At 44.4% G+C, this 71576-nt stretch overlaps 2 protein-coding genes across 4 annotated transcripts; one reads left to right on the top strand and one right to left on the bottom strand.

Annotated features, from left to right (window-relative positions):
- The first annotated feature begins 24349 nt into the window (after nt 1–24349).
- LOC128332533 (protein qua-1-like) lies at nt 24350–35853 on the top strand. The gene is made up of 11 exons (XM_053266877.1): nt 24350–24371; nt 24899–24925; nt 25777–25830; nt 26888–26923; nt 28343–28447; nt 29533–29562; nt 30116–30151; nt 30588–30620; nt 31804–31926; nt 34469–34509; nt 35736–35853. Exons 2-10 carry the CDS (start codon nt 24923–24925, stop codon nt 34481–34483), a joined length of 435 nt encoding a protein of 144 aa, XP_053122852.1. The 5' UTR covers nt 24350–24371; nt 24899–24922; the 3' UTR covers nt 34484–34509; nt 35736–35853.
- Nucleotides 35854–37160: 1307 nt separating this feature from the next.
- LOC128332432 (insoluble matrix shell protein 4-like) lies at nt 37161–66032 on the bottom strand. 3 transcript variants are annotated; one of them, XM_053266700.1, is made up of 25 exons: nt 65745–66032; nt 63472–63531; nt 62574–62633; nt 62069–62092; nt 60578–60634; nt 59496–59519; nt 58017–58073; nt 57383–57433; nt 56445–56492; nt 56019–56039; nt 55624–55680; nt 49147–49203; nt 48873–48890; nt 48272–48292; nt 47746–47766; nt 46190–46213; nt 44203–44259; nt 43942–43959; nt 43348–43368; nt 41443–41466; nt 41102–41158; nt 40832–40849; nt 39300–39356; nt 38124–38148; nt 37161–37333 (listed from the first exon to the last, which is right to left on the bottom strand). In XM_053266700.1, exons 1-24 carry the CDS (start codon nt 65817–65819, stop codon nt 38137–38139), a joined length of 939 nt encoding a protein of 312 aa, XP_053122675.1. In that variant the 5' UTR covers nt 65820–66032; the 3' UTR covers nt 37161–37333; nt 38124–38136. The 3 variants fall into 3 exon arrangements, with proteins under 3 accessions (XP_053122675.1, XP_053122676.1, XP_053122677.1); XM_053266701.1 differs by having other exon boundaries at nt 57416–57433; XM_053266702.1 differs by lacking the exons at nt 57383–57433; nt 58017–58073.
- Between the last annotated feature and the right edge of the window lie 5544 nt (nt 66033–71576).

Raw genomic sequence — 71576 nt, 5'->3', positions numbered from 1 at the left:
CTATTGTTCAAGTGGGGGGCCATTTTGGCAAACCACTTGCAAAGCGAGAGCCATTTCCGACAGTGCTGACCTCTGCACAGTACTGAGCTTATCTCAGTGCTGAGAGGGCCCTTTAAGGGACATGGCGCCCTCTCCAGAGCTCCATGGGGAAAGTGCTGGGAAGGGTTATGCATCCTAGCACTCCATGCATGCCTTCTAAGTTGGTCCATGAGCTCAGGCTGGTTCTGCTTCCTTTAAAGGACACCACCACACACAGCCTGAGCAAAGCCTAGTGCTGCATGGTTGGGTCATCTCCTCATGGTGCCAGGGGGACTGTGTAGAGTGCTCTGTTCTAAGCAGTTAGGGGGCTAACAGTTAGTCATCCACTTGGGGTGGATGGAGACCTCCCATAGCCCCTGGACCTTACAATGAAGAACACTGGTCTAGAGCAGGTCTAGATGCCAGTGGCTGTTTCTGGCATCCACCTTATATCTCTTTTTTTAGATTGTGAGCCTTTTCGGGACCTGTAGCCATTATTTATTTATTGATATCAATGTGAACCACTTTGGGAGCTTTTGTTGAAAGGTGGTCTATAAATATCTGTCGTATTCATATTTACTTGAGGTTTGGGGTTATGTATTTTCTCGGGCTGCACACAGCCCAAGCAGACATAGCGTTGGGTGCCTAGAGTGTCCAACCGAAGGGGGAATCACTGCTCACACAGCACATTTAGGGATTCCTGAAGGCCGGGACTCATTTTCCTGGACTCCAGAGATCTGCGCTGCCCGGAGCAGCATGTCCCACACAGGATGTTCTGGGGGGAAAGTAAGGTCAGTCTTGTATTCTTCCACCCACTCCCCGCTCACAGAACTTGGTCATGTGGATGACCTTAATGTGTCATGGAAGTAGAAAGGCTATGCGTCAAATGCACAATTGGTACTCACCAGGTCTGGCTGAACCTAATCCGAATCCCACTGCAATGGAATCACAGAGATAAATAAAGCATCATGTGCTATTTATCTTTGGAAATAAAGACACACAGGAAACAAGGAGTTCACTTTCCTCACCAGCTCATTTCAGAACTTATTTTCAATGGGAGACATACTCCAGTCACGACCAATTGCTCCCACTAATTTCAGGGGACTATTCACTTAGTCCCCTGGGACTAATTTCAGGTGAGGCTCTACACACAATCTGTGTGGAGAGCCTGAGAGGGTTCTGTGGGCAGAGCGGGCTTAGCCCACTCTCCCCACAGAGCAGGGGGTCTCCTCATGTGTCGCCGTGGCACGGAGATGCGGCACGCGATCAGAAAACCCGAGTTAGCGGAGCGCTCGCTCCACTAACCTGGGCTAAGGGGAGGGTTACCTTGGCAGGCGAGCCACCAGAGAACCACTGGGCTCGCCTGTTGGTTCTCATGATGGGGGGAAACTGGGCTGGGCTCCCAGTTTTCCTCCACTGTGAGAATAGCCTCAGTATGTTATGTCAACTGCTCACAGGAATTCCATGATTCGATCTGCCGTGTCATTTTTAATATGGTAGCATACAATACCATATGGCCAAGATTCTCAAGCTTGGGCCTCTGGATGTTGTTGGACTACGTCCTCCATCATCCCCAGTCACAATGGCCAAGGGTTGGAATGTAGGGAGTTGTAGTCCAGCAATATCATGGGACCTAAGTTTGAGAACCTTTGCCATATGGCTTTTACTCCACGAAGCAAATATCAGTTTCAGGAGGAGTAATGTATGCAGCCTGTGGAGACACAGTGAGACTCTTCACACGAGCTTCACACGAGCAACCTAGAGCAAGAATTCTCAGTGTTGGATCCCCAGATGTTATTGGACTTCAACTCTCATAATCCCCAACCAAAGGCTACTGGGGCTGGGGATTATGGGAGTTGAAGTCCAATAACATCTGGGAACCCAACATTGCGAATCCCTGCCCTAGAGTGTCCAACTGAAGGGGGGTCTCTAAATGCTTCACACTGCTCACGCAGCGCATTTAGGGATTCCTAAAAGCCAGGACTCATTGTCCCGGACCCCAGATATCAGCGCTACCAGGAGCAGCATGTCCCACACCTTGACCAGAATGGTCTGGGGCAGGGTTTCTTAAACTTGGGCCCCCAGATGTTGGTGGACTACAACTCCCATCATCCCCAGCCATGTCCATTGTGGCTGGGGATGATGGGAGTTGTAGTCCACCAACATCTGGGGGCCCAAGGATAAGAAAACCTGGTCTGGGGGAAAGTAAGCTCAATCTTGCGTTCCCCCACACCCTCCCCGCTCACAGAAATTGGTCACGTGAATGACCTTAATGTGTCATGGAAAAAGAAGAAAGGCTATGCATCAAATGCATAATTGGGACTTACCTTTGGCCACTTGTTTTTCTTATTCCACTGCAATGGAATCGGAGAGATTAATAAAGCATCATGTGCTATTTATCTTTGGAAATAAAGACACACAGGAAACAAGGAGTTCACTTTCCTCGCCAGTTCACAGAACTTATTTTCAATGGGAGACATACTCAAGTCACGACCAACTGCTCCCATTAATTTCAGGAGGACTATCCATTAGTCATTTAGTATGCTATGCCAACTGTTCATGGGAATTCCATGAATCGATCTTCTGTGTCGTTTTTAATATGGTAGCATACAATACCATATGGCCGAGGTTCTCAAGCTGCTGAGAAGCCTGCTGAGTTACATCTTGACATGTGAAGTTCGCATTCTCTTACAAGGGCATGAGTGGGCTTAGTCTGTGATTGATGATTTCCACACTCCATTGAGGCTACGCTTGGTTTGGTTCTTTTTGCAATCTGGAACTTTCATTCCTGCACGGACAATATTGAGCTTTGCCTACTTTATCCAGCAGCCCTATTTTTGCCTTGCTCAGTTATATCTCCTCTGGAAGTCATTGATCATCACTGTTCATGTTATTATTTATGTTTCATTTTGAATGTTTTTGAATGTCTTTGATGATCATTGTACACGTTATAATTTATGTTCTATTTTGAATTGTTATATTTGGTTTAATTATCAATTGTTTATCAGTATTAGAATTTTGAGATTTCCTTAATAGTGGTTTATTGTTTATTAATACCTATCTCAATTGTTGGTTTGCTATATATTATTTTCATATACATTCGCCTTTGTCACAGTTGGGTTTATCCCCCCTCTGTTTTGCTTGGTTGTATTTCTGTGATCACCCCTGCTTTTGTTTTGGACACACAATCCCAGGTTCAGCTGGTCTGCTCCATTTGACTGAACTGGTTTGGTGGTTTGAGTGGCTATACATGTAAAATGGAATCCGGTGAGGGGTGGGGGAATCTTCTAAAGGGCTGCCGGAGAGGCAATGAGAGAAGTAGTTTAAACTTCTTACCAGTAGGGATGTACACAGAACCGTCTGGACTGGTTCAGTTCGAGGCTGGACCGGCCTCGAACAGAACTGGGCCAGTTTGGTCTGGCACCCCTTGACCCCCCACCCCCGGTCTGGTCTGGTCTGGGGGGTGGGTTCCTCAAATCTAAAGTACTTTTAAAAAAAATTTAAAATTACCTTTAAAATGATTGCCAAGGCAGCGGGGGTGGTGGTGCGCGGAGGTTCCCCCTCCCCCTGCCAGCCTTCAAAGCGCACCCCTTGGGGTTTTAGGCCCATTTTTCAGCCCGTTCAGGCCTTGCTGAAAATGGTGCGGCCGCCAAAATGGCGGCCGCCACACATTATGCCAGGCCTTGCAGAGGCCTTTTGCGCATGTGCGGCGGCTGCCATTTTGCGGCGGCTGCACCATTTTCAGCAAGCCCCGAATGGGCCGAAAAATGCAAAAGGCCTGAGGGGTGCGCTTTGAAGGCCGGCGGGGGGAGGGGAAACCACCGCACAACCCCCCCCGCCACCGCCTCAACAATAATTTTAAAGGTAATTTTAATTTTTTTTCAAAGTACTTTAGATACGCAACCCCCCCCCCGAACCATCAGGGGGGTTTGGTTCTGGGGACTATTGAACCAGATGGTGTTTGGTCCGGGGGTCGAACCATCGAACCCCCAAACCAAAACCACGAACCTTAACCCCCCAAACCTGTCTGCACCTCCCTACTTAGCAGCCTGATGCAGCTGCCGGCACCACCCCCGCCCTCCCAATGCAGCCCAAGTGCATGGCAATCCCTCTCTAAACTGCCCTGAGCCACTTTAGGAAGGGTGGTATATAAATTGAATGAATAAATACATAAATTTGAAGTGAGTTTTAGATCTCAGTTCATCTCAAGCTATTCGGTTAGAATCATAAACCTAGATCAGTTGGTTCAGACATATTGTGATCAATCTTGATCTGTTTCTAACTGCAATGGGGCGTAGAATTATTCTGATCTATGTGCAGAAGCAAAGGGAGAAGTTCACCTCCCCCGAGACTTTAACATGTCGTGCAGGAAGTGGATAGTTAGTATTTGGGTTATTTACCTTATTTTTCTCCCTTTTCTTTTCTTTTCTTGATTTCTATTAAAAAGAAGAGGTTAGTCAGGAGATATTTCATCTGAGTGCTTTTTCTTCAGGAGAGCAAGCCAGTACAACAAAGCAGAAAATGAATCCAAGGCATGGCCTTTTCCATGTCTTAGATATTTTTTATTTACATTTACATTTCTATCCCGCTGTTCCTCCAAGGAGCCCAGAGTGGTGTACATGGTTATGTGTACCTCACAACAACCATGTGAGGTAGGTTAGACTACACCATTCTGGATCTCTGAAGTCAGGTCTCCCTGGATCTGTTGAGGCATTTGGACATGAGTAAAAGAACTGCAGCCTAAATGGAAGTGAGAGTCAAACTAAATCAGGACTAGGCATGCAATGCTATATATGAAACAATAAAGGACCAGAATTGGTCCTGGCTTCAGACAGAGTGAATTGGCCACCTTAGGCAATGGATTTCCGGGGCCACTAATGGGCTGCAAATAATCAAATATTTAATTCAGAATTGCTGGCTTCAGTCTTCCATAGCCTACTGTTCTGTTTTACTCTTTATATTATACCCTCACAGTTATAATATCATCAAATTCCTGCATACCAGAGGAGGACATTATGTACCCACAGCCCTCGACCTGTTGGTTGCCAAGCCACTAGCCCAGCTTATTTATGGCGCAGATCTGGGTCCCTTCCACAGCTTCGCCCCACTGGAATGCATGCCATCCAAATCCCTGTGGGTAGCCCTCCAAGTTTCAAGCTGTGTCTCTAACACCACTCTGTGTTTGGAGAAAGGCCTGATCAAAGTGGAGGCCGGGGTGTGGGTGGCCATTCTCAGCTATTGGCTCATGACCTGGCCACGCAGAGGCCTGTTGGGCATGTGCGGTGGCCTCCAACATGGCTGATGCCACGCAGGCCAGGCCTGGAATGAGCTGAAGACTGCCCAGGCGATTTGCAACATAATGGAGGCCGGTGGGGGGAGGGGTAACAATGGATCAACATCCCCCCTAACCGAACCAAAAGGCGGGGTTCGAGAGGGTGCAGAACCAAACTGATCCAGTCTGGTTTGGGTCCAGTTCAGACTCGAACCGAACTGGGCCAGCCAGTTTTGTGCACACCCCGATACAGCATTTCCAGGTTCTGTGCGGCACTGTCCAAAATCCATTGGATGCTGGTAAGCGGTGGGTCTGACCTCCTGCATCCATGTCTGACCTCCTGCATCCTACAATGCATTGATCCAATACAGTACACCATCCGAAAGACTTATGCTTTTTTGTGCTACAGCCTTGCGCTATATATATATATATATATATATATATATATAGTTATAGTTATAGTTATAGTTATAGTTATAGTTATAGTTATAGTTATAGTTATAGTTATATATAGTTATAGTTATATATAGTTATATAGTTATAGTTATATAGAGTCTGTATTCATCACTTAGATAGTTTCTTACCCTCAGGTTGCTTAGAGCTTTGGCACCTTCCATCATTTTTGCCAGACCCTGGAAGGAAATGAGAAAGTGACCATTCTCTGATGGTAGAGATGAGATGAATGTTTGCCTACATTCCACAACATTTCAAAATTCAGGATATTCAACCCTTTTCAAATGAGAATAGCAAGAAGGTACAAGAGCTAGTTTCTTACCATCAGGCTGCTTAGACCGTTGCCGCCTGTCATCATGTTTGCCATACCCTGGAAGGAAAAGACGAAGTAACCATTCTCTGACGGTAGAGGTGAAATGAATGTTTGCCTGTATTCCACAACATTTCCAAATTTGGGATATTCAACCCTTTCAAATGTTGGTTTTTAAATTAAATTACAATGGATGCTTTATTTTGCCATCGTCAAATGATCATTTTCACATTTTCACTGTTACGGTAGACATTGAAAAGGAACATATTGGTAGTGGCGCACGTAGTCAATTGTGTACCCAGGACCTAGAGGACTAAGGATGTAGTCAATTTTGTACCCCACCGGCACGCCTCACCTGGAAAAGCCCCCTTTTTGGCCCACTCTCCTGCTGATCTCCCCTGTTCTGCACAGTGGGGAGACCTGTTGAGCAGGCCTGGCTGTGGCCAGTGTGAGTGTCGCAAGTGTATGATACAGTATCATGCCTCACACTGAAGCAGGCATACCGGCTCCATGCACAACCCTAATTCTTACCCCCATACCGCCATCCTCTTCATCATCACCACCTCCGCCACCTCCTTGGAGCATACTCATCATACCCTACAAAGAAAATAAAAGGTGCTTGATGGATCAGATCAGTCAAGGCAATCAAATGTCAGTGGCCACATACATTTCCCCCCTCACTACTGTTTGAATCCGATGCATAGAAACTTTTGCAGGTTAAAAGCGATGTCTTTGTCAATAGTCAGATCTATACCTGGATAGTTTGTGCTGGTCCACATCAATGCTCACATTAAAAATAAACACACCCGGAATTTTCCCAGCAAACAGTTTTGCACTTTTTAAACTTTCTGAACTCTCACAAAAATCACCCCAAAAGGATTGCTTGCAGCTTCATTAAAACGACTTCGAATTTCATCCCATGAAGATTTTTGCTCCTTTTAACTGACTTCATAAGGAGAGAAGAGACTATAGTAATAAAGAGTTTTATTTATAACCCCTAGTTTGCTAAGATTTGCTAAGATTGCTTACCCCTAGTTTGCTAAGACCGCTCAGCATCGGTACAAGAGCCTACAAGAAAAGACAAGGTCTTCTTTATTCTTCCTTGGTAGATTTTATTTATTTATTTAACATATTTTTATTCCACCCCAAACTTACGTCTCTGTGCAGTTTACAACAAAACAGCAACAACAGAAAAGTGAAAACATGAGTTAAAACAAATACATGGCAACAGAGAAATTGAAACATTGGTTAAAATACATGACAGCAAAAAGTTAACATTACAACAATTAAAAACCTTAAAACAATATTTCAAAACAATGTTAAAGCTATTAAAATGGTATGTAATTAAAAGCCAGGGTGAACAAATGTGTTGGCTCTTATTTCAGCAGGGAGTGCATTCCAAAGCTTTGGGGCTGCATCAGAGAAAGCCCATCCCTTAGTAGCCACCAGGAAAGCTGGTGGCAACTGTAGACAAACCTCTCCTGATGATCTTAATGGGCAGTGGGGTTCATGATGAAGATGACATTCTCTTAAATACCCAGGGCCCAAGCCGTTTAGGGCTTTATAGGTTATACCAGCAAAGCAGTGACCCCACTCCCAAACCCGTCAGGCGCTCCAGAAGGATTACTATGGCTGGCCGATAGTATCAAAAGTCGCCAAGAGGTCCAAAAGGACTAAAAGAGCAGCGCCGTTCCTCGGGGTGTGGGGGGCTTGGACCGAAAGGGCCAGCCCCCTGCATCTGATGTCAGCAGTGTCTGACGTCAGATGCAGCAGGGGCATGGCCTCGTTCTGAAATGAGGCTGCACGACCCATTTCATAGCCAATGCTGGCTAGCGCTGCATATGTAGCAAGGCTGGCATTTGATCAGAAATGGAGCAAGCCGCCCCATTTCAGAGTGAGGTTGTGCCCCTTGTGACAGGTGCAGGAGGTGTGGGCTTGCTTACCCCCTTCCGCCAGGCACACATGGTGGTGGTGGGCAGCCACAGCGGCTGCCGCACATGCCGCCTCGAGGAGTTGGGTGCACAGGTAGTCTGCGAGGCTACCCACCACTCGCTGGCAGAGCGGGGCCCCTCCAAACGCGGGGCCCAAGGCTAACGCCCCGGTTGCCCCACCCTAAGGTCCGGCCTGCAACAGAGTCACATTTCCTCTGTCAATTTCCAACTGGAGATCATCCATCGGGCCAACCAAGGCAGTCTCCACCCCATAGCCTGCCAGAAAGCCAGTCTGAAATGGGTCTAGATAATCAGTTTCCTCCAAGACTGTTTGGAGCTGGGAGGCCACGACCCTCTCAATTACCTTGCCCAGCCACGGAAAGTAGGGGACAGGCCCGTATTTACTCAACTCTGAGGGATCCAAGGCAGGCTTCTTCAGAAGTGGATTAATAATTGCCAAAACTTTAAAGGGGGGGGGGGGTTTGATTTGGACAGACAGGCAGGAGAGCAGGTAGAGGTCAGGAGATGCCCCACCTGCCACAACCACAATCACTTTTTAAAAAAGCTGATTATCACCACCATTTAGAGCTCTGGAAAGCTCCATTTTTGTCAGAAGCAGGTAGGAAAACTCCAGTCTGAACTTCCCTGTGCAGGTTTGTGCAGGTTTGTGTTCAGACTCTTTCCAGACCCCTCTGACTTGATCCAACTTTGCACACTTAACAAGGTGATCCGAACCTATCAGAGATCATGGGAAGACACAGCGGTCTCACCTGGCCAATGAGATTTGACACGTTGAGATCAACTCATATCATACAATCGATATCTGTTGCCCTCCCTTTCAACACACAGGTCGGTTGCAATGCCATCATGCATACCAACACCTGCATTAAAAGCATTGTGGTCTATAGCTTATAAATGGTTGGATTTAAAAACAATGGAAATTACATTGCTTTACTAATTGACATGAACATTATATATATGTAAGTGTGTGTGTGTGTGTGTGTGTGTGTGTGTGTGTGCATAGACAAATAGAGGGGGGTGGGGTTATATGAGGGATGTGATAAGCCTCCTAAATAATGCTGTCAGTCATTTTTCAGATTAACTTCTAACGTCATGGCAAGGAGAGCACAGAGAATGGAAGGTTTCTTACTGTCATCCCGCCACCTTCTTCTTCATCATCGCCGCCTCCTAGCATACCCAAAACACCCTACAAGGGGGAAAAAGGTGCTTATTTTTTTCTGATGCAGGTGCTCATGCTAGATGTGAAATGTAATTTTCTCTCAAGAGGACAACCTTGCAGAATCTGAAGCCCACTTTCAGAATGTTGAAACCCTTTTCAAATTTTGCTTTCAGGAGATTTGTCTCGTTTATTACTTATTTTTCAAAGTTTTAGACCATCCCAAATTTCCTTCCCTAGGTTGTTTACCACCACATCAAACAGATTAAAAATGAAGACCTAAAACAATCTAAAACCACAGTCCAGTTAAAACGCTTGACTGAAAAAAAATTAGTCTTTAGAGACTTTTAAAAGGTTGTCAGAAATGAGGAGGCTCTTATTTCAGCAGGGAGCACATTCCAGAGTCTCAGGGTAGGAACAGAGAAGGTCCATCCTTGATTAGTCACCAGATGAGTGGTGGCAATGGCAGACAGCCCTCCCCAAATATTCTCAATGGGTGGTGGGGCTCATGGCAATGAAGACATCCTGGGGAAGTGTGACCCTATCCAGAACAGGCAGATCAAAATAGTCTCCCGAGTTCTGACCCTGCAGAATAAGTACCTCCTTCTTATCTGGATTCTCCAGGTAGGCATTTAGGGAGGTTATGCCTTCTTCTGATGATGCTGACATGGAGAAATAGATTTGGGTACCATCAGCAAATTGATAGGCTCATCAGCACCAAATCTCCTGATGATCTCTCCCAGCTGTTTTGTGTAGGTGTTGAAAAGGCATTGGAGACAATATAGAACCCTGGTGGACACCATATAGAAGTTCAGATTTTGAAGAGCAACAATCTCCAAGGGACACCATCTGGAATCTTTCCTAGGGGTAGGAGTGAACCTCTGCAAATCAACCCTCTCAGAGTCTTCAGAAGGATACTATGGTTGATACTATCAAAAGCCACCAAGAGATCCAAAAGGACCAACAGAGTCACCCTCTCTCTGTCATTTCCCAATTGGAGAGCCTTCATCAGTCCATGGAAACCAAGGCAGTCTCCACCCTATAGCCCACCCAAAAGCCAGTTTGAAATGGTCCTAGATAATCAGTTTCTTCCAAGACTGCCTGGAGCTGGGAGGCCATCATCCTCTCAATTACCTTGCCCAGCCATGAAAGGTTGGAGATCTTGTGACAATAATATTATGGATACAAATATTAAACCATTAGCTTTCTAGCTAATTTTTCCCCCTCAGTGTCCACAAAGCTCTGGTAAAGGAAAGGTTGAGCCGTCAAGTTGGTGTTGACTCCTGCAGACCACAGAGCCCTGTGGTTTTCTTGGTAGAATAGAGGAGTGGTTTACCATTGCCTTCTCCCGCGCAGAATGAGATGATGCCTTTCAGCATCTTCCTATATTGCTGCTGCCCAATATAGTACCAGCCAGGATTCGAACCGGCAACCTTATGCTTGTTAGTCAAGCATGACTAACCATAAAAAACCCATTCATTAATATTTTTGCAGTTCCTAGCTGGATGAAGGCTCAGGTTGTTTCTCAAGTGTCTTGGAGTGATTGTCAGGTTTAGGTTGACTTGTGGCTTCATGACAAGAATAACTCATAGAGGTTGTAAAGCACAAGTGAGAGTGGTCCAGTGGTCGCAGCCAGGCCCGCTCAGCTGCCAGCCCACAACGCACCCCAGGTTGGCTCAGTACTGACGGAAAGGGGCTGGTGGGCTGCTCTTGGAATCATACAGGACCCGCAGCTTTTTCTGAGAAGACTTGACCCTCTCCTGTACTTACATCATCCTGCGTAGATATGTGAAGGCCTGCTCAAAAAACCCAGAAAGAAAAAAAATTCCCTCTCCTTTGTGTATATGGAGAAAAACCTAGTTTTTCCCTGAAAAAAAAACCAAAAACTGGGGGCGGAGGGGTGTCTGTTTCTGCCCAGTTTCTTTTTCCACATCTCTGGTTCTGCTCAGTGTTCTATGAAACCACTTATATAACACTACTACTCAGCTGTTATATGAGGGATGTAATAAGCCATGTAATTATGCTGTCAGTCATTCCTTAGGCCAACTTCTGCATCTTGACAAGGATAGCACAGTTAATGAAGTGTTTCTTACTAGGGATGTGTAAACCGGCTCGCATCTGAACTGGTCCTACACAGAACTTTGCTGGCCTGAGGGTTTGCCCTCAACCTGGGCCAGTCCCAGTTCAGTTCAAACTCGATCTCTTCTTGTTGGCGGTGGCCATTTTGGAGACCACCATGCATGCTCAGTGGCCATCTGTGTGGCCCAGGTCATGCAGGTCTGATTGGGGGACAGCGGTTGGGGGAGGGGGATCACCAGAGACCCACCTTCCATGATCACAGCAGTGCCCCCACCTCAAGGTGGTGAGTTGTTAAAAAAAAATTTTTTAGAGCACCCTGACCGGCTTGAATCTGAACCAAACCAGGGCATACATTCAGGGGGACAAAACTAAATATGCCCTGTTCCGCTTGAGTCTGATTCAAACTCACACTGAAGCAGGCATACCGTCTCCATGCACAACCCTAATTCTTACCCCCATACCGCCATCCTCTTCATCATCACCACCTCCGCCACCTCCTTGGAGCATACTCATCATACCCTACAAAGAAAATAAAAGGTGCTTGATGGATCAGATCAGTCAAGGCAATCAAATGTCAGTGGCCACATACATTTTCCCCCTCACTACTGTTTGAATCCGATGCATAGAAACTTTTGCAGGTTAAAAGCGATGTCTTTGTCAATAGTCAGATCTATACCTGGATAGTTTGTGCTGGTCCACATCAATGCTCACATTAAAAATAAACACACCCGGAATTTTCCCAGCAAACAGTTTTGCACTTTTTAAACTTTCTGAACTCTCACAAAAATCACCCCAAAAGGATTGCTTGCAGCTTCATTAAAATGACTTCGAACTTCATCCCATGAAGATTTTTGCTCCTTTTAACTGACTTCATAAGGAGATAAGAGACTATAGTAATAAAGAGTTTTATTTATAACCCCTAGTTTGCTACGATTTGCTAAGGTTGCTTACCCCTAGTTTGCTAAGACCACCCAGCATCGGTCCAAGAGCCTACAAGAAAAGACAAGGTCTTCTTTAGTCTTCCTTGGTAGATTTTATTTATTTATTTAACATATTTTTATTCCACCCCAAACTTACGTCTCTGTGCAGTTTACAACAAAACAGCAACAACAGAAAAGTGAAAACATGAGTTAAAACAAATACATGGCAACAGAGAAATTGAAACATTGGTTAAAATACATGACAGCAAAAAGTTAACATTACAACAATTAAAAACCTTAAAACAATATTTCAAAACAATGTTAAAGCTATTAAAATGGTATGTAATTAAAAGCCAGGGTGAACAAATGTGTCGGCTCTTACCTCAGCAGGGAGTGCATTCCAAAGCTTTGGGGCTGCATCAGAGAAAGCCCATCCCTTAGTAGCCACCAGACAAGCTGGTGGCAACTGCAGCCGAACCTCTCCTGATGATCTTAATGGGCAGTGGGGTTCATGATGAAAATGACGTTCTCTTAAATACCCAGGGCCCAAGCCGTTTAGGGCTTTATAGGTTATACCAGCAAAGCAGCGCGCCCCACTCCCAAACCCGTCAGGCGCTCCAGAAGGATACTATGGCCGATAGTACCAAAAGTCGCCAAGAGGTCCAAAAGGACTAAAAGAGCAGCACCGTTGCTTGGGGTGTGTGGGGCTTGGGCCGAAAGGGCCAGCCCCCTGCTTCTGATGTCAGCAGTGTTCACAAAGCTCTGGTAAAGGAAAGGCTGAGCCGTCAAGTCGGTGTTGACTCCTGCCGACCACAGAGTCCTGTGGTTTTCTTGGTAGAATACAGGAGTGGTTTACCATTGCCTTCTCCCGCGCAGAATGAGATGATGCCTTTCAGCATCTTCCTATATTGCTGCTGCCAATATAGTACCTGTCAGGATTCGAACCGGCAACCTTCTGCTTGTTAGTGAAGCATGACTAACCATAAAAAAACCCATTCTTTAATATTTTTGCAGTTCCTAGCTGGATGAGGGCTCAGGTTGTTTCTCAAGTGTCTTGGAGTGATTGTCAGGTTTAGGTTGACTTGTGGCTTCATGACAAGAATAACTCATAGAGGTTGTAAAGCCTCTTTGGGGACAGGGGGCCATCTTCTTGATGTATTATTTATTTTTCTATGTAAACCACTTTGAGAACTTTGGTTGACTAGCAGTATATCAATCTTATAGTAGTAAAGGAGAGCTTCTTACCATCAGACCATCACCTCCACCTCCAAACAAATTACCTCCTTCTTCATCATCACCGCCTTCTAGCGTACTCAAAAAACCCTACAAGGAAAAGAAAAGGTGCTTATTTTTTCTGATGCAGGTGCTCATGCTAGATGTGAAATGCAATTTTCTCTCAAAAGGACAACCTTGCAGAATCTGATGTCCACTTTCAGAATGTTGAACCCCTTTTCAAATGTTGCTTTCAGGAGATTTGTCTTCTTTATTATTTATTTTTCTTTGTGAACCACTTTGAGAACTTTGGTTGATGAGCGATATATAAATATTATAGTAGTAGCAGCAGCAGCAGCAGCAGCAGTAGTAGTAGTAGTAGCAGCAGTAGTAAAGGAGAGCTCCTTACCATCAGACCATCACCATTCTATTGCAACAATACATTAGAACGGACCAGGTGATATTCCCTGGGTTTTGGTTGCTCACTGAACATCACCAACTTGTGCACTCTGTTGTTGGTGCGTGCCTGTGATCACCTTTCCTTTTTGGACGCCTGGCTTACCCGCCCCATGCCTTATGTCACCTCTGATAGTACCTAAGTTGCTGCACTGCTGGGTTAGAAAATATGTCCTATGCGTGTGTGGGTAAGTTTACTTTATGCTAGGAATTCCCTATGGATAGAAATGGGTGAGACTGGCCCGGCTTGCTCTTGACACTTGGAAATGAACCAAGTTGGGTTGGTTTTTTTTAAATGGAGTTGCTTGATTTTCCAATTCGGTCTATGTTCAATAAAGTACTGCTCTGGTCAATCAAAACAGAGTTTCTCTGCTGCTTGGGATTGACTTTGAAGAACTGAACACAGGGAAATCTTGGAAAGTGGGAATGAGGGATACTTGAAGTAGGAAGGCCCACCATGAGGCTGATCTTCCCCATCACTACCTGCCATTTTCTTGGGCACGGCTCTTCAAAGCAATTGAATTCTTCTGCAGCTGACAAAATTCAATGCCTTTCTACTTTATTTCTTCAGCTAAAATTCCTAAAAGCTTCCATGAGAAAACTATGCTCTTTCCCAGAAAACTTCAAACTAGGATAACCCACTAGGAGAGTCTCCCCTTCCACCACCTATCCCATCCCATGTGACTGACAGTTCTGTCTGGAAAAGACTGGCCATCATGTTTCCTCCATCTGCTGCATAGGGCAATCATCCCGACTTACAAAAGAGGTGATGGTGGGTACAACCATGACTATCATCATCCAATGAGTCGCCTCTCCATCACTGGGGGGAAATTATACTTGATTTACTACAACAACTACAAAAATATTTATACTACTAGCATATCCTGTGCAGAGCATCTGTGCACTAGGACTTTATTGCTCACTCACTCACACAGCCCCCCCCTCACTTGCTTTTCTCCCCTCTTGCTCACTCATTCAGCCCCCCCTCGGTCCCTCATCCTCCCCTTCCCCTCTTGCTCACTCGTTCATCGTCCCTCTCTCACTTGCTCATGCTCATCCTCCCCTCCCCCTCTTGCTCACCCACTCTCCCCCTCCCTTCCCTCCACACTCCCACTCACTCAGCCTCCCCCTCCCCTTCACTCGCTCACTCAGGGAGAGTCTCCTTGTGAGGAGGATAGCCGATCTGGGGCTTGCTGTCCAGCCTGCATGGAGAGCCCTTGGTGCGCTCTTCCTCCCCGGCTCAGACCTTCTCCTCACAAGGAGTCTTGGTGGGGGGATGGAGGCCCCACAATGCCACTGCTCAATGTCTCTTCTGTCTTCCTCCACCTCAGCCCTTCCTTCTCCTCCTCCTCCTCCTCGGCAACAGCACCTGCCCCTCTGTTCACTGCTTAGCCTTCTCTCTCTTTCTCTCTCAACTCTCTCTCACAACTCTCGCGAGATGTGCCACGTACCTCCCGAGATGTGCTACATATACCCTTAGGCATATATAGATATAGATATAGATATAGATATATTTATGCCCCACCCCCAGCAGCTCTTCAAAACAGTCCCCTAGAACAGCAGCTGAGAAATGTCTCCATCTTCTGATGCTTCCCTCTCAATGGAGGCAAGCATTACTGAGCCTCCCAGAGTTCATTACTGTCCAGTGAGCTAAGCTAAGGTGGTGACCCAAGCTTTTTGCAGTGCACAGAAAGACGTTGTCCTTTAAGACTTCAATAGTTAACACACTTTCCTCGGAATCGAGGGTGGCTCCAGAGGACAGAGATGGGTAGACAAGCACCACCACCCCAGGGGCGTACCGCTAATGAGGCAAAGGAAGACAAATGTCTCTTGGCCCAAAGCCTCTGAGCCCCCCCTCACAAGGCCAGCTCCTGCCCTCTCAATTCTGCTATGCAGCATGCTTGCAAGGGAGAGCAAAAGCAGCTGCCTGCCTGCCATATCTCGCCCTGCTTCCCCACCCATGCAGTGTGCTTGTGAGAGCACACTGCATGTGCTTAAATCGCCACTTTAAAAAGATGCCTCTTGCTCAGTTAGCAGGAGTTAGGGTTACCATCTGACCCACTGCTCTTTCTGGGAAGGAATACCCCTCTGTGATATTTTATAGTTCCTATCTCGATAAGGGCTCAGATTGCATTTGTGGGAGGCAGCTTAGAATTCAGCTCCTGCCATTTTGTACCTCTTTTCAAATTTAACTCTAAGGGATACTGTATGAAAAGGACGCATCTTCACCCTTGGTGAATTTGAAGGCAATTATGTGCTCTCTTAAATTGCTTAAATTAGTATTACTATTCTTTCCCTCCCACCTAAAATCCTCAAGTGAGATATCTGAAATTCAGCTTCGCTTTACTTACCATTCCATCATCGTCATCATCTCCACCATCAAAACCCTGCAAGAAAAGGTGCTTGTTACTTGAATTCATTACTTCCCCTACCACATATTTTAGTGTCTCTTTGGGAGTGACAGTCATAGGAACATAGGAAGCTGCCATATACTGAGTCAGACCAGTGGTCTATCTAGCTCAGTATTGTCTTCACAGACTGGCAGCGGCTTCTCCAAGGTTGCAGCAGACAGGAGTCTCTCTCAGCCCTCTCTTGGAGATGCTGCCAGGGAGGGAACTTGGAACCCAGATGCTCTTCCCAGAGCGGCTCCATCCCCTAAGAAGGGGAATATCTTACAATGCTCATACTTCTAGTTCCTATATTCCTTATCCAGATTACTCTAGGGCAATGGCTATCTAAATGAACTTTAGCTGCAGTCACATGTGTGACCACAGCTCAGTCATATCCCATATAAGTCACCAGAAGAAACTGATGGAATGGTAGCCCCTCGGCACTGATTATTTAAACAGGTGCAGAGACTAGTACAGAAAATGGATGTTGCTGTGGCTGAATGCCTTTTTTCTAGGCATTCTGGGCAATTTTGAAGTGGAGAGGAGAGCTGGTCTTGTGGTAGCAAGCATGACCTGTCCCCTTAGCAGGGTCCGCCCTGGTTGCATATGCATGGGGGACTAGAAGTGTGAGCACTGTAAGAGATTCCCCTCAGGGGATGGAGCCTCACACTCCAGGAAGGAACTCCAGGAAGACGCACACTCACACACTCAATCAGAAACCACACTGCGGTTGGTGAGTCTGTTTCCCCTCTTCTCAGTTTTCCAACTTAGATTCAGCTTCATATTAGTATTATTATTTACATTTTATATCCCGCTCTTCCTCCAAGGAGCCCAGAGCAGTGTACTACATACTTAGGTTTCTCCTCACAACAACCCTGTGAAGTAGGTGAGGCTGAGAGAGAGGTGACTGGCCCAGAGTCACCCAGCAAGCATCATGGCTGAATGGGGATTTGAACTCCGGGCTCACTCTAACCACTACACCATGCTGGCTCCCAGTATGCCAGTATGAAGCCTCATCTAAACCTTATCACACTCCCACAAATATGCACAGTTCCATATTGCACACATGGGAAGCCCACAGTCAGAAGAATTAGTGTCACACTTCAAAGGCAGCATCTCTCCATTTCTTGCCAGCCCATAGGATGCACCCCTTCTTACCCAAGCCTGTGCAGAGAAGGCAAAAAGCAAAGCAGCCACTACCGTAAGCTGCATCTTCTTCCTCTCCCTTGTGCTCTTCCCAGAGTCTGATGTCCTACTGTGACCTTCTCCAGCTCCGTTGCGTCCTTTAATGCCTCACTTGGCAGGCCCCATTGCCCAAACCCAATGCCCCCATTGTCAAAGGCTGCCCATTGACTTCATCCAAGGAAATGTCAGGCGTTGCCTTGCTTCATGCAAAACGATTTAACTGTTCAAAGCCCCAAAAAAGCAACACGAGACAAGCTGTGTGGTTTCCTATCTATGGGGCCGTGCTGGATCTTTCCCCTTACTGGCCGTGCCAAAGAGGGATTATTAAAAAGGTGACGTTTTTGTAGTGGGGCAGAGCTGCAATACTGCCAACGGAATCAAAGAATCCGTCATGCCCTGCCTCTGGGAGCCTCCGGGAAAAGGCACTGAGCCACACCCAACCCCAGGCAGGGGCTCCCGCAATTGTCGCCCACCTTCAGCCACCACCAGTCACCTCCATCAGCTGCACCCACCCACCTAGTCCCATCCTCCTTCCATTGTCCAGGTGCCCAGCCAATCAAAGGAGGATGGAAGCAGCTGGGTGAACAGTGGGGGTAACCAGCCACCACCTCCTTCAGCCGTGCTTGCCTGGCTGTGCCCCCTTTCATTGGCCGATGGAGGGAGGATGGGCAAAGTGAGTGGCTGAAGGAGGCAGCTGATGGTGGCCCTCTCCACCCCCAGCACAGTACCTCCAGCGACTGTTGCTGGTGTCTATCTTAAGTTTCTTTTCGATTGTGAGCCCTTTGGGGACAGGGATCCATCTCTATCTATCTATCTATCTATCTATCTATCTATCTATCTATCTATCTATCTATCTATCCATCCATCCATCTATCTATCTATTATTTCTCTGTGTAAACCGCCCTGAGCCATTTTCGGAAGGGCAGTATAGAAATTGAATAAATAATAATAACTAGCCGAGCCCACAGAGAGCATCTGTGCGGCAGTACACTCCTCCCACCTTCTGCCCCCACCCCCTCTCCCCCTGCCCCCTTATTCCCCAGCCTCCTCTCCCCCGCCCCCTTCTGCCCCAGCCTCCCCCCACTCCTTCTGCCTCCTTTTCCTCTCTGTTGTCCTCCACCGCTGATTTTCCTCCAGAATATAAAACAGGTCTATTTCTGCAAATCTGCATTAGCAGAAACATTTCAACACACAACTTAACATATTCACATCCCACATATTTCTTTCCCCACTCCCCCCTCTGTCTCTAAAACACCTGGCACAGGTCATAATCAAACTCGGCTGTCTAGAGCAGTGCGGGCCAGTGGAGACCACACCACCCAGGACCACCCAGGACAGATTTGAGGTCCCCAGGGGGTGTGGAGGCCCTGGACTTAGGCCCCAAAGTCCAGAGGTAAGAACACCACTGCCTCATGGTATGGCATGCGTGGACCAAGAGTTTTCTTTTGGGGGGATTTGTTCTCTCTCTCTCTCTCTCTCTCTCTCTCTCTCTCTCTCTCTCTCTCTCTCCCTCCCTCCATCTATTCCTCCATCTCTCTCTTTCCATGCCAAATCCCTGATGATTTTGGCTCATCTGTCTGGCCCACAGCTGCTCCAGCAAGTTGCTATTAATTCCGCATGATCTTTCTATTGGATGCTTTTTTATTGATAAGATGCTTTTCTTTGCCTTCCCTTATCAGTGCTTAGCTACCCTTTGAAAACAACCGATGGGCCACCTTGAAGCCAGTCCAAGATTAGCGAAGTCACTTTTGATTCAGAACTTCAGCTGAGTTCAGTTTATTATGGTCTTTGATCAGATAAAACAGATTTCAGCTCAAACCCAGATAAAGAAAACCTTAAGAGTAAATACTGATATATAAGAATACATACAGCTATATAAGAATACATATAGAAGCTATTACATAAGGGTAAAACAAGATGAGATGAAACAGTGAATTTGCATCTGGTCACTTCTGCAGCCTAAGAAAGGATGACCGCGTCTTTACCTCCAACCAAGACTACAAGCAAGCCGTGCCGAATCTTGGCTATCAAGGCAGAAGTTCTTAGAAAGCGGGGTGACTAAGTGGGGACTGGAATATTTGACCTGGAAAAGATACAGAAGGAAAATCAAAGGAAACAAGACCGTCAGGGGCTTTGTTGGATTGTCCTGAGACCCAAAGAAATGGCAGATAAAGTGCAAGCCATAGATGCCAGCTGAAGAATTACCAAGAGGCCACGTTGAGCCATGCTTAATCCAATTATAGGATGCTCTTTGTATCTAATATATATATATATTGTTTGTCATGGTGCTTAGGGTGATGCAATCCACCCTCTGACCTTTACTTATTGATAAAGTCATAATCCGCCCTCTTTTTTTTTTTTTTTTACAATACAGGCGTTGGTTTGGGACCACTGAGGCTTGAAAAGTGAGATATAAATGCTCCAGGGGAGGACAGAGAGTACCGCAAGGAGATCCTTCAGAATCTCAACGTGCAAAGAGTAGAAGAGAGACAAGATGATCCTGCTCCCGATACTGGCTGCTTTGTGTGCTGTGGCATCTTGTCACGTTCCAGTGGAAGGGGTATGCTAGTTTTTATTATTTATTGACAAGGTTAAAAGCAAAAAAGAACTTTGGGCAAAATATTTCGCTTTTCCCAATTCAATATGTGAACTTCAGCTTTCTTCATCTCTGTGGCCGGGTTCCGACATACTGGGAAAGCAGAGGTCTTTTCACCTCTGGTTTCTGAAACGGCATATCCAAACTCAGCAAACTGGAGTTAAGGACGAAAAGGGACCTGCTGTTTCCCTCGCCAAACCCCACTCTGTACTTTTGGTCAGAGTGGAGTTTTGCCGCTCTTAACTCCGGTTCAGCGGTGCCAGCGCGATGTTCAAACGCTGACACTGCAGTTTGGGCCCGACAGGACCAGAGCCAGCAGCTCCACCTCTCTGCAGTATCGCTCCGAATCGCAGAATCGTGGGTCCACTGGATCCGTGGTTCCATGCTATGTCTGAACCCAGCCGGAATATCTTGACTATGTTCATTTCTCTTTTCTTTTAATCAATTTATATAATCTACCATTGCTTTTAATGGTTTAATTTTGCTTTAAATCTGTTAAAGATTTAAAAGAGTCGTGCGTTTTGGCCGGTACACAAATATGCTAAATAAACAAATAAATTTCTGACATCCCTGCCTCCTTCCCCAGCTCCCCTTCCCCATCCCACTCATGGTTGTGTGCAGGACCGTAATGTGTAGGAAATCACTCTTGTAGTTCTCTCACCTTTGCTTCCAACAGAACGTACAGCATACATTTGCTGCAGATGTAAGCACCATGTAGAATGATAATGAATTCCTCTTTTCAGGTCCTTCCTGTTCCAAACAAAGATGAACTTTTGAATGTAAGTATTGCCGGGCTCTTGTAGTCCTCTTACCTTTGCCCCCAACAGAACATAAAGCATACATTTGCTGCAGATATATGTTGCACCATGTAAATTGATAATAAATCCCTCTTTTCAGGGCCTTCCTGTTCCAAACAAAGATGAACTTGTGAATGTAAGTATTGCCGGGCTCTTGTAGTCCTCTTACCTTTGCTCCCAAGAAAACAAGCAGCGTACATTTGCTGCAGATGTAAATGTACGCTGTTTGTTTTCCACCGACTCAGAGCAAATCCCCCCAAAGGTCACCCCCCCCTTTTGGAAATGGGAAGCAGAGTCCCATAACTCCTGTTTTATTCTTCTCTTAGAAGCTCAACCTTTTGAAGAAAAGAGATGTAGAAGAAGTAAGTAGCTCTATTGTGTCACACTGGCACTTTCTCCCCCTCCTTTCCCTCCTGAGTATGTGGAACAGGACCACAAGATCCAGAACTCTGTACCTACAACTGGAGACAGAAAAAGAAGTGCGGCAAACCTAGGTTTCCATTTCTGCACCAGAACGTGTTGGGGGAGTGCTCTCCCCCAACCCTGTATTTCCAGTCATGTGTCAGCCACAGCTGCTTGCAGCCATGGTTAGCATACTCGGGAGGAAGGGGAGGCTCACACTCTGGAGGCACGGCGCACTCGCAATGTGCATTATTGGACTCCGGGGGCAGTGTGGAGCAACATGAGGCAACGCACTCAGGCACCCTGACCCTCGGAGCTACCAGCAGGAGTTGGTGGTCATCTGGGCGGGTGATCTGCCCACCCAAAGAGAGACAGCTGCTCGCATGCAAGGAAGGTGGGTCTAACCCGCCATTCCCATAGCCCGTTCTGGAGCCCTTCTCACTTCTCGTGAGAAGAGGCTCAAGGTCTCAATCCTTGTCAGCAGCATAATGGGAGAGGGAGAGGGAGGGAGGAAGAGAGAGAGTCTGAGTTATGAGCCATGTGTCCCTGATTCAAATCTACTTACGACTTCTTACTGAAATGGCTGAAAACCAATAATGCAATTTTTGGTTTTGAAGAAAGCCAATACTGAGGATTTGGTAAATACTAGCCAAATCAATCTTTTAAGGGTGGTTTGAAATGGGAAAGCTCTTCCAGCAACCTGTCATGGAATTATTTTCTTCTATCACTGCCATCCTTTTGGTTGTAAATATGGCAACGTCTTCTTTCTAACAGCTGGTGGGACATGCCTAAACTCATGGTGTGATTGGTAGACTTGGGGATTCAAGGAGAAAAAATCGGCGAAAGCCAGACCAAATTACTCAAGAGTAGCCCCTTTGCAATCAATGGGACAAATAGCTATGACTATATTGCTTCCTCGATTCCAGTGGGACTACTCCAGAGTAATTTAGTCTGAATGTCAACCATAGGAGATCCTGTAAAGTTGGTCTGTCCATCCCATGGGGTGGGAATTGAGTGGATGTTTTAAGTAAAACTTTGACTTGAATCTGCATTCTCATACCAGCTTATCGGCAGAAATGCCTAGAGTTGCAACGGAAATTAGTCCCTGTTTCCCAGCAAACTTAGCACCTGCATTTGGTGGGGCTGGCACACAGCTTCCTTTTTACAATGAGCACATGTACAGGTATTCAGACAAAACCAAGTATATGTGCATGGGCATCTCTATGCATGCACACCATGATCTGAACAGGGCTATGGTGAGGAGTATCATTGAAAGGGCATTCTGATGCTGCAGAATGAGAGGAACTCCACACTGCTCTTCTCAACACAACTGTCAAAGACACGGTACTGGGGGCCGGGGGAAAGGAAAAAGGAGAGCTGCACTATTACCAATCAGAAATCTCCTCTCAGTTTCTCAGTCCCCGCACCACAACAATCAGCAATGTCCCCCATTTAAATGAACAGGTTTATTGTTAAAACTGCTGGTCATAGAAACAGACACACAGACATATTTTCCCCACCTGAGAACGGGTTGGAGAAGGCTGGGGGTAGAGGAAGGCATGTGGAATCAGTCTTAGCTAAAATCAAATGAAAGTTTCCCCAATATTTCAGACAGCACTTCACACATGATTCGGGTTCTTCCCTCCATACTGCAACCTAGCCCGAATTATGTCCAGAGTTTAAAAAAATCATCTTTTTGTGTCAGAATATCCGTTACACTCCAAACTCACAGTAAAACCTCACTGTAAAGCCTGCTGTATGAAAAGCCTGTTCGTGGAAAGCCTCCCCACCCACACACCCCTATCTTATTTTGTGATTTTCTCACCGGTCCTTCCTCCTCAAGGAGTGACTGACGTGAGTATCAGCAGGAAGAGTGGTCTGCGGGCTTCTAAATTTAACAGAAGGTGGGATTCGAAGTTCCTGACTTCATATCATGAATGTAACTGCTGCTTATGACTGCCCCAGCCCAAACTCACAGTAAACCTTCACAGTAAAGCCTGCTGTCCGAAAAGCCTAAGGGATATATATATTTTAATCTGCATCTTATTTTGTGATTTTCTCACAGGAGGTTGTTCCTGTAGAAGAGAATTTGGTGAGTATCAACAAGAGGAGTGGTCTCGGTCTGTGGGCTTCTAAAGTTAAAAGTTGAGAATCCAAGTTCCTGGCTGCATATCATGAATCTAACTGCCTCTTATGATTGCCTCAGCTCAACCTGTTGCTAGAAAAGTCACAAATCTTTGTCTAAATGTGAAAATGCAGCTGAATTTTCAAAATTTGAACCAACAAAGTGTTTGAAGGAGCTTTTTCAGATGGCGACTTTACCTCGCCTTTACATTGGGAGGTTCACTGTGTGTTCACATGTTGGCCAGAATGACCCACAAGTCCGTGCAATATTTCAGACAGCACTTCACACATGATTCAGGTTTCCCCCTCCATATTGGAACCTAGCCCAATTATGTCCGGGGTTAACAAAATCATCTTTTTGCATCAGAGTATCTGTAAAGCCCATAACCCATAGTAAAGCCTCATGGAAAACCCATGGTAAAGCTTGCTGTCTGAAAAGCCTCAGTGATATATATATTTTAATCTGCATCTTGTTTTGTGATTTTCTTATAGGACATTGTTCCTGTAGAAGAGAATTTGGTGAGTATCAACAAGAGGAGTGGTCTCGGTCTGTGGGCATCTAAAGTTAACACAGTTGAGAATTCAAGTTCCTGGCTGCATATCATGAATCTAACTGCCTCTTATGATTGCCTCAGCTCAACCTGTTGCTATAAAAGTCACACATCTTTGTCTAAATGTGAAAATGCAGCTGAATTTTTGAAATTTGAACCAACCAAGAGTTTGAAGGAGCTTTTTCAGATGGCAACTTTACCTCACCTTTACATTGGGAGGTTCATTGTGTGTTCACATGTTGGCCAGATTGATCCACAAGTCCGTGCAATATTTCAGACAGCACTTCACACAAGATTCAGGTTTCCCCCTCCGTATTGGAACCTAGCCCAATTTATGTCCGGGGTTAACAAAATCATCTTTTTGCGTCAGAGTATCCGTTACACCCCAAACTCACAGTAAAGCCTGCTGTCCGAAAAGCCTAAGGGATATATATATTTTAATCTGCATATTATTTTGTTATTTTCTTATAGGACGTTGTTCCTGTAGATGTGGATGTGGTGAGTATCAACAAGAGGAGTGGTCTCAGTTGTGGGCTTCTAAAGTTAAAAAGAGTATAGAATCCAAGTTCCTGGCTGCATATCATGGATCTAACTGCCTCTTACGATTGCCCCAGCCCAACCTGTTGCTACAAAAGTCACACATCTTTGTCTAAATGTGAAAATGCAGCTGAATTTTCAAAATCTGAGCCAACAAAGTGTTTGAAGGAGCTTTTTCAGATAGCGACTTTACCTCACCTTTACATTGGGAGGTTCATGGTATGTTCACAAATTGGCCAAATTTATCCCCAAGTCTGCACAATATTTCAGACAGCACTTTACACATGATTCAGGTTTCCCCCTCCATATTGGAACCTAGCCCAATTTATGTCCGGGGTTAACAAAATCATCTTTTTGCGTCAGAGTATCTGTAAAGCCCATAACCCATAGTAAAGCCTCATGGAAAACCCATGGTAAAGCTTGCTGTCTGAAAAGCCTCAGTGATATATATATTTTAATCTGCATCTTATTTTGTGATTTTCTCACAGGACATTGTTCCTGTAGATGAGGATATGGTGAGTATCCACAAGAGGAGTGGTCTGTGGGCTTCTAAATTTAACAGAAGTTGGGATTCCAAGTTCCTGGCTGCATATCGTGAATCTAACTGCCTCTTATAATTGCCCCAGCCCAACCTGTTGCTATAAAAGTCACAAATCTTTGTCCAAATGTGAACATGTAGCTGAATTTTCAAAATTTGAACCAACAAAATGTTTGAAGGATATATTCCTTAAAACTTTGCATCTTATTTTTTAATATTCATATGTTAGATATTGCCTGATATTCAAAAACTTACTTCCTCATTGACTTTTATTTATATTTTGCTACCTCCATATTTATCATTATCATTGTCATTATTATCATCATCTAAAATTTTGCTGATGTAAGGAAACATGTCTCCACATTGGTAAAACACTACACAAAAATGATCTTGCTAGTACTGTGCATGCAACTGTATCAACTGTAGCAAGATTGCTCTTTGTATTAACATTGCTTACATGAATGAAACATTTGCATCAGTAAAACACCATACAAAAAGAACCTTATTTTGGTTATGCTGTTTGATCACATTGAGGGCTTTTTGCACTGCTTTATTCATAAATTGTGTGTGTGGCAGGAAGGGATTGAAAGATGCATACAAGCAGAAATGTTCAGAACTGGAGGCTGTGGTGGCCTATGCATGCCCCAATTCCAGCATTAATTTGAAACATTCTCATAGTCAAACCAGAACTGAGGAGGATTTGATAGCATGGATAAATAAACCAGGGACACAGCAGAATATCTGAACAGGGAAGACCTTCTTATGTAGATTTCTGTTGGACCCACTTTCTCATTTGGAAGGATACATAGTAACCTCTTTTCTTTCTAGGAGTCTGCAGATGGAGGACCCCCTGGCAAAGGCAAATGTAAAGGAAAAGGAAAGGTAAGATTTTTTTTTTTGCCAGCACCACACCTGTTTTGGTAGCCATGCATGACACCTGAATTTACTATTGCAAGGTTTATCAAACTTGGGTCCATGTGCCTCAATTTCTCAAAATTGGGTCCCCAGATGTCATTGTGGAGATGTCAAGCAACTCCCTTTAGGGACATAGGAAGCTGCCATATACTGAGTCAGACCATTGGTCTATCTAGCTCACTATTGTCTTCACAGTCTGGCAGCGGCTTCTCCAGGGTTGCAGGCAGAAATCTCTTTCAGCCCTATCTTGGAGAAGCCAGGGAGGGAACATGGAATCTTCTGCTCTTCCTAGAGCGGCTCCATCCCCTAAGAAGGGGAATATCTTGCAGTGCTCACACATCAAGTCTCCCATTCAAATGCAACCAGGGCAGACCCTGCTTAGCTAAGGGGGCAAGTCATGCTTGCTACCACCAGACCAGCTCTCCTCTTCGGTCATTGTGTTTGGAGATGGTGGGAGTCATAAGAACATAGGAGCATAGGAAACTGCCTCTGCTGAGTCAAACCTGTAATCCATCTAGCTCAGTATTGTTTACACGGACTGGCAGTGGCTTCTCCATGGTTGCAGGTAGGAGTCTCTCTCATCCCTATCTAGAGATGCCAGGGAGATGCCAGATGCTCTTCCCAGAGTGGCCCCATCCCCTGAGGGGAATATCTTACAGTGAGCATCTTACAGTGCTCATCCATGTATCCCATTCAAATGCAAACCAGGGCAGACCCTGCTTAGCAAAGGTGACAAAGCAAAGGTGCTACCACAAGACAAGCTTGTGGATCTAACATCTAGGATGATCTAACATCAAGGGATCCAAGTATGAGATTCCCATCCAATTATATTTCACTAGGGCCACCCCTTGCTTTCCTAAAGTTCTCCCCTATTTCACCCTTGTCCTTGATGTAAGTATTATATATGCTATGTTCTGCTTGGAAATCTCAGACCCCATGTCCAGGGGTTCAGTATCATGCTGCTCCATCCCTCCTTATCAAATGGTGTCCCTGCAACATACTAATCTGTGGGCTTTTTGTATAGGGACGAGGTCATTGGAAAGGAAAGGAACACAATGAGGTATGTAGTAAAATTCACTGTGGTTTTTAGAGCATATCCAGCCTTGGCAAAAAACAACAACAACAACCCTGAAGTGGTTACCATCCACTAAAACACATAAAGCCTGCCTGTCCACACCTAAATATGCTGGTAGTTTCTGCAACATAAATGGACTGATGTGTGTTTTTTAAAAACATAGCACCAAAGTCTTCTTGCAGTCTACAAAAGCTTTACTGTCTGCTCATCTGGAGTCTAGTTTGTTTGTTTGATTGTTTGTTTATTACAGCTATATACTGCCTCATACCAACATCTCATGGCAGTTTACAAAATAAACCATAAAAGCAGAGTTAAAATCAAATGTTAAAACAGTTCAAAATCTAAAACGATAATTGATAACAGCAGAGCAATAAAAACCAACTCACAGCTGATGAAAGTGTTGGTGAAATAAATATGGCTACTTGAGTGCTCTTGAGCTTGTTCCAGTGCCTCAAGCTGCCTATAGAAAAAGCCCGGCCCTGAGTTGTTGCCAGGCGAGCTGGGAGCAGCCGCAGTGGGCTTATTAAGATCTCTCAAAGATCTTCATAAGTGGAGGAGTTTGTGAAACAGAAGGCACTCTCTATACCCAAGCCATTTAGGGCTGTATAGGTAATCAACAGAACTTTATATTTTGCCTAGAAATATATGGGCCGCCAGTGTAATGCTTTTAAGAGAGGAGTAATATTGTCTTTTTTGGTTGCCCCAGAGACTAATCTGGCTGCTGCACTTTAGGAACATAGGAACATAGGAAGCTGCCATATACTGAGTCAGACCATTGGCCTATCTTGCTCAGTATTGTCTTCACAGACTGGCAGCGGCTTCTCCAAGGTTGCAGGCAGGAATCTCTCTCAGCCCTGTCTTGGAGATGCTGCCAGGGAGGGAACTTGGAACCTTCTGCTCTTCCCAGAGTGGCTCCATCCCCTGAGGGGAATATCTTACAATGCTTACACTTCTAGTCTCCCATTCATATGCAACCAGGGCAGACCCTGCTTAGCTAAGGGGACAAGTCATGCTTGCTACCACAAGACCAGCTCTCCTCACTTTGTACCAATTGCCATAGGCAATCGAGCATAGTGGCTGCTTACAGGTCAGGGGAAGGCTCAAGGACAAGGGCCATAGCCCAATGGCAGAACACATACTTTACATGAAGAATGTTCCAGGTTAAGTAGAAAAGATGTGATAGCATGTGATGGGAAAGTCCACCTCCTTCTTGTACTAGATTTCAGGAAGCAGGGCAGGGCAAACTAGAGGGATAGTTAAGGAAGAGAGCAGGGAATATCCTCTCGTTCCTATTTCTCTCTGCTGGATTGTATTTGATATTTGATCGAAATAAACATTGATTGATTTCTGCTGGATACACTCTGTATCTCATAAGCAACACAGTAACAGGTCTTTGCTTTCTAGGATGAGATGGTAGATGGTGAATTTGGTGGGAAAGGACACGGAAAAGGACACGGAAAAAGACACGGAAAAGGACATGGAAAAGGACATGGAAAAGGAAAAGGCCTAGTAAGTCTAAGTTCACAAGAATCCAGCCAGTAGTGGCCTGTGTGGGGGCCACTGAAGAGGCAATGAGAGGCACCTTTAAGCACAAATTTGAAGGTGCTTATTTTCACTCTGACTGCACCTGCAATCTGCTCTGAGCAGCAGTGTGTCGCCAAGAACTCCCTGTGACAGAGGATCAGCCCTGCCACTCACCTAGCTACCGGCGGAGGATCAACTCCATGGAAGCCAGGTACACCGCCCAGCTTCAGGGAGCGCTGGGTGGCATGCTGCTGTTTGGAGCAGCTTTTCAGGAGCAGTCGGGGTGGAGGTAAGTGCCTACAAATTTATGCTTAAAGGTGCCTCTTGGGGGCACATGCACCAGCTGCTACGGCAAGAATCACCCTTTTTTGTTAGCACTCCATCTCATATCTGCTTTTCTGGTTTGGGCTCTGCTCTGCTTGCCCACCACTTCAACCTATCTGACAGCCTCTTGTTGCTTTCACAACTGTGGCTAAAAGCCCCCATTTAAGACCAGATCCTGTTTATTCTGCAAGACATCCTACAGCCTCTTGCTTTCCTAAAGTTTTCACCATCTTTCCCATAACCAGACAATGCTTCACATGGGCAAACATATTGCACTAGTGCAAGGATGTTGTGCTAGCTAGTTCTACTATGTTAGGAGCTTGCATTACACAATAGTGTTGCACTAGCGCAACAGAGTGCAATTTCACAAGACCTGCAACCTGTGGTAGAAGGTTCGGCTATCTTTGTTGTGCTAGCAACAAAAGAGATGGCACATTTCAACTCTGAGCATCCACACAGTTATGTAACCTTCTCATGCTTGTTCCACTCGTGCAACATTAATCTAGCTGTATACTAATATGATGATGATGCTGTTAATGCTGCTGCTGAAGAAGAAGAAGATTCGTTCTCCTTGGAAATAATGGTTCATCAGCATGACAGTTCAGACCCAGCTATTCTTTATCCAGCCCCCAAATACTCATACCATCAAATAATATTTCATAATAATACATTTGCAATAAATATTTTTGTAACAAAAATAATACAATTTTGTAACGAAACCAACGCAGAACATTTTTGTCTTATAGGGCCCTGTGTTACCTGACGGTGAAGTTGTGGTAAGCTCTTCTAAAAGAAGTGGTTAAGGTCACTCTAGGATGATGGGAAAGCCACTTAATGGCACAGCAGGGAAATGACTTGCCTAGCAAGCTGAGGTTGCTGATTTGAATCCCTGCTGGTGTGTTTCCCAGACTATGGGAAAGGTCTATATCGGGTAGCACCGATAAAGGAAGATGCTGAAAGGCATCATCTAATATGGCACAGGAGCTGGCAATGGTAAACCCCTCCTAGATTCTACCAAAGACAACCACAGGGCTCTGTGGTCACCAGGAGTCAGCACACTTTACCTTTACTTTAGGATGGTGGAGTTCCCTCAGCAACCCATCAAGGAGTGCTCTCACAACATAGTTATGAATACAGCAGTAACCTACTTACTTCTCTGAATGGCTGAGATATTCCTGAGCCTAGCATCTGTACTCCAATCTACAGTGAAGGAACTAGGGGTATAGCAAGGTTGGAGTGGGCCCTGGGACAAAAGTGAAGCTGGGCAATTAGATAAATAGCTGGAAGTAAGTCATGAAAATAATTTGCCTTTTCCTGACTTTCTCATAGGAATTGAGCCCTCCCGATAATATGGGTGTGAGTGTGGTGAGTATCAACAAGAGAACTGGTGGAATGCCATCTGGGCCTCTAAACTTATCACAAACTGGGATTCTATCATGGATCCACATATGCATGCTGTCATTGCTCCAGACTAACTTATATATGAGAGTGGAGAGAACAGTAATGAAACATTGTACAAATTAGCAAATGCAATTGCACATTCAAAGTCTAGGGCAGTCAAAAGCTTTGGTGGTCTAATTGAGACTGATTTGGCCCAGTTGGACCTGATTTGGCCCAAAGTGAATGGAAGTCCAGTTCAGGCCACATTGAGTTGAACTGGGGACGATTTAATTTAGCCCCAGTTTTGAAGCCAATCAAATTTTGAGACCAATTAAATCAACAAATCACAACATGAACCTTGTGATGGAGAATAGAAAAACAGGTGTCTATAATTCCTTTTTAATATTTTTTTCTTCCACAGGACGCTCTACCAGTTTTGAAGAAAAGAGCTCTTGTGAGTATCAGCAGCTGAAATTAGCAGCGTGGAGCCTTGCCTCCTAAGGAAGATGTTTCAGGCCCCTCATCATCTTGGTTGCCCTCATTTGTACCTTTTCCAGTTCTATATAGTCCTTCTTAAGATACAGTGACCAGAACTGTACACGGTACTCCAAATGTGGTCACACCATAGGCTGCACACTGAGTCGACACTTTCAATGAGCTGTCCACCACCACCCCAAGATCTCTCTCCTGGTCAATCACTGATAGCCCAGAGCCAACAATCTGTATGTGAAGTCGGGGATTGTTGCCCCAATATGCATCACTTTGCACTTGCTTACATTGAACTACATTTGCCATTTTTAGGGAGAACCTTTGGAGTTCCTCACAATGTGTTTGCGTGGTCAGTATTGTGATGCTGACCATGCAAATGGCACCCGCTCATGCACAGACGCCATGAGCGTGTTGGTGTCGTGTGGGGGTCCTTGGGCCAAGTGCAGCAGGAAGCTGCATGTGGTGACAGAGAGCAGGTAAGGACCTGCTCTCCTTTTTTTTAAAAAAAGATCCCACTCCTCACTCCCCTCCCCATGGCACCAAACCTGTGCATGGACCTCAGTTCATGACTATCTATAAAAGAAACAAGAAAGGAACAGAATGTGGGCTGTACCAGATTTAGAGACAAGCTATACATGCTATGGATTAAGGGCTCACGTTATGAGAGTCCCCAAATTACTACATTTCAAATTTTACTTAATTGGTTTTAAACAGTCCTGCTCAGCTTTGATCCTCTTGCAGATATTTGCCTACAACTCCCATAATCACTGGCTATTGGCCACTGTGACTAGGGATTATGGGAGCTGTAGTCCCAAAACAGCTCGTGGGCCAATGTTGGCCTGGTTTAAAATAATGGTGATTGGGGAAAGACTCAAACAAATAACAATTATTTTTAGACATGAACCGATTATTAATTTTTCATTGCATTTTGGCCAAGTATATTTGTAAGAATAAAGCTTTCTATTTCTATTTTCTTTTTGGTAGATTTTTTTTTTAATGCCCTGGGGTCTTTTAGGTTTGACATAGCTTATGTCAAAATCCAGTCCTGAACAGGGGGAACACTCTATTTACTATTATATTACTTTCAGCAGGCCAGGACCCATTTTCCCTTTCACAAGATTGAACAGTAATAACTCTTTCTTTCCTAGGATGATGGAGAAGAAGAAGAAGTAGAAGTTCCCAGTGGAAATGGAAAAGGGAAAGGGAAAGGGAAAGGGAAAGGAAAAGGAAAGGGCAAAGGAAAGGGCAAAGGGAAAGGAAAGGGAGGCCAGGTAAGGCTAAGTTTTTTGTTTGTTTGTTTGTTTATTTATTTATTTAATTTATACCCCACCCAAACCTATGTCTCTGGGTTCACAAGGATCAACCCTTTTTGTTACCCCTTCACTCCAAACCTGAATTTCCAGTCTGGACTCTGCTCTAGTTGACAATCAGTTCAACACTTAGGACAGCCCCCATATTGCTGTTACATCTGTGGCTAATATTCCCATTTAAGTCTGGATCCTGTTTATTTTGCAAGGTATCCAGCAATCTCTTGCTTTCCTAAAGTGTTCCTCATCTTTCCCTGTTGTTGTTGTTGTTGTTGTTGTTGATTTTCCACTTGGGAATGTCAGACCCAAAATTTAGGGTTTCAGTCTGAAGCTGTGCTATGTGTCATTCTCTAATTCCAGTATCAGTCTGTCTCTTTGCATTATACTAGCCGGCCCGGTTGCTTTTCTGTGTAGTGAGGTCGCTCACTACACCGAAACAGGGAAGCAGCAACAGTAGTAGTAAGCTAAGCAGTAGGGCTGTGCACACACAGTGAGGCTGTTCTCATGCTCAGCCGCACCCAGGCTAGGGAAGCCCAACCTGGGTTAGGCTGCATGCAAGAACCCACCGGGATTGGGTCCCCAGCCTGGCTTTTAATCAGGGTTAAAGGAGTGAGCGCTCCCTTAATCCAGGCTCCATGGCTGTGCGTCTCGTTGGGCTGCACGTAGCCCAAGGAGACACAGAGATGGGCTCCTAGAGTGCCTGCCCCTTGCAGGAATCCCCCAATGCACTATGCTCAGTGCAAGGTGCATTGTGGGATACCCAGAGGCCGGGATGCATCATCCGGTGCTCCCGCTGCTTGGTGTATCACAGCTCATGTGGGAGTGTGATCCACCCTCCCAGCAATGTTTGAGGGGCCATCTGGGGGGAAGGTAAGATTTCAGAGCCTTTCCCCCACATCCTCTTGCCTACCCAAACTGTCATGTGAATACCTTCAGTCAGCACTTGGGGAGGAGATGAGTCCTACCCATGCTCGGGAATGGTGTGTGCTCTCATTGACTAATTGTGTGTGAGGAAAAAGCAAGGCAGGGGTGGGGAAAGTGATCATCTGCTATGTGGAAGGCGGGCAGAAGGGATCTGTCCTACCCAGCAGCTGTAACAACTTCTTTTGTGAGATAGGAGGGGAAACCCTCCTCCACAACGGCCACATTTATTTAATTTTATTTATTTATTTATTTATTTAACATATTCGTTCGTACCGCCCACTGCCAAAGTCTCTAGGTGGTTTACAGCAATAAAACAAACCAAGAAGTTTGAAAACAAAACATTCAAAAATCCAAACTAAAATACCCATAGAACTACCAAATAGCTAAAAAGCCGGACTGAAGAGATACGTCTTCAGTTGTTTCCTAAACAATTGACGAACCCTGCTAACTTGGCAAAGAGGCACCTTTTTAACGTGGTGGTTGTCTTTTATTTAGCAGGGAGAGAGTAACTGGCCCTATCCACCCCCAGCACAGTAGCTCCAGTGACTGTTGCTGGTGTATGTCTTATGTTTCTTTTTAGATTGTGAGCCCTTTGGGGACAGGGACCCTTCTTATTTATTTATTATTTCTCTGTGTAAACTGCCCTGAGCCTTTTTGGAAGGGTGGTATAGAAATCAGATCAGATCAAATCAATCAATCAATCAATAATAAATGCCAACAGGGATGGAGCAGCTCTAATCTCAGTGGGAAGTGCATTCTACAGCTATTGGGCAACTACAGAGAAGGCTCACCTTTGGGTTGCCACCGGACAAGCTGGCGGCACCCTCAGACGAACCTCCCCTGAAGATCTGAATAGGTGGTGGGGTTCATATCAAAGAAGGCATTTTCTTAAATAGTTTTAAGCCTATTTAAGAGAACTCCTTCTCTTAGCAGACTATCACTTCCTCCCCACTCACACACAATTGGTAAACTCACAGCTCCCAAACTCGGATAGGATCCGTCTCCTATCCCAGTACTGAGTGTGTGGACAGCCCTAGTCGGTAATAAGCATCAGTGAGATCAGTAGTAGAATTCACTTGGATTTGATAATGATCTGCAGTAATTAGTAATTACCAGTCATTTTAAAAATGGTAGTCTAAACACCCTTAAGTATGTTGGTCATTTGACTCATTTGGAGCAGATCAATGGCCTGAAAGAAAGAACCAAATCTTTCTTCCAGTCTTCAAATGTTTTTCTGTATGTCTGGCCTTTGCTAAATTTTGCCGTTTGGACTCCATTGCTCCATTTTGATACATAGTTTGACGATTTTATCATCTACGTGTTGTATTCATTTCCATTATGCTGTCCTACTGCTTCTTGTTGAGAATACAATTGTTCTATCCATATTCATAAACTGATCTATTCTGAATATATTTTCTACAATAGTAATACCCTATCATATTGTGTTTATTGTTTTCTTCCTCATCGGACAGTTTGGTGAGGGATTGTTTTGGTTCTCTTTGTGGTATATTTCTTGAATGTCAACATTTGCTGACCAGGTACGAGGAGTAAGATGTAATTAATCCTGTGCTCTTTCTAACAGGCGGCAGACGAATAGGAAGGAGCAAGAAAGACTACCAATTGGTAAGTTCTGTAGAACAGAAAATAAGCTGTGAGCATCAAGTAAGCTCCCCACAAAGTGGGAGGCAGTACCCCGGAGTATTCTTGAACACAAAGGTGAGGGCAGAGGCATCACATTATCCTAAAAAAAAGGAAGCCACCAGCATGGTCACATCATCCACCCATCCTGCACTGCTAAGGGGGCTCACAGAGGCAAGTGAATGAGGGCTCCCATATATGATGTTTTTGGTTAATCCATTCCTTGATCCAGGCTGGCTTTTGAATCAGGCTTTAGTTACTTGTATTCCACCCCTGGAGTAGAGGCAGGGCTAACAAATAGGGATGTGCACTAATTGATTTTTTTCAATTCAATTTGTGCCCGAATCGAATCACCCCTGATTTGTTTTGTGTCCGAACCTGTCCCTCTCGAATCACCCTAGATTCAATTTGGATTTGATTCAATTCAATTTGGATTCAGATTGATTCGGACCACTTATAAAGGTCTTAGGGGCACCAGATTTGGGGGGTGGGTAGGTACCTATGGGTGCCACCTACCACCCAAACGTTAAGGCAGTGGGCCACTTGGTTGATTTTTAATTATTTAATTTAGGTTTTACTGATTTTGTATATTTTTGCCATAGGAAATAATGAGGATTCAAAGTTGCCCTATCCTAACCCAAAGATGGATCCCCAGCTTTAATTAAAAATAAAAACAAAAGCTTACCTCTAGTCCTTGTAGAAGTGGAGTTATGGAGAAAAATGTTTGGCCACTATTTTTCAAGTGTTTGGATTCTTTGGTGTCTAATAAGTTTTCCTCATAATGAATCCCTATGAGGATTCATTACACGCCTTAATTTCTTCTGTTCATTTTGACTGTCATTGTACAGTGCCAACTGTCAACTGCCATGTGCCAACCACAAACCCCACCTGCTCGTCAGTGGGGATATCGATTTGTGCACATCCCTAGTGAATAGCTAAATGATGGCAAATGTTTTTAATTCCAGATTGATCTGGAATGCCCCCAAATAAATGTTTCTCTGCATTTCACATGTACACTACTGAATGCAGATATTTAAGTGACTTTCAAAATTCAAAGATTTAGCTCTTGGTTTCCAGGCATTCACAAAATGTGTGTAGGACTGTGAATATTTGTAGCTGTGTGACAGAATTCATCACATTTTGCGCATACACTATATGCCTTCGTATTTGTTTATATTCATCTTAATTTGCTCTTCTTTTCTTCTTTCCAGCATTCACCTAAATTCCTCTGAAGCTAATTAGACATGACAGATTTATGAAATAACCAGAACTTGGTGTGCGGTCAGGTGACAGTTGCCTTCTAGTGAATGCTTTTGATTTTCTAATAGAACAGACTACTCTTTGCTGTGATCGAGAAAGCTGCATGTCAGTAAAAATAATTAAGCAATTCTTGTCATTTTGTATTTACAAGGAGTGGCTTTAGCATGGTTTTGCACTACAGTCAACACACACACACACACACACACACACACACACACACACACACACACTTAAAACACACTGGAAGAAAAAGGAACCATCTGCCTTCCAGTTTACAACTTGTATGACTGGTTGTGTCTGTGTACATGGCAGTGTGCACTACAATCATGCTGGCCTATATAAAGACTGGTGTTGTGCTAACCTAAGGAAGTAGCTGAATGGTGTTGTACAAAGAAAGTGACGTGTTCCAGATTAGTTCTTGCACTAGTAGGAGCCATTGACTAGGGGATGTGTCCGTAGCTCAGTGGTAGAGCATCTGTTTTGCACGCAGAAGGTCCCAGGTTCGCTCCCTGGCATCTCCGGATAGGACTGGGAAAGACCCCTGAGCCTGAAACCTTGAAGAAGCTGCAGCCATTCAGAACCAACAAACATGAGATAGATAGAACAATGGTCAGACTCAATAGAAGGCAGCTTCCTCCTGTGTTCGTATGACTCATTGCACAACTTGTTGCACTTGTATATGTCCCAGAGAAAGTCTTCCAGAAGGGGCTGCAAAACATTAGAAATACAGAAGCTACCTTACACCGAGTCGGACTGATTCAGACTATTCGCCCATCTAGCTCAGTATCATTTACACGATATCGTTTACACGACCGGCAGTGGCTCTCCAAGGTTACAGGCAGAAGTCTCTCCCAGCCCTATCTTGGAGATGCCAGGGAGGGAATCTGAGACCTTCTCAAGGTCTCAGATGCAAGCATGCAGATTCAAGCATGCAGATGCTCTTCCACTGAGCTTTGGCCCCATCCCCAAAGTGGACTATCTTACAGGACTTACATGTAGCCTCCCATCCAAATGCAGACTCTGCTTAGCAAAGGGACCCTTTGATGCTTGTTGCCACAAGACCAGTTCTCCTCCCCTCACATTCTGTTACCTTCTCACACTATACCAACCCAACGCTAATCTGGATGTAAACCACCATCTTCAACTCTGGACAAACTGTTGTCTGTTTCCACCTGGGAAGCCTGAACTTATACGTGTTTCTTCAAAAACAACTCCTACTGATTCTCAGATCGGTGGGTTTTCTGGCACAAGGACAATATCATGGGTAGGCATCTACCATCTCTGCCCAGCATTCACTGCATATTCAATGCTCTTGCAACATCTGGAGCATCTCTTCAGAGCAATTAAACCAGCGAGTGACAAGGAGAGAAGCTGAATTGAGAAGTCAGGTTGCTTTATTTGCAAATGGGACTTATGGGGGACATCAGAAGCAGTGAAAGGCTCATCTCCTATAGATATCATTCAAGAGGGAACGGATTTCATAAAGTGGAGAATAGCAGGGTAGAGGACATCTGGACTTTCTTTGCAGTAGGTTTCTGGCTGTCGAATACTGTCAAAGAATAAAAGAAAAATGGGGAAGAATTCAAACAGGGAGCACCCCAAGAGGGGATTATTAATATTTGGGAAGCATTCATATACAAGTAGGGATGACACTGAGATTTCAACAAAAGTAAAATTCAAAGCACATGTCAGTGTTCCTCCCAAGGAGAGACATCTGAGAATGTTCAAGGAATCACAAACACATTTCAGTAACAAAAAAGCTTCTCAGGAGCTTTCTGCCTAACTTTATGAGCCTGCTATTGGTCCATCTAGTTTGGTTTTCTTGACACTGATTCATGCCAGCAGATCTGCAGGCTTTCAGACAGGGGTCTTTCTAAACCCTGGGTGCAGACGCCCGAGATTAAACATGGACCTTTTGTATGAATGTGGGAGCTCTAACATTCAGTTGTGACATACCAACCCATTTCTTCCCTCATTAGCCAGGACTGTGGACAGTAACTCAGATGTATTGTCTGTATGTTAGACGAAGACAAATTTCTGGAGTATAGACATACCAACATTTCTTAACAGTGAGAGTTAAAAGGGACCACCAGATTCTAAGGGTGTGCAGAACTGGTTCAAACCTGGTTCAGTTCAAACTGTCCCAGTTCAACCGGTTCAAGCTTGAACTGAAACACCCACCCCCCAAGAGGGTGTTTAGTGCACACTCTACTAGATTCAGAGAGAATACCTGTTGAGAGCAATAGTGGAGAAAAACAGTGACTCAGTGCAACATGACAAGAGCTTTATGAATTGTAGAGCAAATAGAGGGGTCCAAAGTGGTGGTTTCTAATACTCACCCAGATATGGGGTTCACTTGCCATTCTGCAATACAAAGAAACAACATTAAGAACATAAGAACAGTGCTTCTGGATCAGACACAAGACCCATCTAGTCTAGCATTCTGTTTCACACCAGATGCCCACCAGATGCCTCTGAGAAGCTCACAGGCCAGAGGTGAAGGCATGCCCTCTCTCCTGCTATTGCTCCCCTGCAACTGGTATTGGGAGGCATTGTCCCCCTGAGGCTGGAGATGGCCCACAGACACCAGATTAGTAACCATTGATAGACCTGTCCACCATGAATCTGTCTAAGCCACTTTTAAAGCCATCCAAGCTGGTGGCCATCACCACATCCCATGGCAAAGAATTCCGCAGATTAATTATGTGCTGTGTGAAAAAGTACTTCCTCTTGTTGGTCCTAAATTTCCCGACCTTCAGTTTCATGGGGTGGCCCCTGGTTCTAGTGTTGTGAGAGAGGAGAAAAATTTCTCTCTGTCCACCCTCTCCACTCCATGCATAATTTTATACATTTAGTTCATGTCTCCCCTTAGTCGCCTCTTTTCCAAGGTAAAGAGCCCCAGATGCTGTAGCCTAGCCTCATAAGGAAGGCATAACATCATCCCTGCGCAGCCACAGCTGTTTCTAACTGATCTAAATCTGTGATTTCAGAGCTGTAGGCTAATGCAATCCCTCTTGCAGATGCTTAAGCATTATGAAACTGAGACTTCATCATGGCACTTTATAGGAGTCAGGAAAGTTCTAGGATAAAAGTTTTAATAATAAATAAATAAAATAAATACAGAGAATCCAAGAATGATTGTACAGGATAAGTAGAACATCTGCATGCCCCAGCAAAGCTGCTGATCTCAGCTGCCATTTTGATAATATCCCAGACGACCTGGCAACAATATATTCTGCCCCGTGTCAGGAAAAGCTGACCACTTCAGAGATCATCAGGCTGTACAGTGGGGTCTGTTTACTGCTGAGTGTTACGTGCAGCAGTAAAGGAAAGGACAAGTTATATGTAGGCTTGGGATGCCCAGAAACCTCTCTAGCATGTCCACCAAGGGGCTTTCAAGTGTCCATTGACTAGCCTGCTTCATTCATACCCAACTGCCAAACCAACTTAAGGGGATGGTCTACTGAGCTGGTGAATAATCGGGAGGGTGCAATTTGCAGGTCTCTGGTACGTACGCCATTGTTGCTGAAGCTGCCGGAGCCAGCCTTGTTCCCATTGAAGCTGTTAGCATTCTAGAAAAAGGGCATAAAAGGGGATGTGAGGGCTCTGTGGCTTCCTGAGTGGCAGCAAGTTTCAGCAGCAGCTTTTTACTGGGCCAGTTTCCCTAGAGAAGCTTTGCTGATATAAGGCATTATTGCAATAAATATTTGTAAATAAGTGCCTTTAGTTGTATCATTGGGAATGCTTCATCATCCAGTTACTGCCCCCACCCTAGTGAAAAACTGGCCCTTGCTGAAACTTTATAGGACTCCTCTGAGGACAGAAGCCCTATTTCATGTTGAATCTGGCAGGACAAGAATCTGAACACAGGCAGATTAGTTCAAACTGCCTCAGATGGAAGATGGAAACCCCAACAGGAGAATTCTGGGGAGCTGGGGAGGAGGATCCTATGGGTACCTGTGCTGCTGTGTGGGGTAGGCTGCCACTAAAGCATCCTCCAATAAATCCACCCATCTCCATGGGTCCTAAATTGAATACATCTCCACAAGGAATCAAACCAGTAAGCAACATCCCAAGCAACATTGATTCATAGTAAAAATGCCGAACCACATTTCCCACCCAGAAGGAACACCCAGGGTAGCTTCCTGTTAGCTGAGTTTGCCCTGAATACTCTTTTTCACATTTTATCATTAGAACCCAAGGAGTGTGCAGGAATAATATTAGAGTGCAGTGTCAGAATAGATCGGTTTCATCCACTGGATGATGCTCACGCCAGGTCCCCACCAGGGGTATTGTGAAAAAGGATACAAAACAAAGCAGAAGTTAAAAGCGCTATCAATTGCCATCATCCATATTGCTAGTGTTAGGGGCTTAGCTAGAGGATAGGGGCCCTGTTTTTGCCCCTCTCCCTGGCGGCTGCTCTGAGTGAGGGAGATAATGAAGAAAATAGGGAGGTGGTGGAGTTGGGGTGCCCTCAGGAGCTGGAGGCCCCAGGTTCTTTGAACCCATCCGCTCAATTAGAGCTACACCCCTGGCTAGTGTTATTCTTGCTAAGACTACTGCTTTCTTCATTACTTCTGCTGGAGAGGAGTAGAAAGAACATCATTAGGTGGATGACTCAAAAAATCATTGTACTTTCCTAGTGTAGGGTGAGGTAATCAGGGCTCTCCAATGGTGGCTACAACTCCCATCAATTCCAGACTCAATAAACTGTGATCATTATCAATTCTACTCCACTCCCACCCCAACTGCCCATCAACAAGGTACAAAGCATGCAGCTCCAACCCTATGCAGTTCTAAAAGACAATTACAATTCAACTATGCAAGTCATCCTGGTTGGTGACTCAAAATCTCAATTTGTTTGATAGTCGCAGATCACATTTCCAACCCAGAAAATATACTCAATTGGCTTCTCTTCAGCCAGTACTGGGTATGTCTAGATATTCCCTTGAGACCTGGAGTGACATTACACCCCAAACCATAAGTATAAAGATATTTTTAATGCAGAGTCAGAAAAGATGAGTCAAGTGTGTTTGCTAGTACTTACGCCGCCACTAGGGCCGTTCTAGGGAAAGAAAGAAAAAACATGGGTTAAGAACGTCCCAAAATATAAAACTCATAATAACTGAATCACCACACCCAAGACTAGCACAGCATTGACTTTTAAAAAAAGTCATCTGGAAACTCCACCAGATAAAGACGCAACATCTTTTAGAAGTTTTGCTGCAATTTTAGGGAAATACTGTTTATCTGGAGAAGACAGCAAATTGATGAAGTGAAGATCCATCTCAAACACACGCTTATTCTCTGCACTTACTCCATTTTTGCTGAAGCTGTTATCTCCTCCCTCGTTCTGGTTAAAGCTGCCTGCATTCTGGAAAGGAGCAGAAATAGCACCATTTAAGTAGAGGATTTGCAGGGAGGAGGTGGCTCCTAGTAGATGAAAGAGGCTACATGTAATCTCCCATTCAAATGCAAACCAGGATGGATCCTGCTTAGCAAAATGGACAATTCATGCTTGCTACCACAACACCAGCTCTCCTCCCAGTGTAAAGTTGGAGTGGCTAACTACTAGCTAACTCAAGTAGCTAGTAGAGATGTAGAATATTTTAATGCAGTGCTAGAGTCGACGGAACATATATATTTGATGATACTTACTCCCCCTCCACCAATGTTGGGGCGCTGAAATAATTAAAAAAGTGTAGTTAGAAATGTGCCTAAATGAAAATTTACCTGAAGCAGTAAAATTTGAGCTTTCAAAACTTTTCTCAAAGAGCCTATTCTATTCTGATCTTAAAAAGCAGCTCAGAAAAGGAATATCTCCTGACAACCAATTCTCTCCCCATCCGCCTCATTCATGAAGATGGGATACAACAATATTAGCAATAGAACAGGAGTAGAACAATAGAGGAGCCTAAACAGCATCATTCTTCCTCCTTTCATTAGAGACTTGTCAGATTAGTCAAGAGGCCTCTTTACTCAAGCAATCTAGCTCCCACACTGGCCCTCCAGATGCCTCTGAGAAGCCACCTGGCAGAAGATGAAGGTGTGCTCCCTCTGCTTGCATTGCTCCTCTGAAACTGGTAGCCATTGGTAGACCTGTCCTCCATGAATCTGCCCAAGCCCCTCTTACAGAGTTCCCAGCTGGTCACCATCACCACATCCCATGGCAACAAATTCCATAGACGAATTATGGGCTATGGGGAGACATACTTTCTTCTTAATGTCCTCTATTTCATGGGATGACCCTGGTTCTAGTGTAGTGAGTGAAGGCGAACAATCTGTCTCTGGCCACTCTCTTCATGCCACTCCTAATGTTATAACTCTCTGCTTCCCGAAACAGCTTCATGATGCCACCATTCTCTCTTCCTTCAAAGCCCTCCTTAGAAAGCATCTTCCACACTAATCCTTTGGCACAATCAATTTATCCTTATCCCCTACTGCAAAGATTCCCAAACTTGGGTCCCCAGAAGCTGTTGGACTATAAATCTCATCATTTCTGGCCACAACAGCTGAAGAGGGATGATGGGAGTTGTAATCCAACACCTGGGGACCCAAGACGGGGAACTGCTGCCCTACTGAAAGAAAGCCAAACAAGATGTTCATCATGTTCCGCTTTCCTAACCGGCATCTTTCCTCCTTCCTTCATTGGCCTCATTCGAACTTAATGAGAAGGTAATGGAGTTGCAGGGACCTGTGGGTTCCTTACTGTTATGTTCAAATGAATTCAACTCCAGTCATGTCCTTTGTGCAGACCAAAGTTGCATTCCGGAGACTCTAGCTTGAATGCTAAGTTTGTAGTGAGTTTGCTGCTGAAAATGGAGGGTTTACAGAGGCTAGGTTATGTCTGAATGCAGCACTGGAGGTTGCATTCAGCCAGACTAGAGTTGAGGAAGGAAGCTCCTCCCTCCCTCCATTGATCTATGATTGGCTGTGTGGGTTCTTCAAGCATGAAGAGGCCTGCACAGACAGTTCTCCCTCCTCTCTGCAGTATCACTGACTGCAGAGGGTATGCTCTCTCTGTCATATGAATGCAGACAGAAGAGCTGGACGTTAGGGGTCAGTGGAACCATGGGTCCATTGGACCAAGGGTTCCACGTGACTTGTGAATGTGGCCACTGCATTAAGTTTTAGATCTCTAGCCCCTGGGGGCAAGGACTTGGCACCTTGTTGGTTCTCTGTAAGGCACCACGGACCTTAATGCTACTGTCTGATGTCTCAATAAGAAGGAAACAGAATCAGCTGAAAATTTTGCTGCAATTTCAGTGAAAGACCTTGGTTGTCCACTGGTGACTCAATCCATCTCACATTTCTGCATGGATTTCAAAGCAGCAAATGGTGTGAAAAGCAGCACCTTTACCAACCTTCATGATTTTGATTTTTCTAGGCTGTCTGTCCTACCCAGAAAGGATGCCCAAGGCAAGCTTGCTTCTACTAGGGGCTAGGCCTGTCTGAAGACTCTCTTAGGGATTCTGAATATCATTAGAGCCCAAGGAGTGAGCAGGGATCATATTTTAGTGCAGTGTCAGAAGTGATCAGTCTAATTCACTGGATGATACTCACTCCAAGTCCCCACCAGGGGTACTGTGAAAACAAAACAAAAGAAAGCAGAGGTTAAGAATGCTATCAATTGTCATCATCATTATTGCGAGTGTTTTTATTGTTAAGACTACTGCTTTCTTCATGACTCCTACTGGGAAGGAGTAGAAAAATCTTCATTAGGTGAATGACTGGAAAAATCATTGTAGTTTCCTAGCGTAGAGGGAGGCAATCTGGGCTCTCCAGCTGTGGCTACAACTCCCATGAACTCCAGCCTCAATAAATTGTGATCCTTCTCAGTTCTACTCCCATCCCACCTGCCCATCAACCTGATTGAAAGCATGCAGCTCCAAATCTATGCAGTTCTAAAAGAACATTACAGCAATTCAACAATTCAAGTCATCGAGGCTGGTGACTCAAAATCTCAATTTGTTTGATAGTCCCAGATCATATTTCCAACCCAGAAAAGATACTCAAGGGATGTCTCCTCAGCCAGTGCTTTGTGCGTCTGGATATTCCCTTGAGATTAGAGTGACATTACACCCCAAGGAGTAAGCATAGAGAGATGTTTAATGCAGTATCAGAAAAGATGAGTCAAGTTTGCTTGCTGGTACTTACGCCGCCACTAGGGCCATTCTGGGGAAACAAAGGAAAAACATGGGTTAAGAATGTCTCAAAACGGAAGCACCACAGCCAAGACTAGATCAGCATTTACTTTTTTTTTTTAAAAAAATGTCATCTGGAATTCCCACAAGATAAAGAAGCAACATATTTTGGATCGTTTCCTACAATTTTAGGGAAATAATATTTATTTGGAGAAGACAGCAAATTGATGAAGTGAAGATCCATCTCAAACACACGCTTATTCTCTGCACTTACTCCATTGTTGCTGAAGCTGTTGTCACCTCCCTCGTTCTGGTTAAAGCTGCCTGCATTCTGGAAAGGAGCAGAAATAGCACCATTTAAGTAGAGGATTTGCAGGGAGGGGGTGGCTCCTAGTAGATGACAGAGGCTGTGAGTAGGAGTTGCTGGATCTTTGCCAGGGATGTAAAACCAGGGAAATAATTGGATAGGCAAACCAAGCTAGATTTGTTAGGATAGGCAAATTCTAGAGCTTTTGAAAGGATCCAGATAAACTGATAAAAATATAAGGACCGTGGATTGAATAGCAGGACAGGCTTGCTCATAAATCATAAATATAAATGAATATATAAATTATATAATGAATATATAAATTCATATATATAAATGAATTTTACTGTGGAATTTGTAACTCAGGAATATGGGGGGGCGGGACCCACTTGTTATTTCCCCCCCATGATGCTCTGAATGCATAACCCTCCAGATGCCTCTGGGAAGCCCACTGGCAGGAGATGAAGAACAGCTCCCTCTACTTCTATTGATCTTCTGCAACTGGTAGCCATTGGTAGACCTGTCCTCCATGAATCTGCCCAAGCCCCTGTTACAGCCTTCCAAGCCGGTGGCCATCACCACACCCAATGGAAACAAATTCCATAGATGGATTACAATCTATGCAGAGACATACTTCCTTTTTTCTGTCCTCTATTTCAAGGGATGACCCTGGTTCTAGTGTAGTGAGAGGTGAACATCCTGTCTCTGGCCACTCTCTTCATGCCACTCCTAATGTTATAACCCTCTGCTACCCCAAACAGCTCCATGATGCCACCATTCTCTCTTCCTTCAAAGCCCTCCTTAGAAAGCATCTTCCACACTAAGCATTTGGCATAATCAATTTCTCCTTATCCCTTACTGCACATGTTTTCCATCTTGGGTCCCCAGATGCTGTTGGACTACAAATCCCATCATTTCTAGCCACCACAGCAGAACGGGGTTGATGGGAGTTGTAATCCAACACCTCGTGACCCAAGATGGGGAACCACTGCCCTACTGAAAGAAAGCCCAGGAGCATGTTTATCCTCTTCCACCTCCCTCACTGGCATCTTTCCTTCTTCATTCACAGGCCTCGTTCAAACATAATGGGAGACCAGAGTTGCAGGTTCCTGTGGTTTCTTTACCATTATGTCTGAATAAATTCAATTCTCCTCCCGTCGTTTGTCCACCTAAGGTTGTACTCTGGAGACTCCCGCTTGAACCTCCAGTTCGAGACTCCGGTTTGAAGTGAGTTTTGCTGCTCAAAATTGCGGGATCATGGAGCCTCTGTTCTGTCCAAATGCAGCACCGGAGGCTGCATTTAGCCGGATTGGAGTTGAAACTAAATTCTCTTTCTCCCTCCCTGGCTGTGTGGGCTGTCCTTCAAGCACAAAGAAGCCCACCCAGCAATACCCCCCTCCTCTCTGCAGCCTCACTGACGAGAGAGATGGCATCACAACTTATTAAAAATGTCTAACCACTTTTCCCACCAAAAAAGGAAGGCCCAAGGCAGTTTCCCTTCAGCTGAGTTTGTCCTGAACGCTCTTAGCATTGTGGATCACAGGAAGCTGCCTTATACTGAGTCAGACCATCGATCCATCTTGCTCAGAATTGCCTACACAGCCTGGCAGTGGCTTCTCCAAGGTTGCAGAGAGGAGTCTCTCTCAGCCTTGTCTTGGAGATGCCAGGGAGGGAACTTGGAACTTTCTGCACCCAAGCAGGAAGGTGCTCTTCCCAGAGCAGCCCCATCCCCTGAGGGAAACATCCTACAGTGCTCACATATGTATGCCATTCAAATGCAAACCAGGGTGGATTCTGCTCAGCAAAGGGGACAATTCATGCTTGCTACCACAAGACCAGCTCTTCTCCCAGTGTACAATTTGAGTGTTATAAGAACTCAGGGAGCTAGTAGGAATGTATAATGTTTTAATGCAGTGCTAGAATCAATGGGACATATGTATTTGATGATACTTACTCCTCCTCCACCAATTTGGGGGGGCTGAAACAATTAAAAAAAAAGAGTGGTTAGAAATGTGCCTAAACGAAAATTTTCCTGAAGCAGAAAAATTGGAGCTTTCAAAGCTTTTCTCAAAGAGCCTATACTATTTTGATCTTAAAAAGAAGTTCCAAAAAGGAATATCTCCTGAAAACCAATTCTCTCCCCATCCGCCTCATTCATGAAGATGGGATACAACAATATGAGCAATAGGACAAGAGTAGAATAATAGAGGGACCTAAACAGCATCATTCTTCCTCATAAGAGATTTGTCAGATGAGTCAAGAGGCCTCTTTACTCAAGCAATCTGCCTCCTACACTGGACCCCAGATGCCTCTGGGAAGCCCCCAGGCAGGAGATGAAGGTCTGCTCCCTCGGCTTGCATTGCTCCTCTGCAACTGGTAGACATTGGTAGACCTGTCCTCCATGAATCTGCCCAAGCCCGTTACAGCCTTCCCAGCCAGTCACCATCACCACATCCCATGGCAACAAATCCTTGATTTCATGAGATGACTGCTGGTTCTAGTGTAGTGAGAGAGGGTGAACATCTTGTCTCTGGCCATTCTCTTCATGCCACTCCTAATGTTATAACTCTCTACTTCATCCAACAGCTTCATGATGCCACTCATGAAGAACTCTTACTTCAAAGCCCTCCTTAGAAAGCATCTTCCACACTAAGCCTTTGGCACAATCAATTTCTCCTTATCCCCTACGGCAAAGATTCTCAATCTTGGGTCCCCAGATGCTGTTGGACTACAGATCCCATCATTTCTGGCCACAACAGCTGAAGGGGGATGCTGGGAGTTGCAATCCAACATCTGGGGACCCAAGTTGGAGAATTGCTGCACTACTGAAACAAAGCCAAACAAGATGTTTATCCTGTTCTGCCTTCCTCACCAGCATATTTCCTCCCTCCTTCACTGGCCTCATTCAAACAAAATGAGAGGGCAGATTTTCAGGGACCTATAGTTTCACGGACTGCAGAGAGGATGCTCTCCCTGTCGTCTGAATGCAGACAGGAGGTTAGGGGTCAGTGGAACCATGGGTCCATTGGACCAAGGGTTCCACGTGACTTGTGAATGTGGCCACTGCATTAAGTTTTAGATCTCTAGCCCCTGGGGGCAAGGACTTGGCACCTTGTTGGTTCTCTGTAAGGCACCACGGACCTTAATGCTACTGTCTGATGTCTCAATAAGAAGGAAACAGAATCAGCTGAAAATTTTGCTGCAATTTCAGTGAAAGACCTTGGTGGTCCACTGGTGACGCAATCCAGACCTCACATTTCTGCATGGATTTCAAAGCAGCAAATAGTGTGAAAAGCAGCACCTTTACCAACCTTCATGATTTTGATTTTTCTAGGCTGTCTGTCCTATCCAGAAGGTATGCTCGTGGCAAGCTTACTTCTACTAGGGGCTAGGCCTCTCTGAAGACTCTCTTTGGTATTTTTAATATCATTAGAGCCCAAGGAGTGAGCAGGGATCATATTTTAGGGCACTGTCAGAAGTGATCAGTCTAATTCACTGGATGATACTCACTCCATATCCCCACCAGGGGTACTGTGAAAACAAAAGAAAAGAAAGCAGAGGTTAAAAACGTTATCAATTGTCATCATCATCATTACTAGTGTTTTTATTGTTAAAATTACTTTTTCATGACTCTTGCTGGGAAAAGAGTAGAAAGAACTTCATTAGGTGAATGACTGGAAAAATCATTGTAGTTTCCTAGCGTAGAGGGAGGCAATCTGGGCTCTCCAGCTGTGGCTACAACTCCCATGAACTCCAGCCTCAATAAATTGTGATCCTTCTCAGTTCTACTTCACTCCCATCCCACCTGCCCATCAACCTGATAGAAAGCATGCAGCTCCAAATCTATGCAGTTCTAAAAGAACGTTGCAACAATTCAATAATTCAAGTCATCCAGGCTGGCTTGGATGACTATCCAAGCTTTGATGACGTCAAAATCTCAACTTTTCTGATAGTCTTAGAGCCCAAGGAGTGAGCAGGTAAAATATTTTGGGGCAGTGTCAGAATAGATCAGTCTAATTCACTGGATTATACTCACTCCAAATCCCCACCAGGGTTTCTGTGAAAACAATACAAAACAAAGCTGAGGTTAAAAAATTATCAATTGTCATCATCATCATTGCTAGTGTTATGATTGTTAAGACTATTTCTTTCTTCATGACTCCTACTGGGAAGGAGTAGAAAGAACTTCATTAGGTGGGTGACCGGAAAAAACATTGTAGTTTCCTAGTGTAGGGGGAGGAAATCTGGGCTCTCCAACTGTGACTACAACTCCCATCAACCCCAGCCTCAATAACTTGTGATTTGTCTCATATCAATTCTACTCCACTCCCGCTCCAACTGCCTAACAACAAGATACAAAGCATACAGCCCCAAATCTATGCAGTTCTAAAAAAAGCATTACAACAATTCAACTGTTCAAGTCATCCTGGCTGGTGACTCAAAATCTCAATTTGTTTGATAGTCACAAATCACATTTCCAACCCAGAAGAAATAATTGGCTTCCCTTCAGCCAGTGCTGAGTATGTCTGGATATTCCTTTGAGATTTGGAGTGACATTACATCCCAATCAATAAGTATAAAGATATTTTTGATGCAGTGTCAGAAAAAATGAGTCAAGTTCGCTTGCTGGTACTTACGCCACCACTAGGGCCATTCTGGGGGGAAAAAAGAAAAAAAACATGGGTTAAGAATGTCCCAAAATATAAAGTTCATAATAACTGAAGCACCACAGCCAAGACTAGCATAGCATTGACTTAAAAACAAAAAAGTCATCTGGGAACTCCACCAGATAAAGAAGCAACATCATTTGGAAGGTTTGCTACAACTTTAGGGAAATAATTTTTAGTTGGAGAAGAAACAATGGATCAAGTAAAGACCCATCTCAAACACACACTTATTCTCTGCACTTACTCCATTGTTGCTGAAGCTGTTGTCGCCTCCCTCGTTCTGGTTAAAGCTACCGGCATTCTGGAAAGGAGCAGAAATATCACCATTTAAGTAGAGGATTTGCGGGGAGGGGGTGGCTCCTAGTAGATGCCAGAGGCAGTGAGTAGCAGTTGCTGGATCTTTGTCAGGGATGCAAAACCAGGGAAATAATTGGATGGGCAAACCAAGCTTTGTTAGGACAGGCAAATTCTAGAGCTTTTGAAAGGATCCAGAAAAACCAATAAAAATATAAGGACCGTGGATTGAATAGCAGGACAGGCTTGCTCAGCAGAGCTCCCATGCCTTGCCCTCAGCAATTTTATTCAGTAAATTTCCTAAAATACAATTTGAGGAAAGAGTTTTTCCCCATGGATCAGGTGAGGTCGTATCAACTGAACATGTTTAAAAAAGAAAAAAATCATGAACTTATTGTGAAATTTGGAACTTGTTTATAACCCCTAACATATTATTCACCAGGATGCTCTGAATCATTTTACGTTACATACTTGTTGGCAGGGCAGAATCCAGCAATTAAAATAGTGGCTAAATTTTGAGCAGCAGCAGCAGCATTGAATCGTTGTAATTCCTGACCACTGACCAAGATAAACTCAACTAACTAAATGCCTGCGGGTGCAATTCTCCCTCTCTGTTTTGTCTCCACAACCAGGAAAAGTGTCACCCTACTAAATTCTTGCCTGCCAGACAGATGGTTCATTATCTAGTTCTGGAATTAGTTTCAGATGTTCTCCTACTTACACTGGAACTGAAGAAGAGTGGAACGCAAGGCAGAATGGAAGCACAGATGCCCAAGGTATTGTGGCACGTGAGGAAAAACACCAAATCTTATGCATCCCTGGTGAGGTCCCTCCTTCTTTCAAATCCATCCTTTAAAAACTTTGAAATTGTATGGGTGGACAGGGAAGAGGGAAGCAGAGAGAAGGGAAATTCTCCTGCAGCCTCTTTTTCTCTTGTGTTAGTGTAAGCTTTGCAAGGAGCATGAGGATCCATGAAAGTAGAGCTGGTCTTGTGGTAGCAAGCATGAATTATCCCCTTTGCTAAGCAGGCTCTGCCATGAATTGAAGTTGAATGGGATACTACATGTGAGTGCCATAAGGTATTCTCCTTAGGAGATAGGAGCTGCTCTGGGAAGATCACCTATATGTTTGCATGCAGAAGGTTCTAAATTCCCTCCCTGGCATCTGCAAGATAGGTCTGAGAGAAACTCCTGCCTGCAACCTTGGAAAAGCCGCTGACAGTCTGTCTGTATAGACCAGGGCTGCTCAACTTTGGCCCTCCAGCTGTTTTTGGACTACAGCTCCCATAAGCCCCAGCCACAGTGGCCAATAGGGATTATGGGATTTGAAGGGATTATGTCAGGGACTATGGGAGTTGTAGGCCAACATCTGCAGGAGGACCGAAGCTGAGCAACCCTGAGCTAGATGGATCAATGGTCTGACTCAGTATTAGGCAACCTCCTAGGAGGAGAAGCACTCCTTGAAAAGCCTGCAAGGGTCAAATTTCTCTCAAGGTCAGTAGAGGGTACCACCCTGCCGCTCCCCAATAATCTGCTGCCTGAGACAACCGTCTCACCTCGCCTCATGAAGGGGCCGCCCCAGAGTGGAACGGAGGACTCGAATGTGGGAACAATGCTCCTCCCTACACCACTTCACATTTAATCTTTCTAAACATTTTTCCCCCAATCCGTAGCATGGAGGGGGAAAAAAATCTTTACATTTCAAAAGTATTCTGAAATGTGGCCAGATTTCAGATTTTGTATGAAATTCAGTGTGTGTGTGTGTGTGTGTGTGTGTGTGTGTGTGCGCGCACCAGCCTTGAGTACTTCCTGGCCACCCAGCACCATGCAGTAAACTGGCTTCCTTCTTACCCCAGGTGCAGGCGCAGCAATGATATCTTGCAGGGAGAGCAAGGAGATGAGGACGAGGGCTGCCAGAACCTGGACCTTCATCTTTGAGTTTCTTCTTCCTTCCGTTCAGTCTTGAGTTGGGTTTTGGGATAATGGCAGAGCAGAAGCTCTATTTATCCCGGGTGTCCTCTTGGGTGGTGCTGTTCTCTGTTAGCAGAGCCCAGTGAGTCAACCTTAGAAGGAGCCAATCTCTACCTCTGCCAGTCCTTTTTTCCCATGATCAAGGATCCACGCCTTCTTTGCTTTCCCAGGATACCTTTAGGCATTACTTCTGGGTCTTGTTTTCTCATTCTCCCCCCCGCCACCCCACCCTTTTGATTCTGACTCTGTATTTGCCCAGCAAACATGCACACTTCACATTTCTCGGGCTATTTGCCTTGCAAATAAATATATCACATTTCTGCACACTGCTTGTTATTGATCGGAAACCTTGTCATGTGCAGAACCAGACCGAGGGGGGCGGGGGAGAAATTCTAACTACCAATTATTTCCCCAGAGATTCACTGGAGGAACAATCCAGTGGCCATTTTGAATTTCAAGGGAAGAGCTGTTTATCAATTTACTCAGTATTAACATGATTGATTTTAATAATTGTAATAATTTTTTTTAACTTGTTTTCATAATTTTATTCTATGGTTTTTCTTGTCATGTATTTGAATGTGTGACTATTCGGAAACCTTGTCATGTGCGAATATTTTAAATGTTGTACACCGCCTAGAGATATACACCCCAGGCAGTATAAAAATATCACAAACAAAACAATATTATATTATATTATATTATATTATATTATATTATATTATATTATATTATATTATATTATATATTATATTATATTGGTGGCTTCACATAATCACTAGAGAGTAAGTTGGTGGAAGCTGGTGATTTCCAATGAGTTTTCCCCACCCAGTTGCAGACAGCTACTTCCTCCCGTTTCCGCGTTGTCCACATGACAAGCACAGCTATGAGAGATTCCTTCCTTGGTTAAATATTTAAATTACAGGGATGAGTGAAGAATCACAATTCCACTCTGTTCTCCTTCTGCCACTCCCGTCATTGCTTCCCTTTCCTTTTGCTGAGAGTAAAGATTTTCATCTAGTTTCCCAGCGGACTAAAGAGTATGCCCATTCCTTCTAGGGCAAGGGTGTGCATTAAAAAAAAAAAATTGCAGAACAATAAACACAGCTCATTAAATTTGTTCATGGTGAGAAGTTTTTTAAAAATTTCTCAGTGGGGTGGAGGAACGTGTGCATTTTGATCAACAGTGCAGATGGACCTGAAGGGTTTCTTCTTTAAAAAGGTGGTGGGAGGGGGGACTTCTTCAGATTGGTGGGCAAATGTGGTGGGGGTCAGCATTTCAGACCCTTTGGAGGGCCAAAAGGAAAGTCACACCCCAGAGACAACCAATGTTGCCGCTTGAATTTGGTGGCCGTATCCTGCTAACTGAGTCAGTTGGTACCCCTGCTAAGTAAGCAAAGAGACACCTTTTAAAAGTGGCAATTCTCTTATATTTAGCAGGGGGAGAGCAATTGGCCCTATCCAACCCAAGCACAGCATCCCTCTGCTGGGTGTTGCTGCTGTCTGCCTCATGTTTCTTTTTAGAATGTGAGCCCTTTGGGACAGGGGACCATCTTATTTATGTATTATTTGTTTTTCTATGCAAACCATTTTGAGACCTTTGGCTGAAGAACGGTATACAAATATCATTAGTAGTAGTAGAGCTTCTCTTCCTTGCATTCTCCTCCCTCAACAGGCCCTTGCCTGACATCACACGGGGACAGCAAAAAGGCCCTTGGATAGGTCCACACGTACAGTGGCACCTGTGATGCACACAAACCCCCTTAGCCCTGAGAGTGTGTGCGCCCCTCATCCCCACATGATCCTCTACTTCTTGTTCTTGTTCGGGAGGAGAGCTGGTCTTGTGGTAGCAAGCATGACTTGTCCCCTTAGCTAAGCAGGATCTGCCCTGGTTGCACATGAATGGGCGACTAGAAGTGTGAGCACTGCAAGATATTCCCCTCTGGGGATGGAGCCGCTCTGGGAAGAGCAGAAGGTTTGAAGTTCCCTCCCTGGCTTCTCCAAGATAGGGCTGAGAGAGATTCCTGCCTGCAGCCTTGGAGAAGCCGCTGCCAGTCTGTGAAGACAATACTGAGCTAGATAGACCACTGGTCTGACTCAGTATATGGCAGCTTCCTATGTTCCTATGTTCAGGTTTGATATGCCAAGATTGATCATGATGTCCAAACCCAACAATCTTGGCATATCCTGCCCTACTTCCATCAGGCAACCCGACATCTGTAACAGAGATTTCAAGTAAGTTAGAGATGTCAGGTTCCCTGACGGAAGTCCAGGGATGCCCAGAATGCTGGTTCAGACATCACAAACAATCTCAGCAAATCAGAACCTGGCCAGAAACAGAGGCTTGTGCGGAGATGGGGGTAATGTACTGTATGCTTCCAAGGCTGCAAATGCTTGCATGGACCTAAGGAAAGAGAGCTGATCTAAGGGAGGAGAGCTGGTCTTGTGGCAGCAAGCATGAATTGTCCCCTTGGCTAAGAAGGGTCCGCCTGATTAGCTCTCCTCTTATTCTGAATGTGTTTGTGTGCATGAGTGTGCGTGCATTGATTTTAAACGTGAAACTGGGTACAGGTCCCTCAAATACCGTGCTGTTAGTGCAGACAGAAAGTGTACTACTGTACATGCAATCGAACATAATGTGCCCATGCATTCAGATCTGTATCTGCAAAGCATGTACACAGATCCATGCACTGAACATAAAGGATCAATAGGACATCATCAGCTGTGTTGCCCTCAGGGCTAACCCCATTCTAGAAAAAGAGTAGAAAAGCACACACTAGGGTTTTGTGGCTATCCACTTCCCTGAGTGGCCGGCACTTTCATGGGCAGCCTTTAACAGCGTCAGTTTACTTTACACTTCTAGACTTTTTGTAAGCTTCATGACTGCTGTTTATTTTGAAGAGGGAGGAGCAGGTAGGCACCTAGCCAAGCAGGGCTATTTTACGGAACCACATCAGTCCCACCAAAGCTAAACACCATAATCTCGGCACTTAAAAATAATTGGAACAGCTGTAACCAGACACTCTTTTACTGTATATATACATTTAAGTGCATACGTTGTTATTTTTTTTAAAGTGTTAGCATAGTGATTTTCAAATCGGGTGCCAGGGAATCCATGGGCTCATCAGTCAGGCCTTCTCCAGGTTCCAAGGGATGCCAAATACTGCGCCTACAGAAGTACACTTCTTCTCTGTACCCCACATTTGAGGGGGCCTGTACCCAGGTTCACTGTCAAAGTCAACACATGTATAATCCTTCACACACAAAAACATGTACATGTGTACGGACCACTGTATGCATGTGCAACACAGTGTCTGAATAGGGCTTATCTCATTGCTGTTCTGGAATGGGTGCATTGCATTCTTGTTAAAAATATATATATGAAAAAATAGCAACATTCCAGGTTGCTGTTGCCCTGCTACTCAAGTATAGGGGTGTGCACAGAACCAGCATGGGTAGTTCGGTTCAGATTCAAACCGAATTCAAACCAAACCACAATCCAGTTTGTTAGAATTGGTGGTGGTTCGGTTTGAGCTGTCAAACTGGTTTGAACTTGGGCTTGGGCCGTTCCCCTCTTTTGGGGGGCCGGTCCAGTTAGAGCTCGAACAAATCGGCAGGTTCGACTTGAACCAGGTTTGAGTTGAACTCAATCAATCAATCTTTGTTATGGTCATAGACCAGCATAAAGTGAGGGGTGACTCCCTATTACATATTACCCATCTTCCCATTTAAAAATTATTCCCCTCTTGGAAAATGGCTTTTTCTTTAGCCAGTACACCAATTTTGTATCTTTTGGTACTGCAAGACTAAGGCCGCATTTGTATGTAACATGAAACCATGGGTCCAATGGAACTGCAGTTCCGTTGTACTCTCCCACCACTCTCCCACCCAAATTCAGATGTCATGGAGAGCTCTGCGAGACTGTAGAGAGAAGGGGGAACTGGCTACCTGGGATTCCTTCTTTACTGAAGGACAACCCTGGCAGCCAGTAGGAGATGGGGCAAGGGAGGAGCTTCCTGCCTCAACCCTGGTTGCAGTGCAGCCAGACTGTGGTGCCACATCCAGACACAACCCTGGCACCACTAAACCGCAGGTCCAGGTGGTGAAACTCACCACAAACCAAAGGTTCAAACCAGAGTCTGGGGAAGGAAACTACAGGTCAGTTTTCAGTCTGAAATATAATTGCCTGCATTCAGACGTACTGAAATTGTAACCAGAGGCCCCTTCAACTCTGGATTCATGTGACATGTGAATGTGGCCTAAGGGAGATCCAAAGCAGGTGGGTGTGCATTGCCTCACTTCAAAACAAAAATCATGCAGAAAGTCTAAACAAGAAGGAAGCACAAACTTCTGAAAGAGTAGCCCCAGTTTTAAAGAGGCACAATTTTTTATCTGATAATACAGCAGTAATGCAAAACTCATAATTCATCTCAACAGAGAGAGGAATTCTTGGCACTTACTCCATTGTTGTTGAAGCTGTTGGCTCCTCCTCTGTTGCCAATAAAGCTGGCTATGTTCTAGAAAGGAGCAGAAAGAGCAGCATTTGATGGATGACTGGGAAAATCAATCAACTTCCTGCCAGGTGCTTAGTCTGTGTGCATGTCAGTAGTTGCATATTTTATTTGTGCCTAGAATGGTATACATGGCTATGTTTATCTTCACAACAACCCTGTGAAGTAGGTCCAACCACGGGTCCAATTTTTGACGAAACTGTGGTTGTCTGCATTCAGCTGTACAGTTTTCAAAACCGGAGGTCCCTTCACCTCCGTTTTCGTGTTACGTGTGAATGCGGCCACTGAGAATATTTCAATTCAGTGTCAGCACAGATGGGTTACTTTTACTGGCTGATACGTACCTTACAACCATAACTTGTGTTCTGGGGGGAAAAACAATTAAAAAGGAGGTTAAGTGTGCCCCACCATTATTATTATTTTTTTATCACAACCTTCATGCATCTCATGTATAGAACCATCCAGTTTTTAATCATGGGGTACACATGTTTAGAAGTTATAATTTTTAATTTTACAATTTTTAAATCCCTGTTTAAAATTATATTCTCCCACTGCAAAACTGTTTTCTAACAACCTTGAAACAATATGCTACTGTATGGTTAACTTGAATGGAGATCTAAGGTTGGGGATATTGGTACTTTCATGCTAAAACAAATATCATCTGGAGGGTTTGCTGAAACTTTAAACTGAAACTGTTTTTCTATTGTGAAGAGAGCAGTATTGATCAGCTAACAATACATCTCAAAACAAAGAGGAATTTGGGTACATACGCCATTGTTTTTGAAGCTGTTGGCTCCTCCTCTGTTGTCAATGAAACTCTGGAACGGAGCAGAAAAAAATCATTATGAGGTTGTCTGGAAAAGAATTCATCTGTACTTAGTCTGTGTCGGAGGATGTGATCAGCAATGGTTGGATCAGGGCCTGGGATGGAGGGTCTCCTGAGAACTTGGATGAGAAAAGAAACAAACATAGGACAGGGTCAGGTGACTTGCTGGAGCAAAGCATTGGCTCCAATGAATGCATGCTCCCAGTGGTGAGTCACAGGGTTGACTCATTTTGTGACATGTGAATCTGGAAGTGTTGAATTCCCTAGCAGCACTAGAGATATGAAGTCCTGGCAGGGAAAACAGAAAGAAAACTCCATTATTTGGGGGTGGGTGGGTCCCCCCCCCCGATCCTCACATCTCTAAGCAGTACTTCCTGCCTTTCAGACAATATTTGTATGTTCCGTTAATTTTAGAAATTCCGCTACTCAGAGTGGAATGGATTGTGGGAGGTGGGCTCTTCACATTTAATCATTCTAAAGTATCCCACCCAAAGCCGAACTAGAAGTGTGAGCGCTGTAAGATATTCCCCTTCTTAGGGGATGGAGCCGCTCTGGGAAGAGCAGAAGGTTTCAAGTTCCCTCCCTGGCAGCATCTCCAAGACAGGGCTGAGAGAGATGCCTGCCTGCAACCTTGGAGAAGAAAAATGAGCAAAACCTGTGTGGAATGGGCAAGGCAAAAAAATGCAGAGGCACACTTGAAAGTGAAGAAATACTCCACGTATAATCACAAACTACAGGCATCCAAATGACAACAGCAAATAATTATAACAATGTGGGCTGTTACAAACTCCACAAATGCAGGAATGGGCTCACACACTAAAAAATAAATAAATAAAAATTAAAAGGCAGACACCAGCAACAGCTATTGGAGGGATGCCATGCCTCTCGCCCAGTTCCTGTTTGCTTGATACTTATTCCTCCACAACTGCGGTTCTGCAAAAAAAGAGAAAAAGTGGGCATTAAGAGTATTTATTATTATTAGCTGTAGTAGTAGTAATAGTAGTGCTACATAATCTCATCCAGTTTATAATCCCTGCAGCCTTTCCCATTAAAAAAATTAAGAACCTGTACTACAAAGCTGTTCTCCATTATACAACATTTGTATGATGTGTTACTGTAGAATGAATGAGAATACTGAATTATTATAATTATTTTATTATTTACATTTTATATCCCACTCTTCCTCCAAGGAACTCAGAGCAGTGTACGACATACTTAAGTTTCTCCTCACAACAACCCTGTGAAATAGGTGAGGCTGAGGGAGAAGTGACTGGCCCAGAGTCACCCAGCTAGTATCATGGCTGAATGGGGATTTGAACTTGGGTCACCCAGAAAGCCTACATGAGATGGAAACACCACTGAAAATCTTGCTAACATTTTAAAGAGGACTTAAAAAAAAACATTTAAAAAAAAACATTTTTTAACTTAAAAAAACGTTTTTATTGTTCTTCTGAGAATAGAATAATATCACTCAGCCAAGGATTCATCTCAAAACAGAGGAATTCTGGGCACTTACCCCATGTTTTGTGAACCTGTTGGGTCCTCTCATGTTTCCAAAAATCCTCTGTAATTTCTAGAAAGGATCACAAAGAACATCGTTATGAGGATGATGAGGAAAACCTGACAACTCCCTAGTGCTCAGAGGTGCACCGAGGTAATTTTGGAGCCTGGACCTAAAGGCCTTTTGGAGGGGGTCCCTGCTGCAAGTTAAGCATCATTTTTTAACACATATTTACTTGAGGGCACAAACCACACCACCCAGGACAGACTAAAGAGGATTTGGCGGCCCCCAGGAGATGGGGAGGCCCTGGACTACTGCCCCGAAGTCCAGGGCTAAGAGCACCTCAGCTAATGTTTAGTCTGTGTCAGAAGATGTGAATAACAGTGACCGAATCAGACTCTGGGATGTGTATCTGGTAAGAAACTGGATGGAGAAAGGAATGTAGGTTAATTTGGGGATGGAGCTATAGTTCAGTGGCAGAGCATCTGCTTTGCATGCAGAAGGATCCAAGTTCAATCCCTGCCATCTCCAGGTATGGCTGGGAAAGACTCTTGCCAGAAACATTTGGAGATTTGATGCTACTTAGATCAGAAAATGCTGAGCTAGCTGGACCCGTGTTGTTGTTAGCTGTACCAGTGTTCTGACTTGGTGTAAAGCAGCTTCCTATATTTGGAAGTTTGATGCTGGTGTATATCCAGGCAGGAGCCAAGGATAAAACAAATAATGCAATGCTACTGCACTGCAGAAGCCCTGTGGAAAGACGGCTAGTTCCATGAACCCCTACACTTTCCCTTTTACTGCTGACAGGATGTTAACTTTAGAAATAAGTCGGAAACACGTCTTTTTATTATAGGAGACATAGCTGCTGCCACACCACCCCCAAAACATTACTCCCTATTCTTTCTATGGACTTTCTATCCAGCGATAAACATAGACAACAGGTTCTCTCCATTCCATCACCTTTTCATTATGACCACTACATCTATGCTCTCACTTACAACCAAGCACTCCAGTGCACCCATCATGGCTTGGAAGCTTCTAGAATTAGCATAGAAACACCTGTACAATGCATCGCTCTCCAAGTGACTTTGGTGTGTTCATTTTCTCCTTGACTCTTCAGTCAGCTGTTATGCGCTACACTATATCCATTACCTAGTCCTACTCCTATTCCACATGGATGATCTGGAATGTTGACACCCTCACCTCTCTACCTCTCTCAACTTCTCCAGCTCAGCTTCCTTTGACCTCAAGAGAGCAACCTAGTTCCCTGAGAGTCATCTCCCTCGTATCAGGTAGATGCCCACACTTTGGCAGTGCTTCAGCAGAAATTGAACAAGTCCAGGTACTGAACATGAAAAGATGTGTCCAACCCATCCAAAGCTTCAGCTTGAACAGAACTGAGCTCTGAAATGTTTCCAATCCAAAGAGTGAGCAGTGTGAATATTTTAATACAGTCTCAGGATAGTTGGGTCACATTTGTTTGCTGATACTCACTCCTTTACGACCCTTAGTGAAGTTCTAGAAATAAATATAAAAAAGCAGAGGTTAACAATAACCACTGTCGTCATCATCATCATCATCATCATCATCATCCAGCTCTTCCTATATTCAATATAATATTTTCATCCAATTCATAAACATGGGAGCACAAATTATATATCCAATACTGCAAATCAACTCTCTCCCTATGGAAATATGCATATTCCCATTAAAAAGGGGGAATATGTTGCAGAGGAAAGGGAAATATGCTGCAGTAAGGTGGTTCCCTGTCTTAAGAGGAACTCACAATCTACAATGAAATAGGAGGTAGACACCTGCGAAAATCAATGATGCTGTGCTGGAGTTCGATGGGGACAGTTGCTTTTGTCTATTGAATTTAAGACAATAATCACTAAGGATGTGCAGAAAACCAGTTTGCCTGGTTTGGTTCAAATTTAAACTGAGCATATTCCCCCGCCCCCAGCAACAGGGGCCCGGTTTGGGTCACGCAAATGGCCAACACGCATACACGGTAGCCCCCAAAGGGCCCAAACGGTTCCAAAATGGGCTGAGCTGGCCACTGGAGACTTAGCGGGGAGGCTGGTGGAGGGAGGGGGAGCCACTGGGGACCGCCCCCGCAGCTGCAGCAGCAGTCAGCAGCAGTAAGTTGACCTTTATTAAGACAAAGTTTAATGGTATCTGGCACCCCTGAACTGAGCCTGAACTGGCCCAGCAGATTCGGCCTGTCCTCGAGCCTAACTGGGCCTAGTTTGGTTCAAGGTCGAGCCCTTGAACTGAATTGGTTCGAGCTTGAACCAGCTCGAGATCGAGCCACTTCACACATCCCTAATCACCACTTTATAGGGTGCCTCTTTGCCCAGTTCACAGGGGGAACTTGCATGAATGAAGATCTGAGGAGGAGGTAAATACATCCTTTGGCTTCGGGGCAAAACATCATGAAAGTTCCAATGAGAAACAAGCTCAATTTTCTGAAATTTATTCTTACAATGCTTATCAGAGACCATTATGTTAAGCAGACAACAATACCAATCAGCTAACAAACAATATTAAAACACAGAGAAATTCTGGTCACTTACTCCAGTTCTGTTAAAGCGGTTGATTCCGACAGTGTTGCCATTAAAGCTACCTATATTCTGGAAAGGGTCAGAAACAGCATCATTTGCGTGGGTTACTGGATACTCCGTTTTAGCTCAATCGTGATTAAACTGTGTCAGAGGATCTGAAGGGAAGTTCTTGGATCAGGGTCTGGGATGTACACTTGGGGGGGATTTTGGGTGGGCAAACCAATACAGATGAGTTGCGGTAAGCAAACAGCCAGTGCTCTTGGCAGGAGTTTGGGAAGCAGGTAGAATATTGGTCTTGAGTGTAGAATCCAGAGGAAAGAGTTGTGGTATGCAAGGATAAGGCAGTGGAGCAGAATCAGGAATATTAATGGTTTATTGGAAAAGATATTGTTTATAGAGAGGTAGTAAGTGTAGTCTGCATTTCTGTGCTCATGCTGCTGGCTGTTTGTTAGCCTCTCCTCTACTCCAGGACTGGAATAAAAGTAACTAAAGCAGCATTCAAAAGCTGAACTGGGTCAAGGAACGGATTGACCAAAAACACCACAATGAGCACACAGAAAAGTGGGATTGAGTCTGGTAAGGCTAATGTGTCAAACAACTGCCAGCAGGCAGAATTAGATCAGGTGCAGTTCTCCTCTTTGATTTCATCTCCATGTCAGGAAATGCACCATCTGTTAAATTCCTGCCTCACCGATAAAATGTGCATTCTCTGATTCTAGAATTGTTTTGCTAATTTCTCCTACATAATCTGGAATATTGGAATATTGCAGATCCTTCTCTACTCCATTCCTACCTCAAGTTCCCACAGGGAACCCAAACACACAAACTGTGAACACAACAATGGCTGCACTTACACATAATGGGGACCAGAGTTGCAGGGACCTGCAGTTTCCTTACCATTACATTGGAGCTATTCCAGTCCCATCCATTGTGCAACCCAAGGTTGTGCTCAGGAGACTCAAATTTGAATCCTTGGTTTGTAGTGAGTTTCACTGCTCATAACTGATGGTCCATGCAGTCTCTGTTCCATTCACTGGAGGCTATATTTGGCTGGATTACAGTTGAGGGAGGAAACTTTTCCTTCTCTCCCTCCATGATTGTCTGTGGGGGCTATCCTTCAAGGAAGAAGGAAGCCCACACAGCCAGTGACCCCTCCTCTCTGCAGTCTTGCTTCCTGCAGAGAGGGTGCTCTTCCTGTCGTCCAAAAGAGGAAAGGAAAGCGGTGGTGGGAGCAAAACCATGGGTCCATTGCACCCTTGATTCCACGTGATGTGTGAATGCAGCCAATACCTTTATGAGACTTGCTTGATATATGAATGAGAGACCGAGTTTCTGATCTCAAAAGGATAGCCAAGAAGATTTCCCAAGGGATAGAGTTGAGACTGTCTGAAGATAGCCTTTGAGATTTTGAGTGCCAGTTCATTTATAATCAACAAGTAAGAAGTGTGAAAATTTTAATCCAGTCCCAGAATAGATGTCTCATAGTTGCTAGTTTATACTTACTCCTCTAGAAGACCCAGGGATTGTCTGTTGGGAAAAGCCACACACGTAATAACAAACAGTTATTTAAATACTAAATAAAAATAGAAAAAAGTGGGGGTTAAGAATAATGGTGGTTATAATTCTTGCCATAATTCTTGCCAATATCATCATCTGTCCTTTTTGAATTCAGTGTAATGCCCCAAACTGCTTTATAATTCATGGGAGGACACATCTCCCCTGTTTAATAGTCATACATCTAAAATACAATGCTACAATCTCCATATTCATTAAACATGGCTAAGATAATACACTACATCAGGACTTGTATTCATAGATAACTATACTGGGGGGAAATGTGTCACTTTACTTCAAAACAAAAATCATCAGGAAAGTTCCAATGATAAGCATAATTCACTGAAAGGTTTGCTACAATTTTAAAGAGAGAGTCCCTTTTTCTGCTTAGAAGAGAACAGATCAGATCAGCAAAGATTCCATCGCAAAACACAAAGAAATTTGTGACACTTACTCCCGTGTTGTTGTTGAAGCTGTTTTCCCTTCCAGTGTACCCATTCAAGCGGCCTACATTCTTAAAAGGAGCAGAAGTAAAGCGTCATTAAGATGGATGACCATCTAAACCCCATAAACCAATTTAACATAGTGAGGTCATTCACACAATCGAAAACTGTGTTCCACCCTGGGCTTGGGAGCTGTGTGTGCTCCCAATTTTCGGTTGTGTGGGAGCAAGGTAGGAGAAAAACCTGGGTTGCTTTTCCTCCTACCTTGCTTCCACCCAATCACTTCTACCCAGGTTTCCCTCCTACGTTGCTTCCACACAACTGAAAATTGGGAGCACACACAGCTCCCAAACCTAGGTAGAACACAGTTTTTGATTGTGTGAATGACTTCCCTATGTGCCAGAAGATGTGAGGAGTAATACCTGGATCAGAATTGGGATATACAGCTGGGAAGAACTTAGGTGAGCAAATAAATATAGAAAAGTTGGGGTACCAAACAGCTAGCACTCTCAGCAGCAGGCAGGGAAGTGGGTAAATCCAAGGGAATTGAAAGGTACACAGAAAGGTAGGGTTGCCAATTAGGGTGGTGCCATGCCACCATATGATGAATCTGACCATGTGATAACTTTGTAGCAAATCCCCACAATGCAAAGGGAAGTACAAGATATCAGAAGGTAACTTTATTCTCCAGGGCATACTTTGGAGAAAGAAAAAAATGTGGTGGTTGGCAGGAGAAGCAGCATCAAGCTTTCCACCTGCAGGTGTGTGGCAGGCAACTTTAGTGTGAATATCAGGCATTGAGGCACCCATGGAGTCTGAATGTCAGCCAATGAATCTCACGTTAGTGCTAAGCACAACTGATCAGCCCACCATCCATCTCAAAAAAGAGCAGCATTTTGGGACACTTACTCCATCATTGTTGTTGAAACTGCTGTTCCCTGCAGTGTTGCCATTAAAGCTGCCTATATTCTAGAAAGCAAGAGAGAGCATCATTTTAAGTGAAGGTTGAAAAAACAACTTGATTTTCCGATGCTGAATCTGTCTCAGAAGATGTGACAAGCAGCAGCTGGGCTGGGGATGTATAACCAGGAAGAACGTAGATGAGGACTAACATGCATGATCAAAGAAATTGAGCTCTTGATGGGAGCTAGGGAAGCTGGTGAAATAAAACAAAATAAAACATGGGCTCCTAGAACATCTGTGTTTAACTGCTGCCTGCTGACAACATTTCACCAGGCATATTCCTACAAAGATTAGAATTGTTTGGACAATTCCCCCCTCCCCCCATGACTATGGATGCAAAAGCTGGATTTTGAAGAAGCAGGACAGAAAAAGTACTGACGCTTTTGAACTTTGGTGCTGGAGCAGATTTTTGAGGATACCATGGACAGCCAGGACAACAAACCAATGGATCATAGAACAAATCAATCCATAATTTTCACTCAAAGCACAAATGACCAGGCTCAAACTATCATACTTTGGACACATTATGTGAAAACCCAGCTCCCTTGAGAAGTCCATCATGCTGGGGAAAGTTGAAAAAAAGAGAAGAGGACAACCAGCAGCAAGGTAGATGGACTCGATTACGACAGCAATGAAAGCACCAGTGAGAGACCTGAAAGGTCAAGTTGAAGACATCATCTGGAGAGAATCTATCTACAGTATGTGGTTGCTAAAAGTCGACACTGACTTGACAGCACTCACTCACTCACTCACTCAATCCACCTTTAATTGATCTCCCCATCAGGAAAAAAAATCGCCTGCTTATTTCCAACCTGACAGAAATTGTGCACCTTGTACCCTTTTCTTAATTTTGGAAACTCTTCTACTTAAACTGGAATTCAAGAGTACAAGATAAGGCAGAGTAAATCAGTGGCATAGAACGCAAGAAATTCTCTTATCTAAACACAACTTAAAATATATTGGCTGACAATTAGAGCAGTGTTGCAAGGCTACAGGCACACCAAGGGCCTCATTCCCACAGGCACTCTTTGTCAGCAGCAGAGCATATGTGCAGGGGGAGGAGAGAACAATTTTTACAGTTCTCCCATCCATATATGCTCTTTGCCCTCCAGAAAAATGTTCCTGAGAGTTGCACAGACCTCAGGGACATATTCCTGGAAGGCAAAGAGCACTTATGGAGGCGGTGGAGATCAGCAAAAATCACTCCCCCTGTGTTCATATTTGGGTGATTGGGAAGACTCTAAGAACATAACCCTGTGGGATCAGGCCCAAGGCCCCTCTAATCCAGAGACCTGTTTCACACAGTGGCAAATTAGGTTCCCCCTGGGAAGCCCACAGGCAGGAGCTGAAGGCATGCACCCTCTCCTGCTATCTTAACTCCTCTGTCTGAGTTAAAAGCAACCTCTCCTTGTGAGGATGCATCTGCTCTGGATGTCAGCCACTGTTTTTAAAGGTCTGCTCCTCAAAGCTGAATCGCGAAAGAAAAATGTGAAAATGTTTGAAACACAAAAAGTCCTTTGAAATCTGAATTATAAATAATGTTAATAAAGGTGTGAAATTTAGCTTGAGTGTTAATAATGGAAGCTTGGGGTGACATACATATTGTACAAATAAATAAATAGGCAAGCACAGACCACTCCTTGGGTGCTTCGCTCTCCATTTTTATTTATTTATATATTTATTATTTAATAAATTGGTATACTGCCCACTACCGAAGTCTCTAGGAGGTTTTCAGTATAAAACAAACTAAGAACAAATCAAACCAAGAATTCAACAGTTAAAACATAAAACCAGATTAAAATAGTAATAAAAAAATCAATTAACTAAAAGGTTTGGCAGAAGAGATGCGTCTTCATTTTGCACCACTAGCTGGATTAGTGGGATTGGGGTAATATTTTCAGACGTCGGGCTGGATCTGGAGATCTTCCCATTGGCACAGGACAAGTTTAAAATTCAGATCTCTTGCTCCTGCAGATAAACCATTTGTCCTTTAGTGTTCCTTGTACCAAAAGCTGCAACACAGACATTACACAGAGTCTGTGTATTCCTTCAAATCTCTCTTCAAAATGGTCCTTCTCCATAAAGCCATTGTCATAACCCATTATGCCTCATCCCCTACTCAGATCAAGCCAAAGTGTAATATTCTTTTTCAGTATGTATAAAACCTGCCCCTTCCAGGTTTCCCCTCTACCAAGTAGTAAATTTAGGGTTCTTCTTACCCCTTGAGCAGAAGAGAGGCCGTGCAGGGAGATCAGGCAGATGAGGAGAAAACAAGCGAATACCTGGACCTTCATCTTTGAGTTCCTCCTTTCTCTCTTGAGTTGGGTTCAAGAACGATAGTGGAAAGATGACTATTTATGCTGGTTGCCCCCTTAGACAGTACTAATCTCTGTGTAATAAACCCTGTGTCTCAGATTTAGCAGTAATCACTGCCTCCTTATCCACATCCTATTTTGTTCTGAACAGACCTTCACTTCCTCTTTCTTTACTCTGGGAACCGTTGTGAATCTGTGGTGCTTCCTATTGTTTTGCTCATTTCTCCTTTCCTTATATTGTGTCTTCAGTCAGACTCTGCTGATGTTACAGAAAACATTGCAGAACCTGATGGAGAAAAATCCGAGTTTCCGATTCTTTAGGACAGTTCGCACGATCGTCATTTGTGTGTTCAACATTTTCTTTCATGATTCAGCTGATTGCTGGTGACTACTATCTAATTAAATATTGACCGCCTCCTCCCAAAAGGGATTGTATGAGGCCTGGATTCTGGCATGAAACAGTTTAGCAAGGATGTGAGCAGCCAGGAAAGGAAATGGAACACTGACTCTTTCAGTAGTCTAGGAAATGCCAAACACTCGCTATTTGACTTCACAAAGAGGATCACTTCCCAGTATCACTAGAACTGTTGGTCTGGGTATGTGTCTGCACCTCTCTGTGCTACTTTGTAAGTAAAGAAATATTATGAAAATGCCACATCTTGAGTGCTCTCTGTAGGGAAACGCACCTGGAAAAACTTTGCCCCCTGAAACTTGCTGATATTCAGGAAACCACCAAAAAGTAACACACACACACACACACACACACACACAAACACACACACACACTTGCTCTGTTTACAGAATAGAGGAAGCTTTGGAGGTGACCATGCAAAAGTATTCAACCACAAGGGCATAAACACTGGAGGCCTGAAAATTGCATAACTTTATTCATGTACCAGCTCAGCAGACCATGTTAGTAGCTTCAGAAGCTGATTATGGCTAAAGCTTTCTGACTGATGAAATGCGGGGGGGCGGGGGCGGGCAGCCTGTGGTGTATAAGAACAGCCTTGCTTGCTGGATCAGTCCCAATGCCCATCTAGGCCAGCTTCCTGTTTCCCACAGTGGCCCATCAGATGTCCTTCGGAAGCAGGAGAAAAAAGTATGCCCCCTTGCTCCCCTGCAACTGCTGTTCAGAGCCATCCTCCCTCTCAGCCTGGAAGTTTGAGTTTCAAGACCAAAAAGTTGACACACAGGGAAGAAGATTTTCAAATAATGCTTTTTTATTTGCAAGGGGGTGAGGAAATGAGAAGCAGCGAAAGTCTCATCTCCTACAGATAGCACTCAAGCGGGATTGATAGAAAGGTTGTGCCCACTGATGAACCGTAGGGCATAGGGTATCTGGACAGCCATTGTGGAGGTTTCCTGGGTCTTCATTAAGAAAAGAAAAAAAGAAACATCAGACACAGAAGGGGAATTTCTTTAGAACAACAACCCAACCCTCAAACGCTATGAACATAACAACGTAAGAAACGTTGAAGGCACACCTCCTAGGAATGCACACAAATTTCACTTGAATCAATTCAAATTCGAATATCACTTGAATTGATTTGAGTTCAAAACACTATGAACAGAATACCATAAGAAATGTTGAAGGCACCCCTCCTAGGAATGTGCATGAATTCCATATGAATCGATTCAAATTCAAATCTCACTCGAATTGATTTGAGTTCAAAACCATTGAATAGAGAGGAGATTCACTCGAATGGATTCAAAATTTCCCATCAATCCATTTGGTCAAATTTTGAAGGATGACCAGCTGAAGCCTGTACTATGACTGGGGATGGGCGGAAGGGATAGATTCTCCAATGTGGATTGAGGGGCTGGGGGCAAGGATGAAACAATGGTCATGCTGGCCATGCCCCCCGAGGGCCCACTGATCAATAAGAGGCCAAACCTTGCTTTTTGCCTCATTATGAGGCTGGGCCAAAGAGCCCTCTCCAAAAACCAAGCTGAGGGGGGTGGTCATATTCAATTGGTCATTCTGAGTATTGGCAGAAAGCAAGATGCAACTAGTAAGAATATTTGAATACTTTCTCATAATAGATGCATAATTCTTGATTCCTGATTCTTACCTGTTTACTTCTTCTGTTAAAGGAAAGGAAAAGGGAAGTGTTTAGAAAACCACATAATTATTATTCACATCTTTATCTCAGCATTCCGGTATCCAGTATCTAACCCCATATAAATTAAAAGCTAGAGCACACATCTAACCCAAGTAAATTTTATTTATCCCAATGCAGAAGACCTTTGCCTCCCTATTCATGGAGCAACATAGCACAGCAAGATGAGAATGAACTGGAGATGCTTCACACGGATCGGCCACCAACACGACTACCAGTTGGTGCTGCAGGAAGTCTCAGGATGCCCCATGTGCGTGCGGGGGCAGTATGGGGGGATCCCTGAACCCGGGAGGCTTCCTGTAGCTTCCCACTTGGATCTACCCATGCGTCGCCAAACACCACGTGGGCACACAAGCAGAAAAACAAAGTTAATGGAGCACTCGCTGCATTAACCTCAATTAAGGGGAGGGGAAATTAGGCAGACTAGATGCCTTGGAACCACCAAGCTTGCCTGTGAGCCCAGTGGTTCCGACAATTACCAGAAGGCGGGCTAGGCTCCCTTAGCCTGCTTTCTGGTGATGGTCAGAATAGCTTCCTGAAATTTAACATGCAGGAATATGCATATTTCCAGTTCAAAACAATTGAAAAGCTCCAATGAGCAGGGTACACCACTTGAGGACAAGTTTCCAGAGGTTCTGGCCTAACAATGAGTGGATGCTAAATTGATTAATATATTCCAATAGCATCTTGTGGGGTCTCTTTGACCCCTAGTGATATAAGTGTATAGTAATTTAAATTCCCCATGCGTTGTAATGGCGTGGTCAATAACCCAATATATGTATGGGTATAAAGAGGACTTTTAAACAATGTTACAAGGGATGGTACATGAAACACTACAGGGCACTTAATTTCATTATGGATGAACCCAACCCATTTCCCCTTGTTTTCATTTTCTCCATGAATGAAAAGGAAGAATATTTAATGCAGTGTGGTAGTAAATGCCTCATATTCACATCTCGATACTTACTCCAATGGCCTGCAGAAAACATAAAGAAGAAAAAGAACAAGTTATCAATCTCACCAGTTATTAAGACTGACTTTATTACCTGGACTAGTCAGTGTGGGGGTCACTGGTGATGTGCCATGCTGACCTGGTTACCATGTTTTCCAACCCCAAAGAGGTGCCCAAAGCAACTACCCCAAAAGAAGAGCGGAGGCTCTCATGAATACTGCCTGTGGCTTTGTCTGTGTTGTCAGAAAGTCAAAACTAAATGGTGAAAGGGGATCTCCCAATGCAAAGCTAGCAAAGGTGGATTATTCATGTTGTTAGTCTTCTTACCTGAGTACCGCTGTTCTGTAGTAGTAAGGGTGGTAGGTGGGAGAGAAAACAATAAGAATTAAGAACATCCCCAGATAGCCAATCATTATTTCAATTCCTTCCTCAAACCATGTTTCCCATGAACCCTATAGTCTAAAAACTTAGCCTGAATACCTACAATTCAATAACGTTGTTCACAATATTGTATCTGCGAGGACCTGGGAGGGCTGGGAGAAAGGCAGGAGATTATCTGTCTTTCTCCCACATGACCCGAAACCTGATCAGATCTCTGCTGTTCATCCCACCCCCCACCCCCTCCCAGATCTGGGGTGGCAAGCAGAAGAGCCAGGAGCTGGATGTCTTCCAGCATCCCACAATGCACTGTGCCAGGAGTGCGCTGCATTGGGAGATTGTCCCTGCTGGTCCTAGCAGGCCAACTGCACACTATTCTCTTTTGGAATGAATTCTAGGATTGCTCCTGCTTACGCTGGAAATCAGAAGTATTGGGATGCAGGACAGAATGAAAGAGGAAATGAACCTAGATGGTCTTCCCTGGGTAGCTCCACCCCCTAAAGGGAATATATTTCCGTGCTCATATGTGGTCTCCCATTCAAATACAACCAGGCAGACCCTACTTAGCTAAGGGGACAAGACATGTTTGCTACCACAAGACAAGCTCTCCTCTTTGAAAAGCAGGACAAGTAGTAGTAGTTGCTCTTCCTTTTTGGGAAAGGTCATCCTTTCTGCCTGTGGCCGCCAGTGCAAATGCAGTCTGGGTTGCCCAAAGAGATCTTTAGAACCTCCATGTTAGATGATGCCAAAGTTGATCCAATATTAGTCAAATTTACAAAAGCTTTCCACATGAATTCCAAACTACAACTTGCTTACACAGCAGCACTTCCATGAGAACTAATTTGTTAACACATTTCTTAGGCTCTATTTCCAAACCAAATAGGATGCCCAATGCACCTCCCTCAGAATGATGCCGGAGTGAACACTCTCTTTGGCATTCTGAGTGTTGTCAGGAAGCATGAATGACATAGCCAAATTGAAGCCTAGGTTCATTCCTTGTCTTGTCTGGTACTTACGGTATTGCTGGTGTCCTATAATACAATAAACAAAAATAAGAATTAATAAAGTCCATAAATAGCCAATCCTTATTTCCAAAGCTTCCAAAAAAGCATTTTCCCCATGATCTGTAGTATATATCATTCCCAAGTGCAATTAAGTTGAAATCTGCCACATGCATTTTGCCCCAAGTCCTTCCTTCTGCAGAATATTACACAGCAAATTCACTGAGGTAGTGAGGTCATTCAGAGCAACCTCAGCCATGTGGTTGGGTGGTCTGTGATGAAGGCAAGAGGTTACCTGCCTTCCCCAGCGGATGAGCAGGCCCATTATATTATTATAAAATAATTTCACATTTTGTGATTGCTTACAAAAGGTACCTAGTGCCTCCTTGAGCACCAGTCAGATGCTTACTGGGGGTGGCAAAGAGATCTTCACACCTTCCAAGCTAGAGGTCGTTTACTCTTGTCTACAACCCACCATGCCTATAACGGCTTTCCACATGGATCCCAAGTGGCAGTTTGAGCACCCTGGTGTTGTTCAATGAAGCTAACATATACTGGGGTCAGACCATCGGTCCATCTAGCTCAGTATTGTCTACACAGACTGGCAGTGGCTTCTCCAAGGGTACAGGCAGGAATCTCTCTCAGCCCCATCTTGGAGATCCTGCCAGGGAGGAACTTGAAACCTTCTGCTCATCCCAGAGTGGCTCCATCCCCTGAGGGGAATCTCTTCCAGTGCTCACACTTCTAGTCTCCCATTCATATGCAACCAGGAAGGACCCTGCTTATCTAAGGGGACAAGTCATGGTTGCTACCACCAGACCAGCTCTCCTGGGCAAGCACACAGGCCCTGGGTATGTCCTGGTACTTGGGCTGTCCCAGAGCAATTTGGGATCCCCTCCCATTCTGAACGTTCAAGCTATTCTGGGATCCTCCAGCTGCTCTTGGGGCAAGATTCCCATCCACGTCAGTCACTGTGGCCAGTAGCCAAGAATGATGGCAGCCCTGGTCCAAATCCAACCTAAAGGCCCAGGTGGTGCAGCCACTCATCAAGCAAAAACAAAATGGCAAGAGAGGATCTCTTAACATACACCTAGCAGAGGTTGATTATTTGTATTTTTTGATACTCACCTTATTGCCCTGAAAGAGAATAAATGGGGGGGAAAGATTTAATAAGCATCATAAATATCCAATCCTTACTTCAAATCTCTCCACAAAAACCATGTGTTTCATGAATCCTGGACTATAAGCATTCACCTTCCATACTCTACTGCAACTAAAACCAATT

The sequence above is a fragment of the Hemicordylus capensis genome, chromosome 7 (assembly GCF_027244095.1).
Source record: "Hemicordylus capensis ecotype Gifberg chromosome 7, rHemCap1.1.pri, whole genome shotgun sequence".
In the NCBI taxonomy this organism is placed as follows: domain Eukaryota; kingdom Metazoa; phylum Chordata; class Lepidosauria; order Squamata; family Cordylidae; genus Hemicordylus; species Hemicordylus capensis.
The sequence above is the reverse complement of the archived record's forward strand: the minus strand, read 5'-3'. Positions and strand labels throughout refer to the sequence as shown.

Bases quoted from the DNA above. Each gene is read 5' to 3' on its own strand.
- LOC128332533 (XM_053266877.1), top strand. The intron at 25,831-26,887 runs GTAAGATTTTTT...CTTTTTGTATAG, and splicing joins AATGTAAAGGAAAAGGAAAG to GGACGAGGTCATTGGAAAGG. The intron at 30,621-31,803 runs GTGAGTATCAGC...TTTCTTTCCTAG, and splicing joins TTTTGAAGAAAAGAGCTCTT to GATGATGGAGAAGAAGAAGA.
- LOC128332432 (XM_053266700.1), bottom strand. From the start codon at position 65,819: ATGAAGGTCCAGGTATTCGCTTGTTTTCTCCTCATCTGCCTGATCTCC. The intron at 57,434-58,016 runs GTAAGTGCCCAG...CTTTTTTTGCAG, and splicing joins ACAGGTTCACAAAACATGGG to AACCGCAGTTGTGGAGGAAT. The intron at 55,681-56,018 runs GTACGTATCAGC...GCTCCTTTCTAG, and splicing joins ACACAAGTTATGGTTGTAAG to AACATAGCCAGCTTTATTGG.